Genomic DNA, 54353 nt, shown 5'->3' with positions numbered 1-54353 from the left:
TGTCTACGCTTTACTTTTATGCTTATTTATTGAAAAAGAGAGTTTATTTAGGTTAAGGATTTGGAAAGAAAGTGTATGAGATTTCATTTTATTGGACTTGGAGAGGTTTTGACCTCTTGCCTACATACCCTTTTAAGGGATCAAAATTCCATGTAGTTCTCTTCCAAAAGTATTTTTGGTGTGTTTCAATTGATTTTAGTTTTCGAAAATGGTTTTGAAGAAGAGAAAGAGGCCGTAAAGGCATGAGAGGAAAAAATAGTGAATTGTTGGTTCAATTATTAACGAAAAAAGTGTCTAAGTAGAATTTAAGATTCATTTGAATTTGATTAAGAAAATAAAGGAAAATACAATGGAGTTTTGACTCCAAGGTTTATTAGGAAAGATTTGAGTGATGGAATTAATTTGCTTTGAAAAATGAACATTTTCTAAGTATCGCGTCTCCTAAACATACATCTAAAACGGTACACATACAACGTGTGTGCGTGTCGGTGCTTGTGTCGGTGTACATCACTATAGAGAGTCCATTGTCCTTTACATTGTCCTAGTTTACATGCTATGGTCTTGTAAGGAATTAAAAGGAAATTAAACTACCGAAAATTACATGTCCATTTGACATAGAAATTGAAAAGGTAAAGTGGCTAAACTATGAGAGATGGGGATGAAATGGTAAAATGCTCAAGAAATGGATGAAAAATGAAATAAAATGGTTAGTAGTATAAGGCATAAAATGGTAAGAAAAAAGTAAGCAATTGAATATGAGATAAAACGGCAAAATGACGACAATAACCAAAATATAAAAGGAAACACATTACTTGAAACACAAGAAACTAACAAAACATATTAAAAACAGTAACACAAGCATATGATCAGTAGCATATTCATCACAAGATTGCATATTAATCACTCATACCATGGATCAAGATATTATGGACAAAAAGTGGCAAGAAATTGCACAAAATTCCACTAGAAAAGAAGAAAAACAATCAAGAAAATACACATATATTTTTATCAATTTTTGTCATGTAAAAACAACACAAAGATATCAAAAATGCATTAAAGAACACATAGGGATCTTTTAGGAATTTTATGAGAAAAATTGAACAAGCAGAGGTTCAAACAGCAAGCAAACAAGGTGTGAATAGCAAGAAAATAGCAAGAAAACAAAGAAAACCAAAGACAGAGACCCAAGCCCAACGCCTAAAAGCCTGGGTGCACAGGAACCACAGGATTGATCCAGGGAATCAAACCCTAGATCAAACGGCCAGGATTGAAGGGAAATGGACCGGTTTTGGACCGGTCCGGTTCACTGGCCTATATATATGTAAAGACACCGGTTTATTTCATTTGCAATACTCCTTTCTCTCTCTAACTCCCTCGCTCTCTCACTAGCCTCTCGTCTTATCTCTTCTCTTCGCCGGTTTCTGGAAGGAGACGGCCGGAGAAGATGAAGATTCATCGGAATCTTCATCGACTCCGCCGTGAATTCCAGATTCCGGCGAGCCCTAACCTCACCAGAAAATCATGAATCCTACATCAATCAACTCGTTTCTTCACCCTAAACATGAATCTAACGCCAGAAATCACATGCAAGGCTTGAATCATTGTAGATCTACATTCTTTGTTACGGTTTTGAAAATTATTTTTTTAGGTTTTCAAATTCTTTGAAAGAAACTGTTTGAAACCTTGAGGATCTACATGGATTCGTCCTTATTGATGCTTTTTAAGAAAGAACGGTGGAGTTATATGTTTACCTGTGATTTAATCGGAGATTTCGAACAAGATTTTTTAGAAATCTTCGATTTGATTCTGTTTGTTGATTTTTGACTTGAAACCGAAAATAAATCGGTGTTTCTTGCTGGTTTGATTCCTTCTTCTTCTTCACCGGATCATATTCTTCATCTTCTTTCTTTCTTCTTCTTCTTCAAAAACTCTGTGATCGTGCTTGAGTTTGTCACCACTTGGTGATGAATTCGCACTTGAATTGCAGAGGAAAACGATTCAATGATGAAGATTCACCATGAATCATTGAGAATCGATGAAAATTTGATGAATTTGTTCATGAATTTGGTTCTGGAGAATTAGGGTTCTTGCTTGTTCTTGATGGTTTCTGAATTTTGATCTAACTGAATGGAGAGAGAAATTGGAGTTCTGTTTGTGATGTGGCGTGAATGCTCCTGCTTTTTCTGACACTGTGCACTATTTATAAGTTGTCAAGTGTGCCTTTGGACCAATGAAATGGTGACACCTGTACTTGAACTTGAAATGGCTCGGCCTTGTACAATTTGTGACTTGGGACCTTTCTGCAAAATAAGAAACTTGAAGGACTAATCTGCAATTAAAAAAAACCTAAAAATGCAATTTTTAAAGAAATTGGGACCAAAATGCAATAAAAATAAAATTGGACAGAACGTAAAGTGAAATCTAAAATAAAATCAACAAAAGGACTAAAATGAACCAATTACAAAAATGAGGTATTTTAATGGGAAAAGACCAAAATGCCCCTAGGGACTAAACTGACTCAAACTGACTCAGATGCAATTTTTGAAATGATTTTTTAACAAAGACTCAACAATGATTTGTAAAACAAGTTGAAAAGACTCAGAGACAAACACAGGGACTAAAATGGGTTCCACTGCAGGAAATGACCAAAATACCCTTCTTGTACGATTTTTGCAAATATTTGAATTAAAATGCAAGAAAACAAAGCAATGATTCAGAGAGACCTTTTTTTTAATGACTTGTAACACAAGAAAAGACACTTTAGATGGTTTTATGCAAGAAAATCACAGACAAAATTACAATTGAAAATACTTTGAGACAGAGACAGTAAAAGGTGCAGATGAAACAAAGTAAAGGTTCAGAGTAAAACAACAGTAAATTAACAATTATCAGTAGTAGAAAATAAATTTGAATGAGTATTTTTAAGTTCAAAATCAGGGTATAACAGTTAGTAAGTACATTTTAGTGTAATTTCTCAGTAATATGTAATGATTTTCGTAAAATGGTTGTGTATTTCTATGAGATTTTTGTTGTGGAATGTTTTCTCATTGCTGTATGTCCTACATATTTGCTGTAAAACCATCTGAATCATTGAATAAAGGGTTAAATATGTTTTTGGTCCTTATAAATATGTCAACTTTTCGTTTTAGTCCCTCTAAAATTTTCCTTCAACTTTTAGTCCCTATAAAGTTTTCAATTTTCATTTTTGGTCCCTCTTTTAAAGTAAACTCATATGTAGAATTCATATTATTTAATAAAATTTTCCAGAAAAATTCAAAATATTATAAGAATGACTCCAAAAAAAATTAAGAATTTTTTAACAAAACATGAATTTAATATGAATTTTTATATTGTTTATGGTTAAAAATTCATATTTAATTTGTGTTTTGTTAAAAAAATCTAATTTTTTTTAGGAATTGTTTTTAGAATATTTGACACATTTCTGCACAATTTCATTAAAAAATACAAAAATTAAATTAAAAATAGGGACTAAAAGTAGTGATTGAAAACTTTATAGGGACTAAAAGTTGAAGGAAAATTTTAGAGGGACTAAAACGAAAAATTGACATATTTATAGGGACCAAAAATATATTTAACCCTTGAATAAATTGAACGCTTTTTTGTTCTGTTGAAAGCTTGGTGTTTTTTGAGTGAAATATCATGACATCATTCATTTTTCCTCTCTATGGATAATTTTGAATAAGATTTATTATAAGAAATATTGGGTAATGATTAGGTTAGGAACTTAGAAAGAGTATAATAGTGATCCAATTATTGTTTTGGAAAACATGCAATTTATAAAACAACCTTAGAATTGTTGGATTTCACCACAATGATGAACAACCCAAATCTCCATCCCTCCAATTATTATCAAGTAATTCTATGTTAAAAACTAATGTATTTTGGTTTAGAAACTTTTTAAAATGAAGTAAATTGATAAATTTAGAAGCACACATGTATAGTTTGATTATAAACTTTTATCTTTCATAATTAAATAAAAGAAATACCCCCTCCAGTCATATTTATAAGCAAAAAACTAATTTTTAAATCATTTAATATCCAATGTATTTGGTCAATAATATATACCAAATACATTATGCATTCAGTGAACCTAAAAATCGTTTTTTTGCTTATAAATGTGACCGGAAGGAGTATGTAGCAATGTCAGTTTCATATGTTTTTTAAATTAGCGGTGTCGGCGTGTCAGTATCTATATCGTATTGGAGTGTCTATGTCAAAGTTTATGCTTCATAATGCTTATTGGCCATTTACCTTATTATTTTCCATGCGATCAACCAGCCAAAGCATTTGTAACATATGCTCTGTAATAGACATTTGAACATATTCCACAAATTGATGACAATTACCGTAAGAATTGCAAGATCTTTGAGGTCATTCTCTCCCATCTACTTCAATGCACTCATATCCACCTGGAAGGACTTATCAAATTAAATATGTGACCACTCATTATGGTTATAAAATTCCAAGCATATGTAAATCCCTTTGTATAACTTAAAGCACAACACTTTCAAATTAGTTATTGGAGGATTACCCTAGTGGAAGACGTTACATGTTTTCTTCTACATTGTAGCTTTGTAAGTAGTTTGTGCCTTTGTGTTCAAGTCACAAATTGCAACCACTTAATTAAGACAAAATTCTTAGTCACATAGATGAAAAACTCACACAGAGCAAGAATGACAAGTATAGCGGAACCTAAGAGAATCACATAGGGGCTACTATTTTTATAAATGTAGAGGATCCTTACTCCAACTAGTGTTGTGATATTGAATAATTAGTATTGTGAGCTTATTTGATGCCATCTCAAAAAAATGGATTTACTACGTCACTTTAGAGAAAGACACTTAAAAATACATTTTTAAAAAAATTCTTTTGAAGGAAAACTACGAATGAATTAAAATTAAACTATATTTTTTTTCTTTCTCAAAGTGTAATCAAGAGATAGATAAAGTCTTGTTCAAAAACAAAAGAAAGATAGCTCAAGCGTAAACAACCATTCAACGAGAAACAAATGCATGCAATTATATCCCAGCTGTATTTTATAAGAGGTGGACATCTGACCATGAAGTTGTATATATAATTAAACTATGAAAAGCTTAGTTGCTCAAAGGAAGGAGTGTAGCCAAGAATCAAACACCAGGGAACCAAGTTTAGGAGACATGATCTAAACTAGAAAAATAAAAAATTATGATTCAACGTATATTTGAGCATTACCAAGCTTAACCTGAAGCTCACTCGCTTAGTATCTTAGGATGCATGGCTAGAACGAGGCTAAGGACCAAAGCTGATGCGCCAAATCATAACCCCGAATTCTACAACATCTTAGCAGCTCTTGCAACTATTGAAATTGACCAGACCAATACCAATACGCCAAAACTGAACTGCAACATTCTACAACAGAACACAAACTCAGATCATTTAAAATTTCGTAAATACAAACAAGTAGGAACTTACTTTGCAGCCCAGGACTTTCATGCAAATTAGAATAGAAGTGTATAATAATACACATAGGCAACATGTGTAGTCCATTAGCTAACATTAAAGGTATGTTAAGCAAATAAAATCACATAAGCTAAGAAAGAAACAAGTCTACTCGTGTCTCTTCATTAGAAGAAGAAATCTTTTGACAACTTTGTGGATTCCCTAAAATCTTGGAAGCATAAGTACGTGGTACTCCGTCCATTGAATTGGCGCATCCACACGTCTATCTGACCAGGTTACCCTTGATTATCTAGAAGATCCCTCAGACTCGGAAGTCCTTGATTCAGAGGCTACTTGGGGGTTTGAGGCTGATTTTGTCGCGGATTGGCGGGTGTAGAATCGTGGTCCTGTTTGTGGTGGTGGCTCTTCCGACGTGTCGTCTTCGCACGCCAAGGTGGAGCATGTTCCCCTTTTTTCTCACTTTTGGAGCCGGGAGCACGAGGAGTCTTCTCCCAGTGAATACACTTTTGATTCGGATGCCACTATCACCCCTTCTGAGTTGAAGTTGAGGCATGACTTTGAGCAATTTTTCCTTTTGTTCGAGCTGCGGAAAGTCATAGATCGGAAAGACCTGTCCAAGTTGGTTGATAAAGCTCGTTTCGTGGAGACTAGGATGGTGATTCGGGGGAGAGACTCTGCCCACCGCAAGGAGATTTTTGGTGAGCAGTGTTGTTGGAACAAAATGTGTTTCACAATGAACCTTATTAAGTTTTGATGATAACAAGGTATTAAAAATTGTCAATTGGTTATTACTAATAATTGTTCAAGTGTACAGGACCAAAGGCTACTCAAGTTATTTCAATAGGTCTTGGAAGAACAATGGAAAGAAAAAGAAATTCTGAGCATCTGAAGAAAACTGCTCCTGAAGCTAAACTGCTCCTGAAGCTAAACTGCTCCTGAAGAGATGACGTCATCAGAAGCAGAAAGTCATCAGAAGCAATATTTTCATCAGAAGCAAAAGTTTTCATCAGAAGCAATATTTTCACCAGAAGCTACATTTGATCCTTTAATCAAACTGAAGATTCAAAGTTGCTGATTCTCAATTCAGTCTTATCAAAGAAGAACGAAGAACTGAAAGGGAGGTATCAACGGATATATGGATAACACTGAGCACTTGTCTCTCATTAATAGAGTTGACAAAGTACAAGTGTACAACCACTACCTCCACTACTCTGTTTTCTGTCTACGCTACAAGACAAAACAACAGCCATGCCTGCAGAATTTGTACAACTCAAGATGGGAATGAATTTGAAGTTTATTCTTCAAAGGACTACACCCAAATCAGGCAAAGGATCACTGGTGGATAATCAAAGGATTTCAAACGACTCTTTAGACGTGCTGATTATCTCAACGTCTCTTTCACACCTCTATATAAAGGAATGAAGACTTGAAGATTTACAGAGACATACATAAGTTCAAAAGCGCCAAAACTCTGTCAATTTGATACTAAAAAGCACACTGAATTTCTGCACTGATTTGATACATCTTAGAAATTCAAAGTCTAGAGTCTTTTCTGTATTGTATTGTGAACACCACTGATTGTATATCAAGTGTTCAATTCAAACTCAATTCTCTGTATTTTTGTTTGATTAGAAGTCTCTCGCCTGCGTGCTTGAGCATTAGAAGTCTCTTGCTTAGTGCTTGAGCATTGGAAGACTCTTGCGTGTGTGCTTGAGCATAGTTTTGTGAAGTCTCATACTTAGAAAGTATTGAGCAGTTGTAATCTTGTGATTATAGTGAAATCTCCTTGGAAGTGCAAGGGGGACTGGACTACTTCCGTGTTGTGGAAGGAACCAGGATAACTGCTTGTGTCTTTGTCTTTCTTTTCTCTGCTCTGTTCTTTCCGCTGCATATCTGATTCTGATCATTTCATCAGAAGCACTCTCAAACTGCTTCTGAAGTTTTATCAGAAGAAGAATTTTTTTAGACAGAGAAAGAAAACACAATTCAACCCCCCCTTCTTGTGTTTTTCTCACCTTCAATTGGTATCAGAGCCTGCTCTGTTATCACAGCACTTAACCGTGTTACAGTTCAAGATCTATTAGAAAAACATGTCTGGAGATGAGGAATCAGTTACTCCAAAATACACAAGCGTCAAGCATGACTATGATACTGCTGACAAGAAAACAGACTCTGGAAAAGCTCCAAGGTTTAATGGAGATCCAGAAGAGTTTTCTTGGTGGAAAACTAATATGTACAGCTTTATCATGGGATTAGATGAAGAGTTATGGGACATACTGGAAGATGGAGTTGATGACCTGGATTTAGATGAAGAAGGAGCTGCTATAGACAGAAGAATACATACTCCTGCTCAGAAGAAGCTTTATAAGAAACACCACAAGATAAGAGGAATCATTGTGGCTTCTATACCTCGCACCGAATACATGAAAATGAGTGACAAATCTACTGCGAAGGCTATGTTTGCTTCTCTATGTGCAAACTTTGAAGGCAGCAAGAAAGTAAAAGAGGCTAAAGCTTTGATGCTAGTTCATCAGTATGAACTTTTCAGAATGAAAGATGATGAGAGTATAGAAGAAATGTACTCAAGATTTCAAACTTTAGTTTCTGGATTGCAAATACTGAAGAAAAGCTATGTTGCTTCTGATCATGTTAGTAAGATTTTGAGAAGCCTACCTTCAAGATGGAGACCCAAAGTAACTGCTATTGAGGAAGCTAAGGATCTAAATACTTTAAGTGTTGAAGATCTTGTTAGCTCACTCAAAGTGCATGAAATGAGTCTAAATGAGCATGAAACCTCTAAGAAGAGTAAATCCATTGCTTTACCATCTAAAGGAAAGACCTCAAAGTCTTCCAAAGCCTACAAAGCCAGTGAATCTGAAGAAGAATCACCTGATGGAGATTCTGATGAAGATCAATCTGTAAAGATGGCTATGCTGTCCAACAAGCTTGAGTATCTGGCAAGGAAGCAGAAGAAATTTTTGAGCAAGAAAGGTAGCTACAAGAACTTCAAGAAAGAAGATCAGAAGGGATGCTTCAATTGTAAGAAGCCTGGTCATTTCATTGCTGATTTCCCTGATCTTCAGAAGGAGAAGTTTAAAGGCAAATCCAAGAAATCAAGCTTCAACTCCAGTAAATTCAGAAAGCAAATCAAAAAGAGTTTGATGGCAACCTGGGAAGATTTGGATAGTGAATCTGGTTCTGATAAAGAAGAAGCTGATGATGATGCTAAGGCAGCCGTTGGGTTGGTAGCAACAGTATCATCAGAAGCAGTATCAGAAGCTGAATCAGATTCAGAAGATGAAAATGAGGTATATTCTAAAATCCCTAGACAAGAACTTGTTGATTCTCTAAAAGAACTTTTATCACTGTTTGAACACAGAACCAATGAGTTGACAGATTTAAAAGAAAAATATGTTGATTTGATGAAACAACAAAAGTCAACTCTATTGGAACTAAAAGCTTCTGAAGAAGAACTCAAAGGGTTTAACCTCATATCAGCAACATATGAAGATAGACTCAAGAGTCTTTGTCAGAAGCTACAAGAAAAATGTGATAAAGGTTCAGGCAATAAACATGAGATTGCCTTGGATGATTTTATTATGGCTGGAATAGACAGAAGCAAAGTTGCTTCTATGATCTACAGCACATACAAGAACAAAGGCAAAGGGATTGGATATTCTGAGGAGAAATCCAAAGAATACAGTCTCAAGAGCTACTGTGATTGTATCAAGGATGGATTGAAATCCACCTTTGTGCCTGAAGGTACAAATGCTAAAACTGCTGTTCAGTCAAAACCTGAAGCTTCAGGTTCACAGGCTAAGATCACATCAAAGCCAGAGAATCTTAAGATCAAGGTAATGACAAAATCTGATCCTAAGAGTCAAAAGATTAAAATTCTGAAAAGATCAGAACCTGTTCATCAGAATCTGATTAAACCAGAATCTAAAATTCCAAAACAAAAGGATCAGAAGAACAAAGCAGCTACTGCTTCTGAGAAAACAATACCAAAAGGTGTCAAACCTAAAGTATTGAATGATCAGAAGCCACTCAGCATTCACCCTAAGGTACAAGGGAGGAAAAGTAAAACCTCCAAAGCTAACCCAAAAGGACCCATGAAGATATGGGTACCTAAATCTGAATTGGCCAAAAATGCAGGTGTGCTTAAGGGCAAGAGAGAAACAAAGGTCATGGTACCTAGACAGCGGATGTTCAAGGCACATGACTGGAGAGAAAGCTTTGTTCCTTACCCTTACAATGAAAGATGGAGGAGAAGTGAAGTTTGGTGGCAACCAAACTGGAAAGATCATTGGTACAGGTACTATTGGTAATTCCTCCATCTCAATTAATAATGTGTGGCTAGTAGATGGTCTGAAGCATAACCTATTGAGCATAAGTCAATTTTGTGACAATGGGTATGATGTAACGTTCAGTAAGACCAACTGCACACTAGTTAACAAGGATGACAAATCCATTACATTCAAGGGAAAGAGAGTTGAGAATGTCTATAAAATAAATTTCTCTGATCTGGCTGATCAGAAGGTAGTTTGCCTTCTGTCAATGAATGATAAAAAATGGGTATGGCATAAAAGGTTGGGACATGCTAATTGGAGATTAATTTCTAAAATTAGCAAGTTACAACTGGTCAAAGGATTGCCTAACATTGATTATCATTCAGATGCACTTTGTGGTGCATGTCAGAAAGGGAAAATTGTGAAAAGTTCCTTCAAATCTAAAGACATTGTATCAACCTCCAGACCCTTAGAATTACTCCATATTGATCTTTTTGGTCCAGTTAACACTGCATCCTTATATGGAAGTAAATATGGATTAGTCATTGTTGATGATTACAGCAGATGGACTTGGGTAAAATTCATTAAAAGTAAAGACTATGCATGTGAAGTGTTTAGCAGCTTCTGCACTCAAATACAATCTGAAAAAGAATTGAAAATTTTGAAAGTCAGAAGTGATCATGGTGGAGAATTTGAAAATGAGTCATTTGAACTTTTTTGTGAAAAATATGGGATTCTCCATGAGTTTTCTTCTCCTAGAACTCCACAACAAAATGGGGTTGTAGAGAGAAAGAACAGAACCTTACAAGAAATGGCCAGAACCATGATCCATGAAAACAACTTAGCTAAACATTTTTGGGCAGAAGCAGTCAATACTTCATGTTATATTCAAAATAGGATCTATATCAGACCTATGTTGGAGAAAACAGCATATGAACTCTTTAAAGGAAGAAGACCCAATATCTCTTACTTTCATCAGTTTGGATGTACTTGTTACATCTTAAACACTAAAGACTATCTGAAGAAATTTGATGCCAAGGCTCAAAGAGGAATCTTTTTAGGTTACTCTGAAAGGTCAAAGGCATACAGAGTGTATAATTCAGAAACACAATGTGTTGAAGAATCTATGCATGTAAAATTTGATGATAGAGAGCCTGGAAGTAAAACTTCAGAGCAAAGTGAAAGTAATGCAGGTACAACTGATTCTGAAGATGCATCAGAATCTGATCAACCTTCTGATTCTGAAAAGTATACAGAAGTTGAATCTTGTCCAGAAGCTGAAATCACTCCAGAAGCTGAGTCTAATTCAGAAGCAGAACCTAGCCCAAAAGTACAGAATGAAAGTGCTTCTGAGGACTTTCAAGATAACACTCAGCAGGTTATTCAACCTAAATTCAAGCACAAATCTTCACATCCTGAGGAGTTAATCATTGGAAGCAAAGATAGTCCTAGAAGAACAAGATCACATTTTAGACAAGAAGAGTCTTTAATAGGACTGCTTTCAATAATTGAGCCCAAAACTGTTGAAGAAGCTCTCTCAGATGATGGATGGATATTAGCTATGCAAGAAGAGCTAAATCAATTCCAAAGGAATGATGTGTGGGATCTGGTACCCAAACCTTCTCAGAAGAACATTATTGGAACAAAATGGGTATTCAGAAACAAGCTGAATGAACAAGGAGAAGTAACCAGAAACAAAGCCAGACTTGTTGCTCAAGGCTACAGTCAACAAGAAGGCATTGATTACACTGAAACATTTGCTCCAGTTGCAAGATTGGAAGCAATCAGGTTACTTCTATCCTACGCAATTAATCATGGCATAATATTATATCAAATGGATGTCAAAAGTGCCTTTCTTAATGGTATCATTGAAGAAGAAGTGTATGTTAAACAACCTCCTGGGTTTGAGGATCTTAAGCATCCTGACCATGTTTATAAACTTAAGAAATCACTATATGGCTTGAAACAAGCTCCCAGAGCTTGGTATGATAGACTAAGTAATTTCTTAATTAAAAATGATTTTGAAAGAGGACAAGTTGACACAACACTCTTCAGAAAGACTCTTAAGAAAGATATTTTGATTGTGCAAATATATGTTGATGATATAATATTTGGTTCTACTAATGCATCTCTTTGCAAAGAATTTTCTAAGTTAATGCAGGATGAATTTGAAATGAGTATGATGGGAGAATTGAAATTCTTTCTGGGAATTCAAATCAACCAAAGTAAAGAAGGAGTATATGTTCATCAAACAAAATATACAAAGGAGCTTCTGAAGAAGTTCAAGCTAGAAGACTGTAAAATGATGAACACTCCAATGCATCCAACCTGCACCTTAAGCAAAGAAGATACTGGAACAGTAGTAGACCAGAAGCTTTACAGAGGTATGATTGGTTCTCTGTTATACCTCACTGCATCTAGACCTGATATTTTATTCAGTGTATGCTTGTGTGCAAGATTTCAATCAGATCCTAGAGAATCTCATTTAACTGCAGTTAAGAGAATCTTCAGGTATCTGAAAGGAACAACTAATCTTGGACTCCTGTATAGGAAATCCCTAGATTATAAGTTGATTGGATTCTGTGATGCTGATTATGCTGGTGATAGGATTGAAAGAAAATCAACCAGTGGAAATTGTCAATTCCTGGGAGAGAATCTGATATCCTGGGCAAGCAAAAGACAAGCAACTATTGCTATGTCTACAGCAGAAGCAGAGTACATTTCAGCTGCAAGTTGTTGCACACAACTACTTTGGATGAAACATCAGTTGGAAGACTATCAGATCAATGCTAACAGTATTCCCATTTATTGTGATAATACTGCTGCTATTTGTTTGTCAAAGAATCCAATTCTACATTCAAGAGCCAAGCATATTGAAATCAAACACCATTTTATCAGAGACTATGTTCAAAAAGGAATTTTAGATATACAATTCATTGATACTGAACATCAATGGGCTGACATATTTACAAAACCTTTGTCTGTTGAAAGATTTGATTTTATTAAGAAAAATTTGAACATGCATTTTGTGTCTGATTGAAAAATTGCTTGCCTCTGAATAAGAAGTTTGGTTCTGAAGTTTATTCAGAAGCATTTTGGTTCATCAGAAGCTCTTAATTGAGGTTCTGAGGAAAATGTGCTTCTGAAGATGACGTCAGCACTAAAACTTCAGAAGTGTTATTCTTTGCTTCTGAATAGCTTGGTTAGTGGGAACGGTGGAAGTTACTTTATGTAACAGCTGTCTCATTACCCAAAAGGTAGTTTTCTGAAGAGTCTCTGACGTGGTTTATTTGTATTGGAGTATAACAAAAAGGGCAATGATGTTTTTATTCGCTTTTTGACGTACTTACACGCGCCCCCAATTTGTCATTAATGCTGTGTTTGTTTGTCCCCTCTGAATTACAAACGTTTTAATAAAAAAAAAACACTAAGTCATTTCACACACTTCTCACTTCACAACAAACACTTTCTATTTTTCTTCTCAACCCTCTGCGAACGTAAGCGCATTCTCTCATCCTCTCAAAAACTCCTTAGAACCCTAAAACCACTTCATATCAATGGCTTCTTCAAGTTCTGCATCTGGTTCATCATCAAACGAACAACAAGGAGAAGCTCCTGCTTATGAGATAAAGGGAAGAACCATGTCCTTGGAGGAATGGGAATTAAACATTCAATCAGAAAGTCCGGTGGATTTTGATTCTTTGGCCGCTCACGACTGTGACATTGGCAAGTACTACGAGAAACAAGGTCTGGGAAGGTACTTCAATCTTCTAAATGGACCAACTTATCAAACACTGGTTCGTCATTTCTGGGTTAGAGCCAGCATCTACGACAGGGAAGCCGCCAAGATTGAAGAAGATGAAAAAGTTCTTCTCAATCCTGAACTCAAAGGGAAGTCTAGAGCGGAAATGGGCTTGGAAACTTTCTCCAAAACCCAGATAAGATCAAGCATCATGGGAATCCGTGTCTGGATCACTGAGGACACTATTGCCTTTGTCATCAGAAGACCAGCAGAAGGAGAACATGAGGCTGGGATTTCAAAGCCAAAGGACAGCCCCTGGAATGCTATTGTTAACAGAACTCTCTACAACAAGGTAAAGGACTTTGCCTATTCTGACATGAACACCAAGACAAAGGTTATGTTGAAGATTCAGAATGAAAACCTACTACCAAAAGGTGGTGGTGGTGATCAGCCCTCTCTGGAACATAAAATCCTCTTACACTTTGTCATAAAGGGTGTAGAGGCAAATATTCCCAGATACATATTCAGACATATGGTTCATCAACTCAGAGAGAGTCAACTGAATAAAAGGTCTTGGGTACCTTATGGAAGACTATTCTCTGAGATTTTCTATCAGGGAGGAATTATTGAGATGCTGAAAGAAGCTCAGATCTTCACAGATGAACAGTTGGGAACTGTTAGAGGGAAGATTATCAATGGGGAGACTCTAAGGGCTATGCATCTGATTAAAGCAAAAGATGTGAAGAAGAGTCCTACTGACTTGAAACCTTCTGATGCCAAATCAGATCTTATCCCAGACTTTCCTCCCATCTGTAAACAAGATCCCTTGGAGGTTCAAAGGGCATATATCATGGATCACTACAAAACCTATAATCAGAAAATCAGCTTGAAGGATGTTCCTGACCAAATGTATGGTGGTGAGCTGCCTGTGGCCAAAAGCAGAAAATCTAAAAAGAAGCAGATCACCAAGGAAGAATACCTTGCTGAAAATGCTACTGAGGTGGGTGCTCAGAAGCATAAGAAAGCTAAGAAGGTAAAATCTGCTATGTCCACCATTCTTGAGGAAGTGGAGGATTTGGATGATGTCCCTCTTATCAAGAAAAGGACAAGGAGTACTCAAGAAACAGCAGAACAGCCTGCTTCTGAACAAACTGGTTCTGAACAAGCTGCTTCTGATCAAGCTGCTTCTGAAAAGCCTCCAAGTCCCAAAAATAAAAGAGAAGCTGCTCTTCAGACCATCAAAAGGAAGAGGTCTAATTTAACAAGAAATCTGAAGACAGGTGAAGGAAGAAGGGCACAAATGTTGGAAGAACTGGAAGAGAACTGGGATGAAGACTCAAGCCCTAAGAAAGCAAAAAGGACTGCAACTTCTGAGCCCATAGTCATGCTCAGCTTCGAAATGACTGCAGAAATGGAGCAGTATACTAGGGAGGTTGCTGCATCCAAGATAGCAGAGAAGAAAAGGATGAAGATTTTGTATGAAGAAGAAAGGGATGAACGTCTCAAGGCTGCAGGGTATGTGCCTACTCCTGACATTGCTGCTTTAGCATCGGAGTTAGAAACTGTTAAGTATGGAGCAACTCTGCTTTCTCAAGCCTTGAAGAATAAGCAAGCTTCAGGAGCAACTTCATCAGAACCAGCTTCAGAAGCTCCAGAAGCAGTTCATCCAGAAGCTCAGTCTTCAGGTAATCCATCTAATGCTCCAACTAATACTCAGATTCCATCTCTACCCTCTTCACCCTCTTCATCATCAACAGAATCAGATGACAAACCCCTTAGCCAACACATAGACAAGCTTCTTAAAACCAAACCTACCAAACTAACAGATTTAGGAACACTTGACTGGGAGCAAACTCAAATAGAATTTTCTAAGAATAGAATTAAACTTTGTGAGAAATTCAATTTGCCTCCTACTCATCCACTCTATCCAGATAATCCTGAACCTGTTAGTGTACAACAACCTCAACCCAACCCAGAACCTACAACAAACTCACCACATAACTCAACCACACAAAAAGCCTCTGAAGTAGCTTCAGATGCAACTACTTCAGAAACTCCCCAACACCAAGAATCCTCAACCCTTCACAACTTAGAAAAACATCTAGGTGGTGAAATGCAACCAACACCCACTAAGGCCTCTAAGACAGTTCCTGAAAAGACTGTTTTGGAAACCCAAACAGAAACCCAAACCATCCCTGAGCAAACTGTTCAGGAGCAAACTGCCTCTGAACAAGTTGCTTCTGACCAAACAGCTCCTGACCATCAAACAATACCCCCTGACCATCAAACAATACCCTCTGACCATCAAACAACAGAACAACAACAACCAGACTCACCCACTATAATAGACTTAACCTCTGACCAACCAACCACATCAAATACAACTCAAACTGAACCTTCACCCATCCCTGACCATATCCTAGAGTCTGAGTATATAGAGGAACAGCTGATCAGACTTAGTGATGAGATTCAGGCACTGATTCTTCGCAGAACAGTTCCTGCACCTCCTATTCACTATTATGATCAGTGGATGGATCTTCAGAAGAGCTTTGATGAGTTGCTGGATCAACTCAGAACCAAATGTGTGTCATCTCACTCTGCAATGCTGAAGAAGCTTTTGGATGATATGCATGAAGCAGCTAAGGACAAAGAGCTGAATTATGTACCTCTTCTGGACATCACTCCTTTCTATCCTGAAGAAGAGTATATCACAAGAGCTGCAAGAATTCATGCTGGGCATGTAAGAAGAATGAGGGAAAAGGATGAGCTACTTAAGAAGAAAGATGAACAGATCAAGTATCTCTTAGAACAGCTGTATAAGCAAGCCCAACCTTAGTTGCACACCCAACTCTAGCTTGTTTTTACTTTTGTTCTGTGTAGTCTTATCTTTGTACCTTAACCTTCATTTATAAATATTATCATTGTTTCTGAAATATTATGTTCTATTTTTTTTAACTCTAATGATATTTATTGATTTTAATGTCATATGCTCTGATACTTCTTGCTCTGATACTTATTATGTTTTTATTTGGTTATATGCTCTGCTACTCTGTCTTTTGTTCTTATTCTTTTTGTTGATGACAAAAGGGGGAGTAAATGTATAGTATTTTTAAGGCACTGAGCCCCACTACAACCACTTCTAAATTTCTTTTAAATACTTCTGATTTGATTTTATGAGTATTTTATTGAAATTTAATTAATAAGAATAGAACTTAGGGGGAGCTTACAAACCTCACCTTAAGGATCTATTAGACTCAGGGGGAGCTTACAAACCTCTATCCCAGTGGTCAACTTATTAATTAGATCAACAACAATTGAACATTTTAAATACTATTGTTTGTCATCATCAAAAAGGGGGAGATTGTTGGAATAAAATGTGTTTCACAATGAACCTTATTAAGTTTTGATGATAACAAGGTATTAAAAATTGTCAATTGGTTATTACTAATAATTGTTCAAGTGTACAGGACCAAAGGCTACTCAAGTTATTTCAATAGGTCTTGGAAGAACAATGGAAAGAAAAAGAAATTCTGAGCATCTGAAGAAAACTGCTCCTGAAGCTAAACTGCTCCTGAAGCTAAACTGCTCCTGAAGAGATGACGTCATCAGAAGCAGAAAGTCATCAGAAGCAATATTTTCATCAGAAGCAAAAGTTTTCATCAGAAGCAATATTTTCACCAGAAGCTACATTTGATCCTTTAATCAAACTGAAGATTCAAAGTTGCTGATTCTCAATTCAGTCTTATCAAAGAAGAACGAAGAACTGAAAGGGAGGTATCAACGGATATATGGATAACACTGAGCACTTGTCTCTCATTAATAGAGTTGACAAAGTACAAGTGTACAACCACTACCTCCACTACTCTGTTTTCTGTCTACGCTACAAGACAAAACAACAGCCATGCCTGCAGAATTTGTACAACTCAAGATGGGAATGAATTTGAAGTTTATTCTTCAAAGGACTACACCCAAATCAGGCAAAGGATCACTGGTGGATAATCAAAGGATTTCAAACGACTCTTTAGACGTGCTGATTATCTCAACGTCTCTTTCACACCTCTATATAAAGGAATGAAGACTTGAAGATTTACAGAGACATACATAAGTTCAAAAGCGCCAAAACTCTGTCAATTTGATACTAAAAAGCACACTGAATTTCTGCACTGATTTGATACATCTTAGAAATTCATAGTCTAGAGTCTTTTCTGTATTGTATTGTGAACACCACTGATTGTATATCAAGTGTTCAATTCAAACTCAATTCTCTGTATTTTTGTTTGATTAGAAGTCTCTCGCCTGCGTGCTTGAGCATTAGAAGTCTCTTGCTTAGTGCTTGAGCATTGGAAGACTCTTGCGTGTGTGCTTGAGCATAGTTTTGTGAAGTCTCATACTTAGAAAGTATTGAGCAGTTGTAATCTTGTGATTATAGTGAAATCTCCTTGGAAGTGCAAGGGGGACTGGACTACTTCCGTGTTGTGGAAGGAACCAGGATAACTGCTTGTGTCTTTGTCTTTCTTTTCTCTGCTCTGTTCTTTCCGCTGCATATCTGATTCTGATCATTTCATCAGAAGCACTCTCAAACTGCTTCTGAAGTTTTATCAAAAGAAGAATTTTTTTAGACAGAGAAAGAAAACACAATTCAACCCCCCCTTCTTGTGTTTTTCTCACCTTCAAGTGTCGGCGTTCGTTTTATGTTTACTTTGCTTGTCATATCACATTCGTCGTTTAACTTTGCCTTTTTTCCTCGTAGATTCGATGGTTTTGTTGTGCACTGATGTGCTGATTAGAGAAGTGTATCAAATCATTACCAAGTAATAAAGTGATAAGTAGAGTATCGTATCCACATGGATTTTCGTTTTGTCCAAACAATTTGTAACTTTTAGTTGACGATATAATAAAATAGTAAAGGGTTAGAGATTTGTAATTTTATTTGTTTGCAACAGAGCAAGTTTACCTGTTTTCGGTTGCAGAAAAGTAAGCAGTGGTTAGGATTCTTTGAATCCCTCTATTTATATTGTTGGATATTAAATAACAGTAATGTCGTGTTTATTTATCTTAGGTAAACTATATAAGTAATGAGGTCGTTGGGACGTTACTAACCTAATAGGTCGGAAGCTGCACCTACTGATCACACGGTAATCCTTATGTGTGGGGTCTATACTTCTCAGTTAACTAGGTTTATCCCTCTAATGTTTGGTTCCACCTATTGGAACACGGTGATCCTTACGTGTGGGGTCATACCACTTCAAAGGTAATTGAAAACATAGACTTTATGTTGGCTTTCCACCATTTCCCAAGGCAATGAAGGTCAAGGTTCCTTAGGTCTACCCATCTATGAATATTAGGACACTCATTGCGCACTCTATCTCACACTTAGTAGTTCTACAAACGGAAGCCTATCAGCGTCTACCTTACCAAGGGTTTAAGAGAATGGTTCTACTAGGCAACAACTTATTTCCTTCAAGCAGACACTTGTTTCCTTAATTATTTAACTAGTTACCTCCTAGGTTCAGCAAATTTTACTCAATATTAGTAATGTCACCTCCTAAGTATTTAATACTAGGCTAAACTCGTTTTCGGTATCTTTCACTGGTTATAACCAATTACTTTCTAAATAGATAGATATTAGTATCAAGATATAAGCATCACAATAGTAATATCAATATTAGGCAAGAATGCTCTTTTTTCAACGTTGTTTCCTGATAGGATTTTCACATCCAACATATTCATAAACAAACCACAACATAATAATTTATGTCCCATTACACAGACCATATTTAGGATCTATGTTTCGCAACAACATTAATATTTATGCATTCTTTGGTTAAAAGATTTGTTTACCTTTAGGGTCTATGTTTTTACCTTCACTTTGTTTAACCGAAGGATGCATGATTTTTTTTTTTCTATCAATGCATGATTGTGAGATTTTTTTAGGCGAAAGTCAAGTATTTTGGTTATTCATCAAATTGTAGAACAACAATAAATTTGAAAGAAAAAAAAAATATGGAAAAGGATCCATATATAAAATTGAAATCATCAACCTTCTGAAAAAAAATGGACAAATATCAATGTCCCAAATAGTATGGAAATAAAACAAATATTAATGATTCCATAATAATTCCAAATTTTTTTTTTTTTTTTTTTAGATTTTATGATTAAAATGATCAAGAGAACATGAATCAGTGAAAAGAGAAACGAAAATTTGTTTTGTCAACTTGATTCCATAATCAATGATCCAAGAATAAATATTTTATCTCTCATATGTTAAGAGGACTTACCTTTGAGATGATGGATATGATAAAAGTCACTAATTTACATTTTAATTGCTCATTTGAAAATATTTTATCCCAGTGTATTGATTATAATTTTTCTTTTCTTGTTGATTATATTTATAATGGCATATATTTGATCTAATTTGTCACACTTTTTTTCAAGGACACATACTCACATCATGTTTCTTTTAATATTTGAATTCATTCTCACATCCACTATCTTTTTTAAATGATAAGGATAAAAATCAGAGATATACAATTTGTTACATTGGGTTTCAATATTTGAATTTACTCTTATCTATTTGTTGTATGTGTTATTTGTATTGAAAGTTGAAGGTAATTTTGGAAGGGGGAAAAAATCAGCCCAAAGGAGCCAAAAAAAGCTATTTTCTTTATATATAGTATAGATTATATTATTATAATTATTTTGACTAAATCTATACTATATACTAGCGGAAAGATGAGAACTTACATGTCCATATTTCCACTATTTTTATGGCACTAACGCATGTAGATTATCAACGATATTTTTTAGAAATTTTCACTACAACATTCTAGTCTTAAGGAAACGCAAAAAAGCCGTTGTGTATGCTAAATAAAGTGTTGTCGTAGGATATGAGAACGGATTTTCTCCCGTGGTGAACTAAGGCGTTGTCTTTTCCTTTCGCTACGCTTTTCCCCACAAATTTGTCTGAAAATAACGAAAGATATTTCATATAAATTTTTTGATATATAGGCATGGCATCGAAACCCGTGCCCATGGGTACCCGCCCAAACCAACCCTGATTTGACTGGGTTTGGGTTTTCCCCGATTTCAAAATACGGGTAACGGGGATATATGTGCCCACCCAGGACCCATACCCAAACCCTACCTGAATGTAGAAGGTCATGTTTTTGTTTTTTTTAGGGGGTTGATAATGATATGCCATGTTATTTGGTTTGATAATTGTCATGATATAAGAACTTTCATTGATAGTTAAAGAAGCAACTGAATTATTCGGTAAGGAAATGTTAAAATGAGTGCAAATTGTTGGATGACGGGTAAGTATATGGGAGTAGGGGATGGGGAAGGCAAAACCCGTCCCCACCTCGCCCCATTGTCATGCCTAATTGATATAGATTAAAATTATAAGTATAGATATTTGTGACTTTCAAATGTAACAAACTCAACAAACCATATTTATCTTTTTCCATCAAAACAATAAAATAACAAATATAACAAAAATTTTTATCTTTTTAATAACATCAATAACATAACATTATCTTTCAAATGAAAATCGAATTCGTGTACAAAAAATAATAAAGGTTAGAATGTTCATGTCCTGGGTGGCATATTTTACTGTGTCCTATTGGTTGGTGTGCTGCAGCCGGTAGCAAGGTTATTCCTTGAGGCTGAGATATGGAGTGGAAGTTCATGAAAGGAAATGATGTGCTTTCGGTTCAGGACTTGGGGAAGACAAAGGCACGTTCAAATCAATTTGTCTTTGTAATCTTGACCATTCATTTTGATCTAAAGTTTAAAAACTATTCCTACTATTCTCATACAAAATTTGTCATTCTCATTTAAGAAATAAAAAGTAATGAAAGGTTGGTAAACAATAATGAAAAGAGATATTTTTATATATGATTTATTCTATGAATCAAAGGGACAAACATGATACATAAATGTACTTTAGTTATGTCTAATAATTATTGTAATATAAATGAAAAACTTCTTACGGACGAAACTTATTAAAAATCTATTTAATTGATGTAATCATTGCGTGGGCGTCTTTTACGATATAAAATGTTCATTCAATTATACATTTATTATGCGCAAAGGTGAAATTTTTTTGCAAGGATTAATAAGTTTGTTTATATTGTGTTACATTTTGTTTCCCTATATATATTATGAAACTCTAGATAAGAAATAAAAAGTAACAAAAGGGTGATAAACAATAATGAATTAAAATTAAAAGTGTTAAATGTTGAGCGAAATAATTACAATCTGCGAAGTCTAGATACTTCAAAATTGATGATGTATCGGTATCTGATACGTATCTTGTACCGATACCTGCCTGATATGTCCCAATGCATACTAGAAAAGTATCTGACAATTAAATTTTATTTTCTTTTAAATAATTTTCCGATACATTTTAGATATGTCAGATATATGTGAAGGATATGGTGATGGAAAATCGATACACATGAGATACATGATTTTTTCTATTATTTTTTCTATATGTTTTTTCTTAAAAAAGAAAAGAGGAACGAAAAGAATATTATTGTTAACTCAAATAACACTTAAATCTTAAGTTATGAAATATTATACAATGATGTTCTTTTTTGGATATAGATGTATAACATTAACGATGTTCTTTTTGGGATATAGTATGATAGTAATAATGTTCCCTTTTGGGATATATGTAATTGACAAAGTAATGGAGTTCTTTTCTGGGATTAATCATATATGTAATTGAATAAATTGTCACTTTCGTTATAATCAATATTACTTGTATTTATATTTTTGTTGTTGTCGAATGTCTGTATTGTCTCTTTTTGTTGTTTTGAGAAAGCTGATATTGTTGATTGTCATGTGAAGGTAATTTCCTTGGTGTGGCTTTTGTTGTTTTAAATCTATTTGGTCACCATGTGAGACTAGTTTTTGCACTTGTTTTTTTGCTTTTGAGTTTTAGTACATAGTTTTTATTTTGAGTTCTAACCCGTAGTTTGATTTTTTTTTTAAAGTATCCCGACTGTATCATATCTTGGATTTTGAAATTTTTCCATATCGATGTTTCAAGGCCATATCGTATCAAGTATGTAGGGTTCGTAGACTACATTGAATGCATGTTTTGAAAGAAAACATGTGTTAAAGAGAGAGAGAGAGAGAGAGAGAGAGAGAGAGAGAGAGAGAGAGAGAGGAGTGGTGGCCATAGGAACCATTTACGACAACCGCAACAAAATTCTTTTTCGCTTGAACAGAGGTTCCATTTGATGCGTGTCTACTGAGAAGATGGCACAAAGGGATGGGAAAGGGAAAGGTGAACTTTGGTGAGCTCAAGACATCGAAAAGCAATTCGACCAGATTATAGACAGGACAAACAATAAGGATTCAATCAACGTAAAGGTTTTAGGTTAGGGTTTGGTTCTGATTATCAACAACATTGGTCGAAAGATAGTGACACTGGTTTGGAAATAGGGGCCTAAGTGCATTGTTATGGTATACCGTTCTATGTGTGGATTTTGATTTTTTTTTTTGCAAAACTTGCGGTGGCAAAAGCAAGATTGCTAAAGGTTGATGAATGTACTCTCAATAAGTTGAGGTTGGACTATTCTCATGAATATTGGTTTTTTTGAAGAAATTAATGTGGTTGAAGACGTTTAGGTTAATGAAAAGAAATTTCAGATTCGGGTTGTCTCGGTCCATGGAACTATGAGAGGTTATATTAGATAATCATGAAGTAAGAAGGAATATGTCTAAGCTGAGAATTAGGTGACATGAGCCATCATTGTTAGATTTGAAGAGTGTATCAAGGATGTCAACTAAAGATCGATATGATTTTATTCGCTCCCTTAAGAAAACCAAAGAAGAAAAAGACAACTAATAAATCGAAAAAGTCGTTTCCTATTAATGTAGAAGGAGTATCATTGTCAGTGGGAACCATGTCTTCGGGTAATAGTGATGATTTGAAAAATTGAATGGTGCTTCGTGGTAATCCTCAAGAGGTAACAACTAATGTTTGTGAGGTAGGTAAAGCTATTAAGGCAAATTTTAATGGAGACAATGGTAAGATGTTTAGTGCGCTAACTAAGGAGGGAGGAGGGGAGTTCAGGAGGGAGGGAAAGGAATGGAGGATTGTGAGTGTTGGGTTGTTTCAGGTGTTTAGGGTGGGGTGATTTAGACATGGACGGAGCATTGGTTGTAATGAAGACAATTGTTACGGATAAGGTTAGGTTGTTTGATTAAAAATGATAGGGATGTTGCTTGGTGTGTGACTGGAGATTTTTAATGTAATTAGATAAGTTGAAGAGAGAAGGAATAAGGTGCCAGGTGTCTTTTATGAGGATTTTACTCACTTTAATTTATTTATTGAGTATAATAATTTAATTAACATTCCTTTGTGTTGAAGATGAATCACTTGGTATTATAAGGATGGTTTATCTATGAGTCAGCTAGATCGTTTTATGTTATCAGAAGATTTTAGTTCCCTTTGGCCAAATTGGATTAAAACGGATATAGCTAGAAGTGTATTAGACATTTTCCGGTGATGTTGGCGATTGATAAAGATAATTGGGGACCTTGATCGCAACATATGCTGAAATGTTTGCAACTCTTTTTAAGTCTTTTCTGATACAACTTGTGATGGAATGACTTATTTTGGTTATTAATATATTTCATTTCGGCCTTTTAAAAAAATGATAGTTTTTTTTTAAAAGAAAAGAAAATGAATTATAGTTAAAAGCAACATTTTTATGAAATATTTATTCTATGAACTAAAGGGACAAACATGATACTCAAATGCACTTTAGTTATATCTAATAATTATTCTAATTTAAATGATGAATTTCTCTTGTCCAAAAACTATTAAAAAATAATTAATTGATGTAAACATTGTATGAGATTTTGTACTATATAAAATGTTCAGACAATTATACATTTGTTATACACAAAGGCGTAAAATGGCTGAAATTATTAAGTTTGTTTATATTATGATACTTTGTGTTTCCTTATTGCTTATTGCGGAAGCTAGTGGAAGTAAGCCATTCTCAGTTTTTAATCCCATTCAGAATCTTTCAATCATTTTTAATAATATTTCTTTATTCTTATTTTATATTACAGAAGAATGTGTTACTGATGCCGATTGTGAAAACCTATATCCGGGTAATAAAAAACCTATGTTTTGCAACAACACTGGTTATTGTATGAGTTTATACAAAGGTAAAATTTATTTATCTAGTAAATCTAATAATTTTATTTTCTTTTCTTGTTATAATGTTGTTACTCTTATAATTTGTCTAAAACTTACATATATTTCTCCGAACCTAAAATATCTTTAATATTATTAGAAACATGTTAAATATTTTTTTTTAATGGGATGGAAGTAAGTAAACACAAAAAATCAACCACACATTCGTTACTAAATTATATTATGATCAATCATATTATCAGCCATATATATAATGAACACATATCTCTCTCTAAGTGAAATATGAAGATTTACAAACTGAAATTTATATCGTTAGTTATTTCATCACTAGTAGGACTTAGGTCACCCTCTAGATATTAAATGAAAATATATTTACTCTATTCATCCCAAATGTGTATTGCACCTAAGAATGCCACACGGGCAAATTGACAGATTTGATAACAACAACACATAGTCAAATACTTCAAAACAAGAAATATTAGGAAATAATATTGATTTTACAAGTACAAACTAGTTACCCAAACAAGCCGGCAATCCCTTTGAACAAGTCTATATAATTTGTAGTTTAAAATAAATATAAAAACAAAGTTATAAAAACTTAAAAAAATTCTTCATAACAAAGACTCAAATATCAAATATTGTCTCTTTATATACCATATAGTTTCCAAGAAGTGTAGGTACACATATATAATTCTTTAATAACATTGTTTTCATTAACACAAGATGTGTGTATCTATATATATAAGTAGGCGTCCAAAACAACAACAAAATGAATTATTTAAAACTCAAGGGTATAAATAAATAACGAAACAATAGGTAATTATGGTTGAAGAAAATGACCAAAAAACTCGATTATTAGGTTAGAAAATCCCTAGAACATCTGTCGCGTTCTAACTTTTTTTGAGTGATGAACGAAATTTTAAATGACTTAATTAGAAAAATAATAGAACACTTACTTCATATTTTAATGGGCATTAAAATATAAGTTGTTAGTTTAAGATTTAAATTCATGTTTTTAACTAATTAGAAGGTTGATCTTCCATATGTATGTTTTGTGTATATTTTTGTGATATATATTATTAAGACAGGCCACCTGCCTCAAGAAAGGCATGGGTGATATTAACATTTTTTATATAATAATTATATGATGATATTTTTTGGATTTTATGTTGTGAAACATGCATCATATATAGGTTTTTAACATGCTAATGAATATATTACATGAATTGGATGGCGTGTGGGGTTTGTTAACCCAGTTTATGAGGTGATTACTATTTGGTGTGAAAATGCCAATAACTCTGGATGATTTGTTGATGTTAGGGCATACGTATAAGTTGTGAATTTCATTCTAGGCACAAGAAAATATCATACTAATATGAGTGTGATGTTATAAAGTTCTCCTAGATGGATGGTAATAATCTTTAGTTCTCAATTTCCTCATAATCTATGTTTGTGGGTATGAATTATTAGATACCATTTGGTCCGGCTTTTTTTCAGCTTCTCTTCATTTTTAAGAAGAAGTTAGACCAAACACAATATCAATAAAGTACCTTCTAAAAAAAGTACTTTTTTTAGAATGCATAAAATTAAATGGAATGAGCTTTGACCAAAAGTTGTTGAATGCTACTTCAAAAAACTACTTCTCGGCAATTTATTTCACAAGTGCCTCTCTTCAACTCGCGCTGACAACCTTTTCATTTATTTTTTAATATTATATTTCAATTTGCATTTTTCTTTCATTTTATTTTATTTTTTAGAACTGGTCCATTTTTTTTTTTGAAAGAGGACCCATTTAATTTTATTATCTTTTTTTAAGGAATTTTATTATCTTTTTATCACTTATATATTTAATTTCAATATGATTTAATCATCACAACCTCACAAATATTTTTATTTCCTTTCTTCAACCTCACAAATATATACACACATTAACGTTTAAAGTAATATTTTATGTCTGTCCGGGGTTTGAATCCCGAACACCACCAAAAAATAATAAATTCAAAGTATTTACAATATTTTTCCAAACAACTTTTAACTTAAAAATAGTTTTAAAACTAAAAAAAATAAAGAAACTAAACAACTTTAACTTCTTTCTTAAAAACCTTTATTTTAACTTTGATTCAAAGTAGCTTTTAGACCGGAAAAAAGCCTGGTCAAACGGTACCTTAGTGTATCATAAATATGGAGTAGAGGTGCACGGGTATTGCATTTGCTATATATATATGTGTGTGCGTGTCTATATATATATATATATATACAGTAGATGGTTTTGAGTTATAAATGTAGATTTATGTTTGTTTCCATGTATTTCAATTGCTGTACAACTTTAAGTCTCATGTAATATATCTAACACCTTATTTTCTCTATGTTTTTCTCTTTTATATGTTGTATGCAGAGCCTTCTCGCTACATGTAATTCCAAGATGTTTGTTCATAAGAGTAAAGTGGAGAATTATTCTCTAACCCATGTTATGTTTTTCTTGAATGTTTGTTTGATTGTTGTTTATCTTTAAAACGGATTGTAGGTTGTGATACTATGAGATCACGGCCGATGTTAATAATCTAGTATTTACTTATTTTATTATAAGAAAAATGTAAGCCTCAAAGAAGCCAAAATATGTTATTTCGAGTTATAAAATTGAGTTTTTATTTATGGTGATGTTATGTGATGTAGTATCAAAAGTAAATATTTTTGTATCATCTCCACAAGGAGTAGCGTGATATTAAAGTCGTTCAACAATTTATATAATTTTAAGTGATAAAATTGTAAGGTGTTTGATTTCATAAGCTATAAAACTATAACAATGTAAATGATACAAAAGTTAACAGAGATGTGAGTATGTTGGGATTAAACTTCATCAACCTATTTCACATGTATTCTTATGATTAGTTATACAGATTCTAGTTACTAATCAATATTATTATGTATCGCTGGACAAACATTATATATATCTAAATAATGTTCGGGGTTCAATCGTATTGATTAATCGACGAACACTCAACCTATTAACCAATATGACATCATTAAGATTCAATACTTTTAGTGAATGTTAAACCCATAATTATCTCTAGAATTTAGTGTTTAACATATGATTGTCCTAAATCTTGATTCAAAAGGTATTTCTCAATAATAATTTAAATCCATACAATTGAAACATTAAAAGCAAGGATAACATCAATATTCATGAATAACTAAAATCATATAATATTACAATGAAAAGAAATACATACTAGTATGGTTAATTACATTTAATCCCAACAAAATAAAATTTAACTACTCATTGTCATGATAGCTTTGCAAAGATGAGAAGAAAATAGATGAATTGACATCAAGAGCTAATTTCTTAATGAATCTTGTGAATTCACCTTCAGTCCTTGTTGAATGCTTGCTCTCTATGTATCATTCTATGTTTCTTTGCTCAAAATAACATAACACCCATTTTTCTAGGTTCTGATGCTATTTATACTATTTCTAAAAATACACTCTCGCTTAGAGTGTAACACCCAAGGCTAACGAGGTGGGGAGTGGTCGCCGGTTCACAAGGCACGACAATGAGCGGCTCTTGACAGCTTCTAGAGGAACCGAATCACACCGGAATGAGAGGGTTCCTGAGGTCGTGTAGGTATGGGACTGCATGGTTAAAGGAATGCTTATAAGAATTGTTTGGTACTACCTATATCAACAAGATGCATCTTCTTTTCGGTACCTCGTTCCATAAGAATTCCACAGTTAAGCGTGCTTGACTTGGAGCAATTTTGGGATGGGTGACCTACCGGGAAACCCGGTAAGCGTGCGAGTGAGGACAAAACACGCTGAAAAGACTCGTGTTAGTTTGTGGGGTCAGTCGGCAATCCTGAAAGCAGTCTGTGATGTTACAAATGGTATCAGAGCCGACCTCTCCCAGTACGGTGTTGTTCAGGGACGAACCAAGCGGAAGCTGGTGGGCATATAACACCTAAGGCTAACGAGGGACAGGAGTGGTCGCCGGTGCACAAGGCACGACAATGAGCGGCTCCTGACAGCTTCTTGAGGAACCGAATCACACCGGAATGAGAGGGTTCCTGAGGCCGTGTAGGTATGGGACTGCATGGTTAAAGGAATTAGGCTTATAAGAATTGTTTGGTACTACCTATATCAACAAGATGCATCTTCTTTTCAGTAGCTCGTTCCATAAGAACTCCACAGTTAAGCGTGCTTGACTTGGAGCAATTTTGGGATGGGTGACCTACCGCGAAATTTCTCGGTAAGAGTTGACATAAAGAGTTGACATTTCTTCTCCAATGGGTTTCTTCCACATCAACACTGAGAATCCAAAAACCGCCTTATCTCGCTTAACCAAGATTTGAAGGTGAGAAAAATACAAGAAGGAGGAGTTGAATTGTGTTAGCTTTTTCTTCGTTTTCTCCTAAGCTGAAAACACTGATCAGAAGCAGATAGAGTTCTACTTCTGAAGTGATGTTCAGGACTAAATGCATTGGATAAAATATATATATATAAGAAAGACACAAAACAATTATACAGATTTCTTCCACAAACCAGAAGTAGTCCTGTCCCCCTTACACTTTCAAAGAGAGTTCACTAAAATGTAATATCTATTAGTGGCAGTTCTATAATAACCATGAGTTACAGCGACATTTTGGTAATTAACACATGCTGATTTGTGGACAAATGGGCAAAAATGTGTAGACAAGAAAGAATCAGAAATTTATTTCCTTCTCCCTATCTCTTTTACGTTCCAGCCAAAGAAGAAAAAAAGGGGAAAATGAATTTCTCTTGTTAAGTCTTGCATGCAAACCATTACAGTCCAACTAATTCTTCCTTCAATCATTCATGTCAACTACAATTCAGATTCTCACTCCTTTCTTCTCAACTAGTAGAAAAGGGTTAATAGAAGCACTCCTTCATCTCTTATGATTCTTGCATGCAAGTAATTTATTCTCCAAATTCTTTCCTCAATTGCTCTTTAATTGGTGAGTTTCCTATTTAAGTATTTAATTTTGGTTAGATGAGGAGTTAGAAGAAAGGGGGCTGATTTGAGTTTGATGGAGTTAGGTTAAGGTTTGTCATTAAGTTAACTGCATGTGTAAATTAAGTTGAAGTAAGAAAAAAGAAACTATGTTATGAATGATGAATTTGATGTTGGTGAAAATTGGATGAAATATTTATCTCAGCACCATAAAAGGGACCGTTGTTGTAGTGTTACGGACTGGTGTTTTGTTCAAATTGATTGCTATTGTTAGTTTGGTTAGGGTTGAATTTTATCGGATGTTGGTTAGAAATTCGTATGGCATATTTGTGGTGTTTTTGTCATAGTTTTGGCTGTGTAATCTGGAATTTAGTGATTATCGAAGTTTCGGATTCTACACTTAATTCCCTTTAGTTTGGATATAATTTTTGTATGTTTCGGATTAGGAATAAATTCAGAAAACACATTTAAAGTTTGGAAATTTATGCTTGAAATTACTTACGGGTTTGACATGGATTTTTCCAGGATAAGCTAAAACGTGAATTTAAGATGGTTATAAATGATTCCAGGATTGATTATGGATGCCCACATGGTTGAGCAAGAGTTTGGTTGAAATCAGGACGTAAAAGTTAGAGGCGGAATCAATAAGCTGAAATAAGCTGTTTTGGAGAAATAGTGGTCTTAGTTTTCCCCTGATCGCTCTGTTATGCAGATAAGAACAATATAAACCCAAAATGAGATTAGAACATATGGCGATCATAGGTTCCCTGAGATTGCCTACATCCTAGGATAGGTGGAACTCGCTGAGACATCATGTGTCACCCCAATCCTTTTTATTTTATTTCAGATGCATAGGTGGCTCGCAAGCATAATAGTTTGTGATGAAGTAGCAGAAGAACCTGGACAATTATATTTACTTGTCATTTGTATGTATTTTGTACACGCCACCAATACTATTATAGAGGTATAACACAAGTAATTCTATAGTTTGTTTAGAAAAAAAAAAAAAATTAATTCTAGTAATTTTAATGTATCCAATACTAAGTATAACGCACATGCTAAATATTTTAGATAAATTTAGTATGTGTTACAAAAAAAAATTGTCATATATGTGGGAAATGGATTCAAAATAGCCATAGTTTAGAGGAACATTCTTCTACTTTTGATATTTATAACAAAATAACTTATTTAAATACATATCCTTTTTTGATCTTTTTGCAAACCCTTTGGTGATAAACAATTGATACAAACTATTCTTGACAACTTATTCTCTTTTTTCTTTTCTTTTTTTCTCCTTTTTTTTATTGTTGTTGTTTTCAAGATAGTTATTTTTAAACAATCACCATTCTACTTGATTTTCAATTAAACCTCCCTTTTTCTCCCTAACTTGCACAAAAAATAACCTTAATTTGAATGTTCCCTATCCTAAGGAAAGGGAAATAATTTAAGTAATAATGGAGGTTCGGGGTTAATCATTCAAGAAAATAATCAGAATCTATTAGTGAATCAATTACGAACTGGATTTTTGAAGAAATTTAGGGCAAATTCACTAGGTGCATTAGGTTTTGCTTGGTCAATTTGGCAATTCAAATAATCTCTCATTCACTAGGTAGGCTATATGTGGTCAATCAGTTATGCTCAATTTGAAAAATTTGTCTTGATTATTTATAGGCTAAACTGCACTTTTTGCTCCCTAAGTTTTAAAATGTTGCAATTTTGGACCTCTATTAACAAAAATGGCAAAAGTGACCCGTTTAGGGAAATATGCTCTTTTGACTCAATAACATAAGGGAAATATGATCTTTTGACTCCTTATCTTCTCAAAAAGTTGTGATTATGACCCATGTTTTGGGACATGTGGTGTCTTCTTAACAATTTTGGGACGAATGGGGCCAAAAATGTCATTTTTTTAATAGGGGTCAAAATCGCAACATTTTAAAACTTAGAGGGCGAAAAGTGCAGTTTAGCCTTATTTATACGCTTTCATCCATTTCAAAATAGTCGCAAGATTTAACATAAAACGACCGAGTTACACCAAAACAATGTCAGTCTCCTATGCATATAGCAAAACAATGGTAATTTTCCTCGCATTTAGGCTGATTGTAAGTGATTCACCTACCAAACATGGGGGCCATTTAGCTTGGACCCATTGAGGTATTGGTCCATGATGGACCAAATTTTTCTACCATTAGATTAGACTATCCACAAAATCTTATCATGGTCCATCAACATTAAATCTAACTCATTTACTCTCTCTCTCTCTCATTCCATTCTCTTCATCTTCATTTGACTATGTCAAAAATTCATTCAGCTGAAGCCTAAAATTGAATTTGTTTCTTTCATTGATGATCTTTTGTCCATTAATTCCTAAAGCCTTAGTGAAGCTTACTAGCTTTCTTCTATACTTTGAACAATTTTCTACTTCACACCAATTTTAATCTCTCTAAAGAAAACCAAACCCACAAAGCAAAATGGATAAGTCAGCTTCACCCAAAGAAATTGGCAACGGGTTGTGTACATAAATGAAGAGTCTTGCTTCATTTGCATGTACAGTAATGCATTAGTTTTCCACCTTCCCCCATTAATTTTTAGTTACTTTTTTCTACCTCTGAAACCTTTATTTCTTTAAAAAACAAAACATTTGACTCTATTCCTTTAAAAAAAAAAAATTGACTCTCTGATTATTTCATTTGTTGGACTTGCTGTTTTGCTATCTAGCTTTTAACTTTTTTTAAGTTTACATTTTTTAAATGAGTAATTATAAGTTTACGTAAAGAAATCAATGTTAATTTAAATTGACAAAATTCCAGCAAAAGTGAGATTCATAAGATGGATGATCCAAGATACCAAAATTATTCATGACCAGAAATTGTAACATTTTTCTCCCCCTCCAGATAAAATGGTCTGGCCCCAGGCCAAGAAACATGAGTATGGAATGCCTCAGGGGTCATCACCTGGTGTCCAACATCATGTGGAACTCCCATATGCAGCCGCAACATAGAATCATGATGAGAGTTAAGGGCTCTATGGTTTGACTTGTTTTGGTCCCAAGTTAATGAATAGGCAGCCATATATCTTGGATCCCACTTAGAAAACTGAAATTGTATGTGTTCAGAAGCAGGTGTTGGTTCTTAAAGAGCTGGAGGGGTTGAAGGGGGGATGGAGGGACTTGTCTCCTAGTTCTAGCTCTTCTACCCGTGCAAAATCTTGTAATATAATCATCATTAATAGGTCCATAAATGGTCTAATGAACCTATGATGGAAGAACTATCTGAGTATCTCTGCAAAGTCCCATGATAAAACCTGGAAAAACTAGTGGGCAATTAGGTTTAACTCTTGGTTGGATTCCATTCTCAACAACCATCTTAATCTCATTAGCTATTACTCGAGCTATGTCCACTTGTCTACCGACAAGGATATAATGAAGAAGGTAGACGATATCAAGAGAAGCGATGGAGGTATGGCTGCGTCGTCGGATGTTGTGGAGGATAAGGTGGATAATCACTTGAGTTTGGGTGTTCATATCATCCTTTGCAACTCTTTTTGGTTTCCTAGACAGGTTGAGTATGTAATTGCGTCCTTCTAGAAAAAGAGATCTTGAAATCTCCTCAAGATTCAAATTCTCCCAGTTCATCTGCTGATAAAAAGCACATGATGCATCTCCTTGGAGGTTGATCGAATTTCCTAGATATTATTTATGGCAACTTGATCAAAACGGATGTTTCGTCCACGAACCACATTGGTGAAAGAAAAGGGTTCATCATCGGATGGAAGAGCATTGACATATATCTCCCGGATTACATCATTATTTAGAAGCTTGGGAAGATCTACCAACTTATCCCAATTCCTGGTGTAGATTATTTGTGCTATGCCCATACACGGTCCTTTTTCTTTGATTCAGAATTCCTTCTCCACCCACATTTCCCGCTCCACCAACGTTCTGCATTGTTCTTGTTGGTAAGTACCTTTGAATTTTAAAGGATAAAATGGTTCTTGTGCGCGTGCCCTTGAAGAACTAGCTGCATTAATTCTTTTCACCTTGGACATACAAGAAGTCTTAGATACTTCTGATGAGGAAATAATTTGCTATTTTCTGATTTATGAGCCTGTTATCATGGGGTAAGTACCAATTCTCTAAACCAAACAATTAACCATTTCATGGGTTCTTTATATAGCTCCAACATAAATGAAAATCTTCATAAAGAGGAATTAAGGATGAATGTGAAGGTTGTTAGCGCGTACTTCAGAATTTGATAGATTATTTTCTTCATTTTTTTTCTTCTTTTTGGTTATATTTAATTCCCTGCTATATATCACTAGTACACTATGCTAGTTCTAATATGTTGCATTATTTTTTTTCTTTTTCAATTCAACTTCTGTATATTAGATAGCGCTGTTTTTTTTTCTTTCAATTCGGTTATTAATGTCATCAATCATGGCTTGTCGTTTATTCTCACTTCACGACATTGCTTATCAAGAGGTAAATTTCAATTTCTAACTAATGATATTGCTATTAAACTTGCACATGATTGTAATGGCTTCATACAGGATCTATAATAGAAATTAATCTAATTTAATTTAATGATATTGCTATAGTACTTAGTCTAAGATATTGGCCTGTTCAACTAAAACATTATTAACCGAAACTGAAACAATATAAATAGATAACCTTGTTAGTTTTTAGCTGATCTTTATGTCAAGTCAGTAGCCTGCTTGAGAAATTTTGCCTCTTGACTATGTTAGTTTATGTTTTTGGTTTTTTATCAAAAATATTAATACTCTTTTTTCGCCCACTTTTGAGGGCAGGCAAATGAGTTTAAAATAAAAGGTCAAATGCATCTTAAGGTCTTTTAAGTTTTTCGTTTTTTTTAAAGTGGTCATTTAAGTTTCAAAAGTCTCAAATAAGTCCTTTTAGTCTCGCATTGTAGATAGCATAGTTGGTAATTGCTTCCTTGAACTCATCTTTGGTACCAAATCTGGCTCCTAACACCCACTTAAAATCAGTTATTTTTTTAGGCATGACAAATGGTGGATAATGCTCTTTGTTGCTATCACCTGAATCATCACCATCATCCTCTAAAAGGACTAGTTCGAAACGGTTCAAAAATTAAAATGACTTGTCTAGGACTTTTGAAACTTAAAGGACCACTTTGAGAAAAACAAAAAACTTAAAGGACCTTTAGATGCATTTGACCAAAATAAAAACTAGTTTAGTTCTCACTATTGGAAAGGATATTAGAATCAGTGTTATCAGGGTAGTATTTGTTATTCAGAATATCTATTCAGCAATCACTGAATTTGTTAAACTAACTGAATTTATGTTGGCATCCTTGTTTGTAAATTAGTTACTGATCTTTAAGTCAAGTCAATAGTCTACAAGAACAATCTTGCCTCTTGTCTACGTTAGTGGAACATAATTAAGAATACCTCGGAATAATGATTATTTTCGTTGATATTATAAATGACCTCGCTGAGGTAGGTTTACTCTAGTTAATTAGCCTCAGTTCAAGTAATCTAAAAATCTGATTTCTTGTTTTGCATGTCACAGGTTTGCTGCACGTTATGAAGTCACTTTCTCATTGCAAATTATTCGTTTTTTTCCTTTCATTAAAGGTTTGCTATTGTACAATTAGGAAATTGATAAGATGAGTCATTTGTGGATCTATGTTGATTATTTCTTGCATGTGCCGAATCGAAATATGGATTAGCAGCTTACTGAAGATGTTGGTAGAGGAGGTTCATGCTCGTTTTCCGACACATCCTTTATATTTGGAAGATGAACATGTGGCATAAGGATGGAAATCTTTATAAATAGGAATTATAGGGAGTTATGGCTAGCAATTGGGTATTGAAGGTTCAACCATAAAGAGACATATCTTTCTTTTAATTTTATTATGTTGTATGATGAGTGCAATTCATAAATATTCTTCTGTTCTACACATCCATTTTGTTCTAATAGCTGAAATGCTTAAAATTTGTACCTTCTATAATTTATATTTTTATCTAGAATGCGTTGAAGGGAATTATTTTTTTAAATATTTAGCTCAGTTTCCTGCGGACTTACCTGCAGATTATTCTCCTCAGCTTGACCTTTCATGCGGAGTTTGCTGCGGAATGCGCAGGAAAAATCCTCAACTACAGACCGAATGTTTTCTGCGGAGTTTTTCACCTTTCCTACGGATCTAAAATCCTAAGGAAACAATTACCCACGAAAGTATTACGGAACCTCAATCCTGGCAAAATCCGCAGGAAATCTGTTCTGAGGAAAATTCCGCAAAATCCGCCGATAATTCCGCAGGAAAATCTAGAGTTTTTAGAAGTGTGACTTATTATTTTTCTTGCCACCAACCAGCCAAAGAATTTTTAACATATGCTATGTAATATGCATTTGAATATAAGCCACAAATTGGTGACAATTACCATAAGATTTGCAAGCTCTTTGAAGTCATTTTCTCCCATCTGCTTCAATGCACTCATATCTACCTGCAAGGACTTATCAAGGAAAATATGTGACAACTCAACATGGTTATAAAACTCCAAGCATATTTGACTTAAATCACAAGACTTTCAAATTAGTTATTGGAGGATTACCCTGTTGAAAGATGTTACATGCATGTTTCCTTCAACATTGTAGCTTTTTACGTAGTTTGTGCCTCGATGTGTTCTAGTCACAAATTACAACCACTAGTCCAGACAAAATTCTTAGTCACAGAGCGTAAGGATGACTAATTTTTTTAGCAGCGCTATCAAATAGTGTTGAGATATTGAATAAGTAGTAATGGGAGATTCTATGTTGTCTGAAAAAAAAAATGGATTTAAATCCGTCACTTTAGAGAAAGACACTTAAAACTACTTTTTTTTATAACTCTTTTGAAGGAAAACTAAGAATGAATTAAAATTAAACTATCTTTTTTTTTCTCTGAAAATAACTTGTTGCTTAATACTTAATAAATAGGTGTAATCAAGAGTAACTAAAGTGTTGATCAAAAACAAAAGAAATATAGCTAAAGCGTAACCAACCATTCCGTGAGTAGGAAATGCATGCAACTATATCCCAACTGTATTTTGTAAGAGGTCGACATTGGATTATGAAGTTGTATATAGAATTAAACAATGAAAAGCTTAGTTGCTCAAAGGCAGGAGTGTAGCCAAGAATCAAACACCAGGGGACAAGTTCAGAAGACATGATCTAAACTAGAAAAAATAAATATGATTAAGCGTATATTTGAGCAATACCAAGCTTAACCTAAAGCTTACTCGCTTAGTACCTTAGGACGCAGGGCTGGAACAAGGCTAAGGGACCAAAACTGATGCACCAAAACATAACCCCAAATTCTGCAGCATCTTAGCAGCTCTTGCAACAATAGACACTAACCAGGCTAGTTGATAAGACTCTTGATGACCTTGATAAGACACATAACCCCAAATTCTGGTCAATAAGACTCTTGATGACCTTCAAACCATCTCAATTGAAACTCAAGAAGCAGCTATGAGAAAATGGTTTAAGGAAGTTGTTAAGAGTATGGAAGTTGTTGAGCTCAAGAAATCCTTCAAGCAACTGTCAGACACTCCTCACTATCATGATCCTACCAAAGAGATTCCTCAGATTGTCAAGACTGGGCTTGATACCTCCTGGATAACCAACATGTTCATCAAACCTGAGAAGGTGGTAATCAAGAGGTTAGATCTTGAGGATCCAGAAGAAGTTAAGCTGATTGAGAAACTGCAAGAAGATATGCTAGAACATAAGATGACCTCTGAAGCTCACAAGAATCAGTTATCAGAAGTTATGAAGGAACATAAGAGACAGAGTGAAATTCAAGAGGAATTGATAAGGAAGCAAGAAGAGATGGCAAAGAAACAGTAAGAGACTAATGTCGGGATAGCGGCTCTTCTGGACATGATGAAGAAGAAAACATCAACCTTAGAACCTTAGTTGCACAACCTTCATTTTAGCTTATCATGTTTTATCTTTGCTTCTGAATATTTGTGCTTCTGATATATTGTTGTCTTTGATACAATTTTCTTTAACTCTGATGCTTTATCTGTTTCATATATATTTTGCGGTCTCTGATGCTTTTAATAACGTTTTTATCCAATCTTTTCTTACTCTTTACTTTATTTTTGTGTTTGTCATCATCAAAAAGAGGGAGATTGTTGGAACAAAATGAGTTTAAAAAATGCCTCTTATGTTTTGATGATAACAAAATATTAAAAGTTCAATTGGATATACTAATATTTGTTCAAGTGTGCAAAACCATAAACAAAAATTTATATGTCTTAAAACATTGTATCCAGAAGCTTACTGTCAAAGTCTGAAGTTCACCCAGAGTCTGAAGATTCATCAAAAGCTGAAGTGAAGAACCTGAAGTTAGTTTTTATGGATATTTTGAAGACACAAATATGCAAAAGGGATTAGATGACTGCAGCAACGGATATTCTGAAGAATTAAAAGGCGTTGGTTGCTTATCCTCGGATAAAGGACAGTAAAGGACAAATGGTACAATTGTACAACCACTACCTCCACTACTCCAACATTTCCTGCGCGTAGTACAAGTTACAGATGTGCCTCTACTGGATTGGAACAGTTAAATACCTATCAAGGAATGGTTTTCAAATTATTCACTCCTAGGACGTTAACCATATCAAGCAACAAATCAATGTTGATTGATCAAGCTTCTCCAACGACTCTTTGTTGTGTTGAAACCTCTACAACGTCTCTTTCATACCTCTATATAAATGAATGAAGACTTGAAGATTAGTGGAGACTCTACAACATTTTTAACCTGTACCAAAACTATGTTGAAATCATTGTGAATTAAACACGTAGAATTTCTTATAAACTTTCATATCTTAGAAATTCTTAAGTAATAGAGTCTGAACTGTTTTATATTGTGAACACCACTGATTGTATATCAAGTTTCCAACTAAACTTATTCTTCGTAATCTGTTTATTAGGAAGTCTCTTGCTTTTGTGCTTGAGCATTTAAAGTCTCTTGCTTGTGTGCTTGAGCAATTGTAATCTTGTGTGATTAAAGTGAAAAATCTCATTGGAAGTGCATGGGGGACTAGACTACTTCCAAATTATGGAAGGAATCAGGATAATTGCTTCTTTCTCTCTCGCTCTCTCTCTCTCTCTCTCTCTCTCTGTCTCTCTCTCTCTCTCTCTATATATATATATATATATATTATATCCGCTGCATTTGACTCTAAACTCTATCATACTCTGAATTACTGACTTAGTTAAAAAGAAGAATAAGCTAACACAATTCAACCGCCCTTCTTGTGTTTTTCTCACCTTCAGAGATGAATTATTTAGGTTGGGTGTGAATAGTGAAGCATGGAAGTGGCACAAAATGATGTTTTCTTGGGAGGATGAATTGGCGGTGGAATGTATTAAGCGTTTAACCTCCGTTGTTTCGCAGGTTAATGTGGCAGACCAGTGGGTTTGGAAATTATAGTCCTCCCATTGTTACACGATGAGTAGCGCATATAACAACTTGAAGGTGGTGGATGATAATGATTATCTGAAAAATAATCACGTTTTGTGGTTAAAAGTGATTCCACTAAAAAAATTAATATTTTTGCTTGGCATTCATTTAATCTTTTATGGCAGAATTTGGTCTCTAGTTTCAAGGTCGTTAGGATTCCCAACAACAACTCTAGGATATTTTATTGGAATATTTACCTCAATTTGGTGGATTAGGTTGTTATTTGAAAAGTATTTGAGTGGCTCTTAATATTAGTTGACTTTATGTGGTTTGGGTTACTAGAAGGAGAGAAATAGACGCATTTTTTCAGCATAATTATGAGGATCACTTGCAATCTTTAAGTGAAATCAAAATTTGTTACTTTGATTTTGATTATCAGTTTTGGAGGCTTAATCTTATTCCTTGCTTATTTGTTGTTACTTAGCTTGTTTCTTTGTTGTTTTAGTTTCTTATTGTATGTAATTTTGTAACTTTTTTAAGTCTTTTCTTGTACAATTTGTATTGGAATGGCTTGTTTTAGTTAGTAACACATTTCATTTTGGCCTTTCGAAAAAAAATGAATTACAGTTAAAAGCTAACACTCTTTCAAAAAAAAGTTAAAAGGAACATTTTTATATAAGATTTAGTATTGGCTTTTATTGTTCTATGAAGTAAAGGGACAAACATGAGACATAAATATACTTTAGGGATATCTAATAATTATTCTAATTTAAATGATGAATTTCTTTCGTCCAAAAATTATTAAAAGTGTTTAATTAGATGTAATCATTGCATGGAGATTTTTACTATATAAAGTGTTCAGACAATTATACATTTGTTATACGCAAAGGTGAAAAAAATGGCTGAAATTATTAAGTTTGTTTATATTATGATACTATGTGTGTCCTTATTGCTTATTGAAGTAGCTGGTGGAAGTAAGCTCATTCTCATTTTTTTTTTTATCTTATCCATGATATTTCAATCATTTTTGTAATCTATCTTTATTCTTATTTTATATAACAGAAGAATGTGTTACTGACGCCGATTGTGATAAACTATATCCGGATATTAGAAAGCCTCTAATGTGCAGCATTGGTGAATGTTATAGTTTATACAAAGGTAAATTTTCTTTATCTATTATATCTAAAACTTCTTTTTCTTTGATGGTTTATAATGTTGTTACTCTCGTAATTTGTTTAAGACTTGCATATATTTCTCTGTTACTAAAGTTTCTTTGATATTATTAGAAGAAATATATATTTTTTTAATGGGATGGAAGTAAGTAAAATACTAAAATTCAACCACTTATCCGTTACTAAATTATATTATGATCAATCATATTATCAACCATACAATTAAAATGTATCTCTCTTTAAGAGAAACTATGAAGATTTATAAACTTAACTTTAGATATCGATAGTTATTTCATCCCTAGTGGGACATAGGTCACCCTCTGAATATTAATTGAAAATATTTTACTTTATTCGTTCCAAATATGTATTGCACCGTTCCAGCACCTGAGAATGATGCATGGACAAATTAATAGATTTTATAATAACAACCAATACTCAAATACTTCAAAACAAAAAATGTTAGGAAGTAATATAGATTCTACCTGAACATATAAATTACCCAAACAAGTGAACAATCCCATTGGACAAGTCTAAATAATTTGTAAGTCAAAAGAAATACAAAACAAAGTTATATCAAATTATGATAAAAATAAAAAATAAAAAAAAAATTCATAACAAAGACACAAGTATGAAATATTGTCTCTTTATATACCATAGTTTCCACAAACCGTTAGTATACATATATAGTTCTTTAATAACATTGTTTTCATTAACACAAGATGTGTGTGTATATATACATATAAAAGAAGGAGTCCAAAAACAATAGCTGAATGAATTATGGAAAACTCAAGGGTATAAATCAATAACGAAACAAGCGATAATTATGGTTGAAGAAAATTACCAAAAAACTCAATCAATAGGTTAGAAAATCCCTAGAACATCTGCCGTGTCATAACTTTTCTTCAGTGACGAATGAAATCATAAAATGACATAGCAAAAAAAAAAAGAATATGTACTTCATATTTTAATGGGGATATAATATAAGTTGTTAGTTTAAGAATTAAATTCGTGTTTTAACTAATTACAAGGCTGATCTTCAAGATGTTTGTTTTGTGTCTATTTTTGTGATGAATATTACCAAGACGGGTCACCTGTCACAAGAAAGGCAAGGGGTGGTGTTATGATGATAATTTTTTTCATGGGTTACCTAGCTTGTGAGAGGTGTAGATGATATTAATAATTTTTATATGATAACATTTTTGAATTTTATGTTGTGAAACATGCATCATATATAGGGATATTTAACATGCAAGTGAACATATTAAATGAATTGGGTGGTGTGTGGGGGTTTGTCAACCTAGTTTATGAAGTGATTACTCTTTAGTGTGGAAATGCCAATAACTCTTGATGATTCGTTGTTGTTAGGACATACTTATATAGATCTTGTAGTTTAATATGTAAACCTTAGATAGTTTGGAGTTATAAATGTATATTTATGTTTGTTTCTAAGCATTTTTCATTGTACAACTTTAAGTCACATATAACATATCTAACACCTTGTTTTCTATGTGTTTTTCTCTTTTACATGTTGCACGCAGTGCCTTCTCGCTACAAGTAGCACTCAAATGTTCGTTCATGAGAGTAAAGTGGAGAATTAGTCTTTAACTCATGATATGTTGGTCTTGAATGTTTTTTTTATTTTTGTTTATGTTTAAAATAGATTGCAGGTTGTGATACTATGAGATCATAACCGATGTTATCTAGTATTTACTTATTTTAATATAAGAAAAATGTAAGGCTCTAAGAAGCCAAAATATTTTATTTCGAGTTACGAAATTGAGTTGTTATCTACGGTGATGTTGTGATATTATTCTACATAAAAATTTAATATTGGTGCAAACAAATATTATTACCATTTTCAATTATATTTTAATTTAGATTATGTTACTCTTATTAAAAAAAACCTTCCAGCTTTTTGGTTAATTTAATATTTTTCAGTTTAGGTGTCATATTAGTGGTGTCAGAAACTAGTTTGTCTATTATTTTATCGTTAGTATGTATATTTTAGTGTAATTTCTCAACACTATGAACTAATTTTCGTAAAACATTGTGTATTTTTGTCAGATTTTGGGTGTGAAATGTTTTTCCACTGTTGTATGGACTACATATTTGCTGTAAAACCAAGTGAATCATTGAATACATTGGGCATTTTTTTTTTTTTTTTTTTTTTTTTTAAACTCGGTGTACTATGAGTGAACTATCGTGACATCATTCAGTTATCCTCTCTATGAATAATTTTGAATAGGATTTATTATAAGAAATATTGGGTAATGATTATGTTAGGAATTTCTAAGGAGTATAATAGTGATCCATTTATTGGCAAGATTGGTTGGGCATTAGAAATAATCTTCAAGGTAAAGTAGGATTTGCCCACCACAACAACACAATCACCTAACTACACACTAATAAGCCAAGAGACTTTATTGTATGATAAAAAGATGTTGATCTCGTATAGAGTTTTGAGTATCAAAAGTATCTTCCTAAGGTTTTTAGCAAGAAAAGTTTTTATCTTGAGAACTTGATGATTTGATTGATCCGGAAAATATGCAATCTATAAATCAACCTTCGAATTATTGGATTTCACCACAATGATAAACAATCAAAATCTCAATCCCTCCAATTATTATGAATAATCAAAGTCTAAAGGTGAAGTAATTATATGTTAACTAGTGTCCTCTTACAAATATGCAAAAGTGTAGTTTAAAACCAAAAAAAATTTACTATTTTCATTGCTTTGACACTATGGATAGTGGTGTTCGACACCGTATGACACTTGTAAGTGTTAGACAACTTAGACAATTCTTTCAAAAAACAATTCTTTGCATATAGACTCCTTAGAGATATATCTCAAACACATTTCCAAGGGTTAAAAATGTTTTGGAGGATCATTAATAATCAATGAAGAGTCAAACAAATTAAATTTGATTACAATATTTTTAACTTTTTTGATAGTAGATGGATAAATAAAATGTTAAAAACTATCATATTTTGTTTTATAACTTTTTTAAAATGAAATCAATTGATAAATTTAGATGCCCATATATAGTTTGATTATCAATTTTTATCTTTCATAAATAAATAAAAGAATTACTCCCTTCGATCACATTTATAAGAAAAAAATTACTTTTGAGATTTATTTAATATCAAATATATTTGGTCAACAATATATACTAAGTATATCCCAATGTTTTCTAGTCACAAATTACAACCAATTAATCAAGACAAAATTCTTAGTCACATAGATGAGAAACTCAATGGTTACCACGCAGCGTAACGATGACAAGTATAGCGGAACCCAGGAGAATCACATAGGGGCTACTAATTTTTACAAGAGGTGGACATTTGACTATGAAGTTATATATAAAATTAAACGATCAAAAGCTTAGTAGCTCAAAGGCAGGATTGTAGCCAAGAATCAAACACCAGGGGCCCTGCTTGGTAGCAGGGCCGTTCTTACGAATCTGGAGGTTCAGCTCTGTAAGTGAAAAGAGGCCCGTAATAAAATAAAATGTATTTTTTTTTTTAAAGAACAATGTTCTATTTAAATTTTTTAAAAGATAAATACAAGTCCCTATTAAATCTGTGTTGAGAGCCTAGTCGGAAATCGAATCGGGAAGAAGAAAAGGGAAGTCCGATGGAGGAGTGGTGGTGGTGTAATGCAGTATCAGAAGAGAGAAAGAGAATAAGGAAAGAAACACATGGTATCAGAGTTCTCAAAAAGAATTTATTTATTTTAGTGGGGTAGTACTTAGTAGTACTCTATGAAGCATGGATACGGACATGGACACTGGACACGACACGAACACTGACACGTTCCGACACGTCGACACAACTAATAATTTGAGAAAATCACATAATTCAATGTAAGTACAAGTGTCGGTGTCATGTCGGTGTCAGACACGACACGTGTCTGACACCAGGACACGTCTAATCCTAGGAGTGTCCGTGCTTCATAGGTAGTACTACTAGGCTCTAATTTTATTTTTGAGGCTAATACTTTGGAGAGTTCCAGTTCCATTGAGCACTTTACACATCCTAAGGTCCGGCCATGGGACCAAGTTCAGAAGACATGATCTAAACTAGAAAAATAAAAATAAAAAATAAAAAATATGATTTAGCGTATATTTGAGCATTACCAAGCTTAACCTGAAGCTCACTCGCTTAGTACCTTAGGACACAGGGCTGGAACGAGGCTAAGGACCAAAGCTGATGCACCAAAACATAACACCCAAATTCTGCAGCATCTTAGCAGCTCTTGCAGCAACAGAAACTGACCAGGCTAGTACTGATACGCCAAAACTGAACATCGAAATTCGGCAACAGAACACCAACTCAGATCCTTTAAAATTCAGTAAATACAAACAAGTAGGAACTTGCTTTGCAGCCCAGGACGGTCATGCAAAATAGAATAGAAAAGTTTATAATGATACACATAGGCAACATGTATAGTCCATCAGCTAACAGTAAAGGTAAGAAACAAGTATACTGTAAAGTAAAACTTACTTGAACCATTCGTTTGGGTGTTGTATAATAATTTTAAAAAATTTATATAATTCAATACAACCATATGTCGTTGTCGTGTCATATAGTCTGACACGATACATATACGACAATGAGAGATGCCTAATTCAAAAAGTATTTGAACTTCATATATCATTCCGTATCTAATAGGTTAGCAATAAAATTGCGATTTAGAACAAATGCTTACAAAGGAAAAATGGACATCACATGAAATAATAAGCTGCCAAAGAATAATATTAAATTTCAAGGCTACTCTTCACATTCAATATTTCTCAAATAATAGATCAATCATGACTATATACCAAAAAACAACATTGAAACACCAAGACTTTTCCGAATCCTACGATTTTCAATTGCCTTTTCATCACCCTCATTTTTTTTCTTCTGAACTTCAGTCCCTCAAATTTTCCGGCGTTTTCTACTTCGTACCAAAATAAAAACATGAAACACAAAAAATGTAACAAACAGAGAGAGATATAGACCTTCATGTAGCGTTCTAGATAAACCATAGCATGTTAGATTTTTAGATTTGGCCTTAAGAACATATGAGTAGTATGCACATCCCTTACACAATTTACCTTTCGTTGTACAATGCAGATTAGGGTTAGGATTCAGGTTTGAATCTGAATTTGGGCTTCGAATTCGACGAGCTCTGAATTTTATTTGGGTTTCAACGAATCCTAGGTTCAATCCATAGAGAACTTTTGAATTTTAGGATTTTAACGAGTTTGTGAGTGAGGGTGAGCAACGATGAAAGGTTGTGGGTTCTGAGCTCATGATTGACAATAGAAGAGAACTAAAGTAGCGTTTCAGATTGAAATGGAATAGAATAAGGGTTTGTGGAACAAGGGTTTATGAGTTTTGAACGCAAAATGAATATGTTGAGCGTTATTTATTTTTTATTTTTTTGTTATACCAATTTCTTGGATAATATTTTTTTGTGTTGGTGATATTTTTTTGGGCACTTTGTTCCTAATAATGTATCTCACTAATATTAAAAATATCGATGATATTTATTATCCTATGATTGAGGTTTATAACCATCAACTAACTCCCCTTTCTTCCTCTCTCTCTCTTCTCTCCTTCTTAAACCTTAGTCGTCGCTCATTTCTTCTTCTTCTTAGAGGGGTGATTTATGGTCAATTTAGACCCAAAAATCACCCCTCTAAGTCATTTTCCCTTCTATCCTAATTGAATAAGTGATTTCACATATTTTCTATTTTTTTTCGTTTGCTTTTGTGATTTCGACGTCTCTGAACGACTCTGTTTGTTTTGATTTTTCGTCTTTGTGCGTTGTGTTTTTCATTTCTCGTCTTAGTGCGGTGTTATTTGATTCAGGTTGAAAGATTAACTTTGAGCAAGTGCAGATCTGATCAATGACAATGACTTTGGCGTCGTCAACGTTGCAAATCTGAAGACATAAGTATTCCGGAGACTTGAATATAATCATATTAGTCATATTTGTAAGCATATATACTTTTCCGTTTTATACTATATTAACATGGATGCTGTGAGTTTGTTCACAGATTCATCCTTTTTGTTTTTAGCGAATTTAGATTTGTATTGTATCAATGTACTCTATCAATTTGAATGAATGAATATCATTTACTTTTGTCAAAAAAAAAAAAAAGATAATATTTATTATCCAAGAAATTGAGATAATTTTCATAACAAAACAAATTCTATTTTAGTTGAAAATTGGCCTACTAGAAAAATTAACCTTAATCTTGTCTTTCAAAGATTCCAAAAAAATAAATTTTATTAATATAGTATTGTCAACTTTCTTGAATTGATTGAAGGGATTGCAGAATTGAATTTGATAATGGAAGATCATGTGACACACATTCATCATTGTGAAACCGATGTGAGGTCACTTCGGAAAAAAAAAATCTATGTGAGACACATTATCTTTTTTGTTTTGTTGTTCTTTTTATCAATAGCTGCATTTGACAAACGATGTTTTTGGATGATAAAATTTCAATCTACTTCGCATGTGCTATGTTCTCTACTTCTACGGTATTTTATTTTGTTTTGGTTTTATAGAATATTTGATTTATTTTCAGATATTGTCTAAAAAAAACATTTATTTAATTGGTAGTCAAAAGCGAAATAAAGAAACGAAATGAAGAACTAATAAAAACACAACAATGAGCTAAAAAAAGTTACGATGTATTATGTAAGGGCCCTTTTCTCATATTATGCCTAAAACCTGTAAAACTCTCGGAACGGTGCGCTAATACTTATAAATTATGAAAAGCAGATTTATAAAATTTAGATTTTGATTAAAACTATTTTGATTTTAATTAAAATTATAGATATAAATATTGTCTTTTCAGATTTTAACAAACTATATTAATCTTTCAACAACAGCAACAATATAGAAAATATAATACAAATTCTTATATTTTTGAATAGCAACAATATAACATTTTTATAGGCAAATTTGTTTAAAGATATAATTGAAAGTGAAAAAGTCAAATCAATTTCTTGTATTCTCTTTATACACAATCACTCTATTATTATTATTATTATTATTATTATTATTATTATTAGTCACGGAATCTCGACCTGCACTCTATTTCCATGAGAAAGAGGTGCAACAGTTGAGAATTGAATTCAACTACAAAAAATAAAATTAAAGGTTAGAATGTTCATGGGTGCATAGTTTATTGTGGTCCTTAAGTGGGTGGGATCTGGAGTGGTGGTTCATGAAAGGAAATGACGAGTTTTCAATTATGGACTTGGGGAAGAAAAAGACACATGAGAATCAATCTCTCCTTTTAATCTTGACCATTGATGATTTTGATCTAATTAGGATTGAAAACTATTAATATCATTTTCATACAAAATCGACATTCTCACTTGATATTCCCGCAATATATTTTATATATAAAGGCTAGCTAAAAAATAAAAAGTAGTGAAAGTTGGTAAACAATAATGAAAAGAAATACTTTTATATGTAAGATTTATCTCATGAACTAAAGGGACAAACATGATACTTAAATATACGTTAATTATATCTAGTAATTATTCTATTTTTAACGAAAAACTTCTTACGGACGAAAAATTGTTAAAAAAAAAAAAAAAACTGTTTAATTGGTGTAAACATTGCATGTGGTTTGTTGTGATATACAGTGTTCAAACAATTATACATCTATTATACGTAAATGTGAAAAAATAGCTAAAATGCTTAGTGTTTATATTTGAGCTTCATACTTAAATATATTATAAAAGGCTAGATAAGAAATAAAAAGTAATAAAAGATTTATAAAAAATAATGAATTATAATTAAAAATGTTCAATGTTGAGCGAAATAACTACATTCTATGAAGCTCAAATATTTCAAAAATGATGATGTATCGGTGTCCAATATGTATCATGCTGCGATACCTGTGTGCTACGCCCCAATGCGTACCAGAAGAGTATCCAACAATTCATTTTATTTAAAATAAATAAATTGTTTGATACGTTTCATATACTTCAGATATACGCGAAGGATACAGTGGTAGAAAACCTATACACACGAAATATATGATTTTTCTATTATTTTTTCTTGATGTTTTTCCTTAAAAAAGTGTTAGGTTTGTAGACTATAGTTAGCTGCATTTTGTTAAAACAAGTGTTCTAGCAAGATGTCTTGAAATGTTGATACGACATCATTGCGTACATTGTTTCTCATTCTTGGAAGATTTGTTTTAAACATGAGATTACTGGATATTTTATTGAAGATATGATTCACGTGGATTGATGTCCAAGAAGCGTGTGATTCTAGAAGTTGCACAGGTCGGTTTATGCATTATCGTGTTTCCTAAAATGGATGTCAAGACATAAGGAAATAATATATTTGCTCCTAGAAAATTGTGAAGACCATATATTCATTTTGGTCTGCTGATTGTCTAGCCTGTGAAGAAAACCCCATTCAGATTTCAGGCTATATAAAAGAAGATCGTAAACCTAATTTACTCACTGAAGCCATGATTTACAAAAGTCTAATTTAGGATTTTAGTCTATCCTTGTTATTTGTGAGCCCCTCTTGTGTCACGTTGATACTAGAGTTGGATTGTTAGTTGAGTTGTAAGCTTTGATTCCCTCATAAGCTTTTAAGCACGAGTAGATTTTGTTGTCTAGGAGTGTGTCTCCATTTCTGTTATAACAGTTGATTATCACTTGTGAGTGATTGAAAGGAAGTGAGAGAGAGGTCTCATATCTAGGAGTGTCTTAGATAAAAATTACACGGGGAATGATTAGGTGTGAAGCTAGTAGACCGGAGGTTTTTATATATGCTTCAAACTAATTATTATAGTGAATTTCCTTTCAAGCTTGGTAGTCCCCAGACGTAGGTGACGTTGCACCGAACTGGGTTAACAAATAACTTGTGCCTTTTACTTTCTGTCTTGACATCTTACTTGACATTTCGCTTGTCTTGACATTGTGCTCGTCATATCACATTTTTAGAGTCTTTTTAATTAAGTTTTTGTTCTATTTTTTTTAGTTTTGTACTTAATTTAGAGTCCTTTTAAATAAATTGTCATGTCCTTATTTATTGAGTCAAGCAATGAAATATTTAAAATTAGTGTTTAGTATTATGATTATTGGCAACATGATTAAAGAAAGGCAAAACAAGAGGTGACAAAAAGCAATTAAGAATTCATATTCATATTAATGAATGGGCTTATGCTGATCAAGAGGAGAGAAACGTGACATCAATTAAGATTTCTCCTCTTCACCCTGCACTTATCGCTGGCACCCAGCTGAAAAGACAATAATGCCCCTGCATTAGTTAAGTTACGCAGCGAGACTTAACTAGCGCACCTTATAATCTTTGTGTGAGTTAAGTCACGCATCACTGGTATGTGCGCGAGTTAACTCACGCAAGTTGGCCGGTGGTTAGAGCTCAAAAACACACGCTTTTTGGACTTTGGTCAATGCATTTTAATTGGTTTTGCACGTTTTTGTTAAGTTTTTTCACGTTTTTTGACTATATTTATGGTAGATATAACCTATGTTACAATCTCCCTCTATAAATACCCCTCTAAATTTTCCCATTTCCTCACACCATCTCACATTCCCACTCTCTTCCCCTATGTTTCTATATTTTTGTTAATTTTTTTCGTTTATTTTATGATTACGTATTGAATTAATAAATTCGAATAAAGTAAATAAATGAATTAGAATAAATTCAGCGTGAATTAGAATAAAAATTGCGTATTGAATAAATTCGAATAAAGTTACGTATTAAAAAAATCGAAGAAATGCCTAATTAAACTCAGCGTGAATTCGAATAAAGTTGCATATTGAATAAATTCGAATAAAAATTACATTACTTTATATGAACAACATGTATATCAACTATATATGTTATCACATCAAATTCCTTCAACTATGTATTATGTTATCACATAATACATGTTTATAAATATGTTCTATCGTTACATTATATTACATCACATTACATTCGGAAATGTACCTTCCAACTACAACAATTATCTTACCCCTGAATGGGGTAAATTCAAAGTTGCTGAGCAGCAGGACTTCAGCATTTGTCCGACATTTCTATTGTTCCATTCAAAAGATTAAATTCATGTTAGGTTTGGTTTAAATAATGGTATTCAAGTGTCAAAAGAATGAGGTCCGTTCCTTGACACTTTAATACCTTCATTTAAACCGGCCAAACAAGAATTTAATCTTTTGAAAAGAACAATAGAAATGTCGGACGAATGTTGGAGTCCTGCCGTTTAACAAGTTTGAATTACTCCATCCAGAGGAGGACAATTGTTGTAGTTGGAAGGCACCTTCCAACTAAAACAATTATCTTACCTTTGAATGAGGTAAATTCAAACTTGCCAAACAACAACTATCAAGCATTCACCCGAAAGTTTTATTGTTTCATTCAAAAGATTAAATTCTTGTTAGGCTTGGTTTAAATGATGGTATTCAAGAGTCAAAAGAATGAGGTGCATTCCTTGACACTTCAATACCTTCATTTAAACCAGCCTAACAAGAATTTAATCTTTCGGATGAATGCTTGGGAACTGTCGTTTGGAAAGTTTGAATTACCTCATTCAAAGGAAGACAATTGTTGTAGTTGGAATGTACATTTACCTACCTAATCACGATCTTCTGGCGGAATCAGACTCTTGATAATATCTTCAGTTGATCTCAGCAACGTTACCCACATATCAATCCACGGGAACATGATGTGCTCCCAATACATGCTCGTCACGTTTTCGTCGTTCGTTAATTCTACCCAACTGAATAATACTCTCCGCTTGTCGAGCGTTGGACATTTATATCGAACGTGTTCCACCCTCCTTGTGTCTCCGGGGTTGACTACCTAGTTGAATTCATTCAGTTCATCCTTGAGAAGTCTTAACGTTACACCAAGGCACCGAACCTTCAACCTCTGAGGTTCTCCGTCGTTGAATTGTGCATGAACGTTGATCCACCCGACTATTGCTTCAAATCTGCACAATAAGAAATTAAAAACAATCAATGAAAAACTCATTCAAACATTTCATCAAACACTTGGAGAGTAAATCTTACATAAACCTTAAAACTCATAACTACAACATTAATATGCAAACATCCAAACACAATTAAGCAAGATAAGTCATTTACATGTAACATTGTATCATTTCTTGCAAAAAAATCAAAATTTAAACAAACCCTAATTCGAAAAAAATTCTCTAAAACTCAAAACTACAACATAAACATGCAAACATCTAAACATTTAAGCAACACAAGTTATTTACATGTAAACATTATATGTTTTCTTGCCAAAAACACCAAAATTTAAACAAACTCTAAATCTAAAAAAGTTCTAATTTAAGAGAAAAAATCTAACATATAAACATAAAAGGTTAATTGTGTTTGATTATGAAAACTTACTTGTTATTAGAGTGTTGTTTGATTTGAACTTGAAGGAATTTTGGATTTGAGTGATTAGAGATAGATTTTTGAGATTTTATATGAGAAATGAGGAAATGAGGTGTTCTGCCTTATTTAAAATAGCATGTAGCGTGAGTTAACTAACACAGCGTTAGTTAAGTTGCACAGAGATTAACACTTGCACTACTTAATTAACGCAGGGGCATTTTGGGTATGGTTGCAAGACGCGACTGTTTTGTGCTGAGAAAGAGCAAAAACCATCAATTAAATGGAAAGGCAACTAGGTTACATAAACCTATATAAATGAAGCATCACACTTTGGCACAGGACATTCACGTTGGTGGAAGCTAGCCGCACAGTAGACATCACGTTTTGGGAAGAAAGAGCCGCACACATATCAAGAGGCAATAAGAAGAGAAACACAAACCGTAATGACTTTTTGAGTGAAGAGTCACCACTACGGTTCATCATCTCAGCCGATTTTATTTCTTTTCTATGTGTTAATTTCTTTAATCATGCGTAGCTAATTTCCTTTGATTAAGCCAAGATGAATCTATTGTATATGTGAACCAGTAGCTTTTGACTCTATTATTATCAATATAATTCAGTATTTATTCATAATTATTATTGCTTAATGCTTTTCTTAATATCATGTGTATGACTATTAACACTAGCTTCTATCGATTGTTTGAATTGAATTTAGGTTTCAATTGACTACTAACCCTAGCTGTTGAACCACTTCTATCGATTGCTTGAATTGAATTTAGGTTTCAATTGACTACTAACCCTAGGTTCCAAAGTTATTCAATCGGTTTAAGAGATTAAAAGGTTATAACCTAGGAAAGGGCTTTGATTCAAGAGATTGATCAATGCTAATAAGTTAATCCGTCGTAAAGGTTGGATTTACATTGAGAACTTAGAGAATTTAGCTACCATAGAGACCAATAGAGGATTAGAAAGCATAATCATCTGTTTTCCATATAATCTTCCAACCAGTTTATTTTCTTGCAATTTATTATTTTTCTGCAATCAACTCAACTGCCTAGGCACCATTGAATTTAATACATCCTTTATTTTAACGTTTTTGCCAAGTAGAAATTGAAACAGTCCTTGTGGATACGAACTTATAGATTTTATTACTTCGATATATTTTTAGTACACTTGCTAAAAGTCAATCAAGTATGTTGTTTAGGGTAATTTAATGACTCTTGGTTATATTAGGTGACATTGGTAATGATTTTGTCACACTTTTTTTTTGTAATTGGGGTTACGTATTATTGGTGACTCTGGGAAGCTTAATTTTTTGTATCATCTGATTGATCGTATTAAAAGAAGGTTGTCGGGGTGGAAGGGTTACAATTTTTTATGGGAGATCATCAGATTCTTCTGAAGTTTGTTATGTCCTCTCTATCTAACTACTTTTCTTAGATCAAATGGGATACTATGTCCTTGAAAAACAATATGGTGGTTTGGGGGTTAGGTGGTTGGAAAAGTTTAATTTATCTTTGTTTGGTAAATGGTGCCGAAGAATGGGGAGGATTTATGTGCTCGGTATTGTGAGGAGATTAAGGATGGTGTTGATTGGGTTTATGGAGGTTGCTTGTGTGACAATATTTTTCAAGGAGTGGGTGATGGATTCTCCACTCTGTTTCGTAGGAAACCATGGTTTGATGGATCTTCTATAGATGGATTAGGTAGGCTTTTGAGCTAGCTGAAAACAAAATGGTAACTCTAGTTGAGATGAAATCTTTAGGTTGGGGTCTGAATGGTGAAGCGTGGAAGTGGAGCAATAGGATGTTTGCTTGGAAGGAGGAGTTGGTGGGGGAGTATGATGAGCGTTTAACTTCCATTGTTTTGCAGGTTAATGCGACATACCAGTGGTTCGAAAATTATAGTCCTCCCATTGTTACACGATGAGTAGCCCATATAACAAGTTGAAGGTGGTGGATGATAATGATTATCTGAAAAATAATCATTTTTTGTGGTTAAAAGTGGTTCCGCTACAAATTAATATTTTTGTTTGGCATTCACTTATTTGTTAGATGTCACTTTTATGGCAGAATTTGGTCTCTAGTTTCAAGGTGGTTGGGATTCTCAACAACAATTCATGGTACTTTATTGGAATATTTAACTCAATTAGGTGGATTAGGTTGTTATTCGAAAAGCATTTGAGTGACTCTTAATACTATTTGGCTTTATGTCGTTTGGGTTACTGGAAGGAGAGAAACAGGCGCGTTTTTCAGCATAATTAGGAGGGTCACTTGCAATCTTTAAGTGAAAAAGTTAAGCTTCAGTCCATTTGGTGGTTGAAATCGAAATTTGTTATTTTGATTTTGATTGCCTGTTTTGGAGGCTTAATCTTATTCCTTGCTTATATGTTGTAACTTAGCTTGTTTCTTTGTTGCTTTAGTTTCTCATTATATGTAATTTTGCAAATCTTTTCAAGACTTTTCTGTTACAACTTGTGTTGGAATGACTTGTTTTGGTTAGTAATATATTTCATTTTGGCCTTTCAAAAAAAATTAATTATAGTTAAAAGCAACATTTTTATGTAAGATTTATTCTATGAACTAAAGGGACAAACATGAATCATAAATGTACTTTAGTGATATCTAATAATTATTCTAATTTAAATTATGAATTTATTTCGTCCAAAAATTATTAAAACAGTTTAATAGATGTATACATTGCACAAGGTTTTT

At 33.6% G+C, this 54353-nt stretch overlaps 2 protein-coding genes and 1 long non-coding RNA gene across 5 annotated transcripts; all 3 read left to right on the top strand.

Moving 5' to 3' along the window:
• The first annotated feature begins 24345 nt into the window (after nucleotides 1–24345).
• Nucleotides 24346–27331, top strand: LOC11412955 (uncharacterized). Its single transcript, XM_003606723.4, has 3 exons — nucleotides 24346–24501; nucleotides 24586–24684; nucleotides 27069–27331. Exons 1-3 carry the CDS (start codon nucleotides 24384–24386, stop codon nucleotides 27086–27088), a joined length of 237 nt encoding a protein of 78 aa, XP_003606771.3. The 5' UTR covers nucleotides 24346–24383; the 3' UTR covers nucleotides 27089–27331.
• Nucleotides 27332–29370: 2039 nt separating this feature from the next.
• Nucleotides 29371–30649, top strand: LOC112420730 (uncharacterized). Its single transcript, XR_003010805.2, has 2 exons — nucleotides 29371–29643; nucleotides 30165–30649. It is a non-coding gene; the product is annotated as an uncharacterized lncRNA (long non-coding RNA).
• A 9225-nt stretch (nucleotides 30650–39874) lies between these two features.
• Nucleotides 39875–42047, top strand: LOC25492587 (uncharacterized). Of its 3 annotated transcripts, none has more exons than XM_024781788.2 (3): nucleotides 39888–40044; nucleotides 40133–40228; nucleotides 41770–42047. In XM_024781788.2, the coding sequence occupies exons 1-3, from the start codon at nucleotides 39969–39971 to the stop codon at nucleotides 41838–41840; spliced, it is 243 nt and encodes an 80-aa protein (XP_024637556.1). In that variant the 5' UTR covers nucleotides 39888–39968; the 3' UTR covers nucleotides 41841–42047. The 3 variants fall into 3 exon arrangements, 2 of the variants coding, with proteins under 2 accessions (XP_013456205.2, XP_024637556.1); XR_005645959.1 differs by having other exon boundaries at nucleotides 40002–40044; nucleotides 41781–42047; XM_013600751.3 differs by lacking the exon at nucleotides 41770–42047 and having other exon boundaries at nucleotides 39875–40044; nucleotides 40133–41472.
• The last annotated feature ends 12306 nt before the right edge of the window (nucleotides 42048–54353 follow it).

This window comes from Medicago truncatula, chromosome 4 (genome assembly GCF_003473485.1).
Source record: "Medicago truncatula cultivar Jemalong A17 chromosome 4, MtrunA17r5.0-ANR, whole genome shotgun sequence".
Classification (NCBI taxonomy): domain Eukaryota; kingdom Viridiplantae; phylum Streptophyta; class Magnoliopsida; order Fabales; family Fabaceae; genus Medicago; species Medicago truncatula.
This window is presented reverse-complemented; position numbering and strand designations above follow the sequence as displayed.

What these genes read in the sequence shown, in the direction of transcription:
- LOC11412955 (XM_003606723.4), top strand. Translation starts at nt 24,384, where the DNA reads ATGTTCAGACAATTATACATTTGTTATACACAAAGGCGTAAAATGGCT. An exon ending in TATTGCGGAAGCTAGTGGAA is followed by an intron (nt 24,502 to 24,585) that starts GTAAGCCATTCT and finishes TTTATATTACAG; the next exon opens with AAGAATGTGTTACTGATGCC. An exon ending in TTGTATGAGTTTATACAAAG is followed by an intron (nt 24,685 to 27,068) that starts GTAAAATTTATT and finishes TGTTGTATGCAG; the next exon opens with AGCCTTCTCGCTACATGTAA.
- LOC25492587 (XM_013600751.3), top strand. Translation starts at nt 39,969, where the DNA reads ATGGCTGAAATTATTAAGTTTGTTTATATTATGATACTATGTGTGTCC. An exon ending in TATTGAAGTAGCTGGTGGAA is followed by an intron (nt 40,045 to 40,132) that starts GTAAGCTCATTC and finishes TTTATATAACAG; the next exon opens with AAGAATGTGTTACTGACGCC.